The 72089-nt window shown below is 45.8% G+C and overlaps 1 protein-coding gene across 1 annotated transcript; it reads left to right on the forward strand.

Moving 5' to 3' along the window:
• Nucleotides 1-16309: 16309 nt before the first annotated feature.
• LOC147970639 (uncharacterized) lies at nucleotides 16310-57300 on the forward strand. The gene is made up of 4 exons (XM_087523540.1): nucleotides 16310-16662; nucleotides 55465-55550; nucleotides 55628-55807; nucleotides 55892-57300. Exons 1-4 carry the CDS (start codon nucleotides 16310-16312, stop codon nucleotides 57298-57300), a joined length of 2028 nt encoding a protein of 675 aa, XP_087379666.1.
• The last annotated feature ends 14789 nt before the right edge of the window (nucleotides 57301-72089 follow it).

Genomic DNA, 72089 nt, shown 5'->3' on the forward strand with positions numbered 1-72089 from the left:
CCACAGACCTACGGGTCCATAGTTAGTAGTTAGATGGCTTCTTCTCTCTCTCTTCGATCTTCAATACAATGTTCTCCTCAATGTTCTTGGAGATCTATTCAATATAATCTTCTTTTGCGGTGCATTTTTTGAGATCCGATGAATTTTGGATTTATGATCAGATTATCTATGAATATTATTTGAGTCTTCTTTGAACACTTTTATGCACGATTAAGATAGCTTTCTATTTCTCTCTGATCTATCGATTTGGTTTGGCCAACTAGATTGGTTTTTCTTGCAATGGGAGAGGTGCTTTGTGATGGGTTCAATCTTGTGGTGTCCTCACCCAGTGACAGTAGGGGTAGCGAGGCACGTATTTGTATTGTTGCCATTAAGGATTAAAAGATGTTTTTTTACCATATTGATTGGATCTATCCCTCTACATCATGTCATCTTGCTTAAGGCGTTACTCTGTTCTTGTTAACTTAACACTAGATGCATGCTGGATAACGGTCGATGTGTGGAGTAATAGTAGTATATGCAGGAAGGAGTCGGTCTACTTGTCACAGACGTGATGCCTATATTCATGATCATTGCCTTAGATATCGTCATAACTTTGCATTTTTCTATCAATTGCTCAACAGTAATTTGTTCACCCATGATATGTGTTCTTTCAAGAGAGAAGCCTCTAGTGAAAACTATGGCCCCAGGTCTATTTCTCATAATATATTTTCAGATCTATAAACCGAAAACCCAAAAATATCTTGCTGCAATTTATTTATATTTACTTTATTTTTCATTTTACTTATCTTTTATACCTATCTCTATCAGATCTCACTCTTGCTAGAGACCGTGAAGGGATTGACAACCCCTTTTTCGTGTTATGTGCAAGTGTTTGTTAGTTTGTGCATGTGCATCTATTGGGGACTTGCTTGTACCTCCTACTGGGTTGATACCTTGGTTCTTAACTGAGGGAAAATACTTATCTATACTTTGCTACATCACCGTTTCCTCTTCAAGGAAAAAAATCAACACAAGCTCAAGAAGTATCACACTCGGAGAGGCAAAACCTATTGAGAATAGGGATGGCAATTCTATCCATGGATCTGGATACCCATGAATACCCGACCCAGTTGGGCAAGGGTATGGAGCACATTTTTGCCCATGGGTCCGCGGATATAGATACCCAGGAACAGCTGGGTTGGGCACGGTTATAGTTTGCGCTCCATGGATATCCAATGGATACCCGTATGACATGTGGGGCCATATGCCAGTGACAGTAGAAAGAATGAATCAATGGGAAATGGCAGGCAATATGCAACTGGTGCCATAAGCTATATGCTGCAAAATTAACCTCTCGTATGTCACACTTAAGGACTCATCATATTACTTGTTACCTACTTATGCATGTAGCTTATGTTGACATTTGTGAGTGAATGATGTTGAGTTAATTTGATCTTTGGGAAGGCTTCACGCTGAAATTTCTATGCCCATGGAGCTCCATGGGTATGTGGGTATCCAGCGGGTTTGGGCATGGGCACAAGTTGTGCCATGGATAATTTGGTGCATGGGCAGAGGGTAGGAAGATGGGTCGTGGGTTGGATTTGGACCAGCTCCACCCGCCCCAAACCCGACCCATTGCCATCCCTAATTGAGAAGGGCAGTACCGAAGACAATCAATACACAACATATGCAACAAAATGATGCATGATCATGACAAGTAGATATGATATGGTTTGAGCTAATGCATCTAGCATTCAATTTGGATGAAGTCCATTTGCCACTTATGTGTTTTCACTTATACAATAGGTATAAGTTCCTTTATCATGCATGAAAATGGTACATATGGATAGATTGAATGTTTCTGATATTTTTCATATATAAATTCAATCTGAGCTATGTTTAATTTTCTATAATTTTTTGAACTTTTGCTAAATCTATGGAATTTCCAAATATTTCTAAAATAGAAATAGTCCAGAAATGATATTTTGACGTCAGCACTGCATCATGCTTGTGTCAGCAAGTCAACAGCACTGACCAGAGTCAAACCTGACGCGTGGGACCCATATGTCATAGACACTGTGTTAAACACCGTTTTACTTAATCCTAATAGAATATATTAGGGCGCCTGGGCCCACAGTCAGTGTGACTGAGGTTTAATTAGACGGTCATTAGCCCTAAGTTGATGACCTGACCGGCCGAACCCACATGACGATGGCACATGCCGGCGAGGTCGTCGCCGGCGACCACGAGGCACGACAGTGTCCTCGCTATAGGCTATGGGAGCGGCGGCTGAGGCCACCAGGAGGTAGCGCGAGCACGTGCGCTTCCACGGGAGCAGGTGGCTGGGTGCGGGGGCACCGAAGCTCGTCGGAAACGAGTTCATGGCAGCTGTCGGGCTATGGCCTCGAGTGGCGCAGGGCTACAGGGCACGGGGGAGCTCGCCGAAGGGCTCGCCAGACTCCTGGAGTCACCAGGAACATAATGAGATGCTCTAGGTCGGCTAGTTCGAGCTCTAGCATCATCGGCGACATGGTCGGTGACGTGAAGCTCACGGGCATGTCGTCTAGCATGGCTACGACGCGGGAACGACGGATGAGACAAAGGGGAGATGGGAAGTGGCTCACGGGGTTCCAGTAGAGGCGACGGCGAGGCCGGGGACATGCTATGGCCGGTGAATCGACGGAGATGGGCGCCGATGACGAAGCTTGAAGACGATGCCGATGGCGGTGCTGTGGGGTCTCCCGGCTTGCGTGGCTCGTCGTGGACGAGGAGGACGTTGTTGTGGAGATCTCAAACATGACAGTTGGGCAAGGGGATGGCGGGGAGCGCGGTGGTTCATGGCGACGCTACCATGGCTGCGTCGCCATCGATGGGAGAGAGCGAGGGAGGGAAAGAGGGAGAACAGAGGACGTGGGCGCGACAGAAGCAGGAGGTGGCGAGCTGTGGGCGTGCGTGCGGAGACCATGCGCCCCTGCCTTCTGGCAAGAGGTAGGGGACGTATGGCACTTGGGCCGGCAGTGCTGGGCTGCCAGGTAAGTCCTCTGTCTTTCCCATTATGTTTTCTATTTTTCTTTTTCTGCCATTTGTTTTGATTTAGTTTTTAGCACTAAATCAATTTTATAAAATTGAAACTTTTTATGGGCACTAACTGAATTATTCCAGAGCCCCTCAATTAATTTTAGATTTATCGGAGCTGTAAAAATATTTATATTATTTTAAAGCTCCAATTGAAATACCTATTGAATTAATTCAATGCCCAAATATGTCCTACAAAAATGTGAACCATTTTTGGTAGATGCTTCCACCTTAATCCAGAAATGATGAACATTTTTAAAGGGCATTTTGAGTTCACTGAAAAAGATTTTACTTGAACTTGTTTGATTTAATTGATGCTAGGGTTTGATCTTCCCCCAATTCAAATTTAAATGAAATTTAAACATGATGCTCACATGATTAGCTAGTCTAGGTCATTACCAGATTAGGGATGTGACAACTCGCCCCCACTCAAAAGAATCTCATCTTGAGATTCGGCAGTCAGCGGAAAGAGAGCGGGGTACTCAAGACGAAGACGTTCTTCTCGCTCCCAAGTAGCTTATCTCTTGGAATGATGAGACCACTAAACCTTGAGAAACTTGATGTTCTGACGTCGAGTGACACACTTTTCTTGATCAAGAATGTGAACTGGGTACTCTTGATATGTGAGGTTATCTTGGAGATCAAGCATTTCATGGTCTACTCAGCAGATGGGATCCGAGAAGCAACGCCTGAGTTGAGAGACGTGGAAGACATCATGTACTTGGGAAAGATGTGGGGGTAGTTCCAACTGGTAGGCAACCTCTCCTCATTTAGCGAGAATGCGAAAGGACCAATGTAACGAGGAGCCAACGTGCCCTTGATACCGAAACGACGGGTGCCCTTTAAAGGAGTAACCCAAAGGTAAGCCTTGTTGCCAACTTCATAAGCCACTTCCTTATGACGACGGTCATACTGGCTCTTTTGACGAGACTGGGCTATTTCGAAATTCTCATGAATGACGCGAACTTGCTCTTCTACCTCCTAGATCATATCCGGTCCATAGAATTGTCTTTCAATGGTTTCTGACTAGTTCAAAGGTGTTTGACACCTTCGTCCATAAAGAATCTCGAAGGGTGCTTTCTTGAGACTGGATTGGTAGCTATTGTTATAAGAAAACTCGGCGAAAGGAAGACACTTCTTCCAATCCATACCGAATGGGATAACACAAGCTCTAAGCATGTCTTCGAGAATCTGGTTGACCCTTTCCACCTGACCACTCGACTGAGGGTGGAAAGTGGAACTGAAGGAAAGATGGGTTCCCATGGTAGTCTGGAAACTCTCCCAAAAAAGAGAAGTGAAAAGACTACCACAGTCAGAATTGATCTCTAGTGGGACACCATGTAGTGACACTATTTGAGAAATATATAAGTTAGCGAGCTGACTAGCAGTGATACTCTCTCGAACAGGTAGGAAATGAGCCACTTTGGAGAGACGATCAATGACTATGAAGATAGCATCATTCCCCTCTTGGTCCTGGGAAAGCCGATGATGAAGTCCATACCAACTTTGTCCCATTTCCACTTAGGAATAGCTAAAGGCTGAAGGGTGCCAGCAGGCCTCTGATGCTCTGCCTTAACGCGATGACAAACGTCACAATTGACAATAAACTAAGGAATTTCTCTCTTCATCCTAGTCCACCAGAACCTCTAGCATAGGTCCTAATACATCTTAGTACTATCGGGATGAATCGTGAGAGGGGATTCATGAGCCTCCTTAAGGATCAATCGCCTCAAGTTCCATACTTTGGGAACCACCAAGCGGTTCTCAAAGTAAACAACACCTTGATCATCCATAGAGAAACATCCAACAACTCATTTCTTGATGTTTCCCTAATGCGGGAGATTCCCTCATAACGCCTTTGGGCGGTCTTGATTTGATCCTCGAGAGTAGGTTTCGCCACCAAGGTAGAAATGAATCCTCTAAGATTAATGTGAAGGTTAAGCTTACAAAATTCCTCATGGAGAAGTGGTTGACCTTGTAACAACATGAGATTGTTACAATAGGACTTACAACTTAATGCATCAGCCATGACATTGGCCTTGCCTGGGGTGTAAGAAATTTCTAAGTCAAAATCCGTAATCAACTCTAACCAACGTCTCTGCCCGAGATTCAGATCCGTTTGGGTGAAGATATACTTGAGACTCTGGTGACAAGTGTAAATCTCGTAATGGTTATCGATAAGGTAATGTCGCCATGTCTTAAGTGCATAGACTACGACTGCAAGCTCTAGATCATGTGTAGGATAATTATCCTCATGCGGATGCAACTGTCGAGATGCATAGACAATCACATGGTGATCCTACATAAGAATGCAACCTAGTCCCTGCCGCGAGGCATCGCAATAGATAATAAAGTCCTTGGAGAAGTCCGGTGGCACAAGTATGAGAGCAGAAGTCAGGCGTATTTTCAGTTCCTGAAAACTATACTCACACTGTGGGGACCACTCAAACTTTTTATCTTTCTTGAGGATTTCAGTAAGAGGCTTCACACCTTTGGAGAAATTCTCAATGAAGCGGCGACAATAGCTTGCTAGACCGAGAAAACTCCTAACTTGCTTAACTGATTCAGGTGGAGTCCAACCAAGGACGGCCTAAACTCTCTCGCGATTGACAACAATGCCCTTACCAGAGATCACGTGGCCTAGATAGGTCACTTCTGGCAACCAAAATTCACACTTGGAGAACTTGGCATAAAGGTGGTGCTCTCAGAGTTTTTCTAACACAAGTATGAGATGTTCGGCATGCTCTTCCTCGTTCTTCGAGTAAATAAGAATATCATCGAGGTAAACCACGATGAACTTATCTAAGTACTCCATGAAGATCGAGTTCATCAAGCGGGAGAATGTGGCAAGTGCATTGGTTAGACAGAAGGACATAACGGTGTACTTGTACTGGCCATAACGAGTGATAAAGCCGTCTTAGGAATGTCTTCGTTTCTGATCTTGATTTGGTGATAGTCTGATACGTCTCCATCGTATCTACCTTTCCAAACTCTTTTGCTCTTGTTTTGGACTCTAATTTGCATGATTTGAATGGAACTAACCCGAACTAACGCTGTTTTTAGTAGAATTGCCATGGTGTTGTTTTTGTGCAAAAATCAAAGTTCTCGGATTGACTTGAAAATTTATGGAGGATTTTGTGGAATACATAAAAAACACTGGCCGAAAAATATACCAGTGGGGCGCCACCCAGGAGCCACAAGCTCAGGGGGCTTACCCACCCCCAGGGCGCGCCTGGTGAGCTTGTGGCCCCCTTGGACCTCCGGCAACCCTAATTACAACTCCATATATATATACCTATTCACGGAGGAAAAAAATCAGAGAGAAGGATTCATTGCGTTTTATGATATGGAGCCACTGCCACCTCCTGTTCTTCATCGGGAGGGCATATCTGGAGTTTGTTTGGGGTTCCGGAGGGTGGAATACATCGCCATCCTCATCATCAACCTTCCTCCATCACCAATTTCATGATGCTCACCGCTGGGAGTGAGTAATTCCTTCGTAGGCTTGCCGGACGGTGATGGGTTGGATGAGATTTATCATGTAATCGAGTTAGTTTTGTTAGGGCTTGATCCCTAGTATCCACTATGTTCTGAGATTGACGTTGCTATGTGATACGTCTCCGTCGTATCTACTTTTCCAAACACTTTTGCCCTTGTTTTGGACTCTAACTTGCATGATTTGAATGGAACTAACCCGGACTGACGCTGTTTTCAGCAGAATTACCATGGTGTTATTTATGTCAAGAAACAAACGTTCTCGGAATGACCTGAAACTTCACGGAGCAACTTTTTGGAAAATATAAAAAATACCTGCAAAAGATGAAGGCAAGGGGGCCCACCACCTGTCCACGAGGGTGGGGGGCGCGCCCCCTACCTCGTGGGCCCCCTGGAGCTCCTCTGACTCCAACTCCAACTCTATATATTATGTTTCGGGGAGAAAAAAATCAGAGAGAAGAATTCATCATGTTTTACGATACGGAGCCGCCGCCAAGCCCTAAAACCTCTCGGGAGGGCTGATCTGGAGCCCGTTCAGGGCTTCGGAGAGGGGAATCTGTCGCCATCGTCATCATCAACCATCCTCCATCACCAATTTCATGATGCTCACCGCCGTGCGTGAGTAATTCCGTCGTAGGCTTGCTGGACGGTGATGAGTTGGATGGGATCTATCATGTAATCGAGTTAGTTTTGTTAGGGTTTGATCCCTAGTATCCACTATGTTCTGAGATTGATGTTGCTATGACTTTGCTATGCTTAATGCTTGTCACTAGGGCCCGAGTGCCATGATTTCAGATCTGAACCTATTATGTTTTCATCAATATATGAGTGTTCTTGATCCTATCTTGCAAGTCTATAGTCACCTATTATGTGTTATGATCCGTTAACCCCGAAGTGACAATAATCGGGATACTTACCGGTGATGACCGTAGTTTGAGGAGTTCATGTATTCACTATGTGTTAATGCTTTGTTCCTGTACTCTATTAAAAGGAGGCCTTAATATCCCTTAGTTTCCGTAAGGACCCCGCTGCCACGGGAGGGTAGGACAAAAGATGTCATGCAAGTTCTTTTCCATAAGCACGCATGACTATATTTGGAATACATGCCTACATTACATTGATGAACTAGAGCTAGTTCTGTGTCACCCTAGGTTATGACTGTTACATGATGAACCGCATCCGTCATAATTCTCCATCGCTGATCCATTGCCTACGAGCTTTCCATATATTGTTCTTCGCTTATTTACTTTTCCGTTGCTATTGCTATCTTCACTACAAAATACCAAAAACATCACTTTTACTACTGTTACCTTTTGCTACCGTTACCACTACTATCATATTACTTTGCTACTAAACACTTTGCTGTAGATACTAAGTTTCCAGGTGTGGTTGAATTGACAACTCAGCTGCTAATACTTGAGAATATTCTTTGGCTCCCCTTGTGTCGAATCAATAAATTTGGGTTGAATACTTCACCCTCGAAAATTGTTGCGACCCCCTATACTTATGAGTTATCAAGACTATTTTCTGGCACTGTTGCCGGGGAGCATAGCTCTATTCTTTGAGTCACTTGGGATATATAACTGCTTATCATTATGAAGAACTTGAAAGATCCAAGAACCAAGATTTATCCCTCAACTACGAGGGGAGGTAAGGAACTGTCATCTAGCTCTGCACTTGATTCACCTTCTGTTTTGAGTAAGCTTGCGACACCTAAACCTGCTTCTGCTATTCGTTCTGATATGTCACATGTTATTGATGATGCCACTTCTGCTATACATGATACTTATGATGAAACTACTTCTATGCTTAATACTACTGTGCCACTTGGTGAATTTCTTGATGAACAACTTGCTAGGGCTAGAGAAACTAAAAATATTGAATCTAATAATAATGATGAAATTGATGATGAAGACTTGCCTGTTATTCCTGAGGGTTATGTTTTTGATAGAGAAGCTTCTTTAGCTATTTTAGCTTGCAAAGATAGATACGAACTCAAGAGATTATTAGCTAAATGGAATAAGCAATCTCTAAATGCTAGAATGAAACCTGACCCTACTTTTTCTACTTCACCTATCTGTGTTACTGATAAGGATTATGAATTCTTTGTTGATCCTGATATAATTACTTTAGTTGAATTTGATCCTTTTCATGGCTATGAATCTGAAACTGTTGTGGCACATCTTACTAAATGAAATGATATAGCCACCCTGTTCACTATTGATGAGAGAACTCGTTACTTTTATATCCTTAAAATATTTCCGTTCTCATTAAAGGGTGATGCTAAGATATGGTTTAATTCTCTTGATCCTGGTTGTGTGCGTAGTCCCCAGGATATGATTTATTACTTCTCTGCTAAATATTTCCCTGCTCATAAGAAACAAGTTGCTTTAAGGCATATATATAATTTTGTGCAAATTGAAGGAGAGAGTCTCCCACAAGCTTGGGGGAGGCTTCTCCAATTACTTAATGCTTTGCCTGATCATCCTCTTAAGAAAAATGAAATACTTGATATCTTTTATAATGGACTAACCGATGCCTCTAGAGATTACCTGGATAGTTGTGCTACTTCTGTTTTCAGGGAAAGAACACCGGATGAAGCTGAGATTCTATTGAATAATATGCTGACAAATGAAAATAATTGGACACCTCCGGAGCCAATTCCTGAGCCTATTCCTAAACCAACTCTGAAGAAGAGGGGTATTCTATTTCTCAGTCCTGAAGATATGTAAGAGGCAAAGAAATCTATGAAAGAAAAAGGTATTGAAGCTGAAGATGTTAAGAATTTACCTCCTATTGAAGAAATACATGGTCTTAATCTACCGCCTTTGAAGAAACATATGATCTTAATCCTTTACCTATTGAAGAAACTCATGGTCTTGATAACCCGACACAGGTAGTAAAGGTAAATTATCTCTATAGATATGATAAAGCTGAAATCCCATTTACTAAGTTTGCTAGCCCATGCGTAGATGAGTTTGATAAATTTATGGCTAAGCAAGAAGATTTTAATGCTTATTTTGGTATACAACTGAAATACAATTCAAATATGCTTGAACACTTGGGTGATTATATGGCTAATGTTAAAGGTGAACTTAAACTTATTAGTAAACATGCTTCTATGGTTACCACTCAAGTAGAACAAGTACTTAAGTATCAAAATGATTTGCTCAATGAATTAAATAGCAAGAATAATGATAATGCTGTTAGAGTTATGACTAGAGGTGGCAAAGTGACTCAGGAACCTTTGTATCCTGAAGGCCACCCTAAGAGAATTGAGCAAGATTCTCAGAGAAATAATATAGATGCACCTAGTCCTTCTAAAAGGAAGAAAAAAAATGATAGGACTTTGCATGCTTCTCACGAACCTATTACTGAAACACCTGAGAATCCAAATGATATTTCTATTTCTGATGCTGAAACTCAATCTGGTAATGAACCTGAAACTAGTGATAATGTTAATGATAATGTTCATGATGATGCCCAACCTAGTAATGATAATGATATAGAAATTGAACCTGCTGTTGATCTTGATAACCCACAATCAAAGAATCAACGTTATGATAAGAAAGATTTTGTTGCTAGGAAACACGGTAAGGAAAGAGAGCCTTGGGTTCAGAAACCCATGCCTTTTCCTCCCAAACCATCCAAGAAAAAAGATGATGAGGATTTTGAGCGCTTTGCTGAAATGATTAGACCTATCTTTTTGCGTATGCGATTAACTGATATGCTCAAAATGAATCCTTATGCTAAGTATATGAAAGATATTGTTACAAATAAAAGAAAGATACCGGAAGCTGAAATTTCCACCATGCTTGCTAATTATACTTTTAAGGGTGGAATACCAAAGAAACTTGGAGATCCCGGTGTACCCACTATACCATGCTCCATTAAAAGAAACTATGTTAAAACTGCTTTATGTGATCTTGGAGCCGGTGTTAGTGTTATGCCTCTCTCTTTATATCGTAGACTTGATTTGAATAAGTTGACACCTACTGAAATATCTTTGCAAATGGCTGATAAATCAACTGTTATACCTGTCGGTATTTGTGAGGATGTGCCTGTTGTAGTTGCAAACGTTACTATTTTAACGAACTTCGTTATTCTTGATATTCCCGAGGATGATAGATGTGTATTATTCTTGGAAGACCCTTTTTGAATACTGCAGGGGCTGTTATTGATTGCACTAAAGGCAATGTCACTTTTCATGTTAATGGTGATGAGCATACGGTACACTTTCCGAGGAAACAACCTCAAATTCATAGTATCAACTCTATTGGAAAAATTCCATCGATTATATTTGGAGGTTTTGAATTTCCTCTTCCTACCGTCAAGAAGAAATATGATATTCTTATTATTGGGGATGTGCATATCCCCATTGAGGTAACATAGTGTTATTCGAAATTTCTCCGGTTCCATGTTATTCGGAATGAGTTCGTTAACAAGACTTGATCAACCTTGTTAGTAGATTCCTTTTGGTGATCATGAGATGGATGAAACTAGAAGGCACAACCTGCTGTACCCTCCTTTTACTTTCTGTTATTTATATTAAATAAAATAAAAATAGTATTTTTCTGTCTGTTATCTGATTATCCGTGCAATATAAAAATACCTCGGAAATAAAAGTTCTCCAAATGCCCTGAAATTTAAATATGATTTTTTCTGGAATATTTGAGAATATTTGGCACTGAGAACACATCAAGGGGGTCACCCACCCGCCCATGAGGGTGGAGGGCACGCCCTACCCCCTGGGTGCTCCACCTGCCTCGTGGGCCCATGGTGTCCCTCCTCCACTTATCCTTTCACCCACACACTCCTTCTTCCTCCCCCAAACACGAATATCCAGCTCAAACCCGAGTCCAAGCTCATTTTGCTGCCATTTTTGATCTCCTTGCTCAAAGCACCTCTCACAAAACTGCTTGGGGAGATTGTTCCTTGGTATGTGACTCCTCCATTGGTCTAATTAGTTTTTGTTCTATTGCTTTATTCATTGCAAATTTTTGCTGCTTAGGTGACCCTATTCTTGAGCTCGCATGTCAAATTTATATGGTCAAAAGTAGTTTTGAGGCATGATATAGGCCCTAGGCACTTGTAGGAGTAGTTGCTATCAATATTATTGAGTTTGGTTTACTTTTATTTTGAAGTTACTAATTTTTTTTAGAATTTTTCAGAGGAAGAAAAATGCTTAGGAAAATGTTCCAAGGTGGTTCCTCAAGGAAGCAAGGACCCAGGCTTGCAATGCGTGATGCTGATGAAGAGCTACCAAGAGACGCTCCAGTGCGTCCTTGTGAGTGGCCTTCTGAAAATTTTATGGATCGAGCAGGAATTAAGGAAGAATTCAACGCATATTTGCGTAACGCCGATCTTGTGAGCTTCGAGGAAGAGAAGTGCATCAAGTATCACAATCTCATTAGTACCTTTGTGAGGAGGTTTGAATTTTCATCTTCACGTAATTCTCCAACTGTCCTGTTTGATCTTTATGAAAATTCTTATACTATGGACTTAGAGGATTTTACCACCGCTTGCAAACTTCCACAATGGGGTAGTATAAGGGATCCTCGCAAATATGAATTTAGAGATTTTCTTGCTAGCATAACTGTGGGAGAATCTAGAGATATAACACAAGCTACCATAGGGAGCATTCACTTTCCTGCTATTCATTATTTTGCTCTCTTCATAGGTAGATGCATTAATGGTAAAGATGAGGCATATCACATGTGTGTCCCTGACCTCAGTATTCTTAGGAGTGCTGTGTTAGGAGACAAATCTTATAATTTGGGAGCCATTGTTGTACGTAGGTTGCATCTTAATAGATTTAATGGAGATTTCTTTGGAGGAATTTATGCAACCCGCATAGCTAATTTTCTTGGTGTAGCCATATGCGAAGATGATATTGAATTACCACCTGCTTACCTAGACTTTAATGCTATGGTTCACCACCAGTTTGTCGAGAGGAATGAATCACCTCTCCAGTATCGACTTATCTTTGACAAACGCCATGCTGTCCATATTACTCTCCCTGCTCCTGCCTTCTTTGATCATCAGGCAAAAGGAAGATATGTTATTACCAGAGAGGAGGCAGACGAGTACGAGAGGAGAGCGGAGGCCGCTCGTCGCCACGCTGCAGCTCAAGAGGCGATAGCCGCTGCATCGCAGTACGACCCCAGCTACTATTATGGACATCCGCCAGGCCAGCCGTGGCCATAGACCAACTTAGGCCAAAAGCCTAACCTTGGGGGAGTACGTATTTCCCACCGACATTACATTTATGTTCACCCACTCATTGCTAGATGTCGGTGCTCATACTTTTTCATTGTATCATCCATGCCAGTTTAATTTCCTTTTTATGCTTTCTTCTTGTGTGTTTGATAAACCTTAAGAAAAACCAAAAAAATTAGTTGTAGCTTTTAATTAGTTTACTTTCCATGCTTGTAGTAGTAATTAAAAAGAAAACCCCAAAAATTTGCCTGTTCTTCTTTTGCTTGTTGGGAGCTCTCCCGTGTAAATAGTTTTATTTCTTTTCTTTTCTTTGGGGGTCGATAGGAGAAGATCATGATTAAATTGTTGAAGTGGCTCTTATATGCATTATTGTTGATCTGACAAAAGAGCCCATATTGCCTTGTCTTCTCTTGTTTATTGAATGCTTGCAGATTCCAGCTTAGTCCAATGCATGTGCACAAGTATTATTACTCACATCGTTCGGTCGTGCAAGTGAAAGGCAATTATGACGATATATGATGGACTGACTGAGATGAGAAAAACTGGTATGAACTCGACCTCTTTTGTTTTTGTAAATATGATTAGTTCATCGTTCCTGATTCAGCCTATTATGAATAAACATGTTTGCAATGACAACTAGAGATCATAGTTTCTTGTGCCATGCTTTATTAGCTATGAGTTATAATGGTTTACCTTGCGTGCCAACATGCTATTAAAATGGTTGTGATGTGGTATGATAGGGTGGTATCCTCCTCTGAATGATTTAAGTGACTAGACTTGGCACATGTTCACGCATGTAGTTGAAACAAAATCAACATAGCCTTCATGATATTTATATTCATGGTGGATTATATCCTACTCATGCTTGCATTCGGTGTTGATTAATTTTAATGCATGTTCACGACTGTTGTCGCTCTCTAGCTGGTGCTTCCCAGTCTTTTGCTAGCCTTAACCTGTACTAAGCGGGAATACTGCTTGTGCATCCAACTCCATAAACCCCAAAGTTATTCCATATGACTCCACCATACCTACCTATATACGGTATCTACCTGCCGTTCCAAGTAAATTTGTATGTGCCAAACTCTAAACCTTCAAATAAATATCCTGTTTTGTATGCTCGAATAACTCATGTATCAACTAGGGCTGTCCGTATCTTCCATGTTAGGCGGGTTATTCTCAAGAGGACTGGACTCCGCTCCTCACTCACGAGATAAATGGCTGGTCATGGGGATGCCAGTCCCATGCTTTATGCAAACTAAATCAAAATAATTGCAAACAAAACTACCCCTGGGACTCTTGTTAGTTGGAGGCACTCGTTGTTTCGAGCAAGCCATGGATTGATGCTTGTTGGTGGAAGGGGGAGTATAAACTTTACCATTCTGTTTGGGAACCGCCTATAATGTGTGTAGCATGGAAGATATCGCCATCTCTTGGTTGTTATGTTGACAATGAAAGTATACCGCTCAAAATATTATTCACTTATGTTTCAAAACCGAGCTCTGGCACCTCTACAAATCCCCGCTTCCCTCTGCGAAGGGCCTATCTATTTACTTTTATGCCGAGTCATCATCCTCTTATTAAAAAGCACCAGTTGGAGAGCACCGCTGTCATTTGCATTCATTATTATTAGTTTACATTGAGTATGACTTGACTGGATCTCTTTTACCATGAATTACAATGTCTAGTCAGTCCTTGGTCTTTAAAGGTGCTCTGCATTTATGTTTTGCGGTCTCAGAAAGGGCTAGCGAGATACCATCTTGTTATATCATATTATGATTGTTTTGAGAAAGTGTTTTCATCTGAGATTTATTATTATTGCTTGCTAGTTGATTATGCTATTGATATGAGTAAACTTGAGACCTAAGCGTTATTGAGAATGTGGTTAGTTATAATCTTTGCTGAAAACTTGAATGCTGGCTTTACATATTTACAACAACAAGAGCAAACAGAGTTTTTAAAAGTTTTTCTTTATCACTTTCAGTTTATCAACTGAATTGCTTGAGGACAAGCAAAGGTTTAAGCTTGGGGGAGTTGATACGTCTCCGTCGTATCTACTTTTCCAAACACTTTTGCCCTTGTTTTGGACTCTAACTTGCATGATTTGAATGGAACTAACCCGGACTGACGCTGTTTTCAGCAGAATTACCATGGTGTTATTTATCTGCAGAAACAAACGTTCTCGGAATGACCTGAAACTTCACGGAGCAACTTTTTGGAAAATATAAAAAATACCTGCAAAAGATGAAGGTCAGGGGCCCCACCACCTGTCCACGAGGGTGGGGGCGCGCCCCCCTACCTCGTGGGCCCCCTGGAGCTCCTCCGACTCCAACTCCAACTCTATATATTGTGTTTCGGGGAGAAAAAAATCAAAGAGAAGAATTCATCGCGTTTTACGATACGGAGCCACCGCTAAGCCCTAAAACCTCTCGGGAGGGCTGATCTAGAGTCCGTTCGGGGCTCCGGAGAGGGGAATCCGTCGCCATCATCATCATCAACCATCCTCCATCACCAATTTCATGATGCTCACCGCCGTGCGTGAGTAATTCCATCGTAGGCTTGCTGGATGGTGATGGGTTGGATGGGATCTATCATGTAATCGAGTTAGTTTTGTTAGGATTTGATCCCTAGTATCCACTATGTTCTGAGATTGATGTTGCTATGACTTTGCTATGCTTAATGCTTGTCACTAGGGCCCGAGTGCCATGATTTCAGATCTGAACCTATTATGTTTTCATCAATATATGAGTGTTCTTGATCCAATCTTGCAAGTCTCTAGTCACCTATTATGTGTTATGATCCATTAACCCCGAAGTGACAATAATCGGGATACTTACCGGTGATGACCGTAGTTTGAGGAGTTCATGTATTCACTATGTGTTAATGCTTTGTTCTGGTACTCTATTAAAAGGATGTAACACCCCGGATGTAATTTACCTTATCTATACTCCAACTCTTGCCGTTTCCGGCCTAAGTAATTTTGTTTTTCTCCGTTGTCGGGTTTTTGTCTTCATGTGTTATTGCCTTTGTCATGCATCTCATATCATGCCATCATGTGCATTGCATTGCATACGTGTTCGTCTCATGCATCTGAGCATTTTCCCCGTTGTCCGTTTTGCATTCCGACGCTCCTATCTCCTCCGGTGCCCCTTTCTACCTCTTTTCGTGTGTGGGGGTTAAACATTTCCGGATTGGACCGAGACTTGCCATGCGGCATTGGTTTACTACCGGTAGACCGCCTGTCAAGTTTCGTGCCATTTGGACTTCGTTTGATACTCCAACGGTTAACCGAGGGACCGAGAAGGCCTCGTTTGTGTTGCAGCCCAACACCCTTCCAATTTGGCCCAAAACCCACCTAAACCCTCTCCATCACCTAGAGCGTTCGATCACGATCGCGTGGCCAAAAACCATGCTCAATTTGGAGCCTCCTAGCTCCCCCTACCTATAAAATGGTCTCTTCCCCGAAAATTCCGGATCCAAAACCACCCTAAACCTAATTTTTCGTCTCCTCCGCCGCCGGACGTGTCTGCTCCCGCCGGACATGCCCCGCGCCGCCGCGCCCGGCCAACTGGGGGATGCCACGTGTCCCGCCGGAGCTCCCCGCCGCGCCAGCCCGCCCAGCCCAGGGTGGGCCCCCGAGAGCCCGCGTGCTCCGCGCCTTTGCCCGCGACTCCGCCGTCGTCCTCCTCCCGTCCGGTCGCTGCCCGTCACCGCCGCTGTCGTCCGCCATCTCCGACCTCCACCGGAGCTCCACCATGCTCCTTCCACGCCACCTCGCCAGCGCCTCAACGCCGGCGCCTCATCGCCCGCGGCCGACGCCGCCATCGCCTCCATCGCCGGCGACGACCTCCTCCGGCGTTCCCCGAAGCTTCGGCCGCCGTCCCCTCCGTTCCCGTCAAGTCCGGCGAACAGTACTCCGGCGCCGACGAACCTCGACGTCCGCGCCGCCGATCTGGATCTCAGATCTAAAATCCACTCGGTTGACTTTCATCCCCAAACCCTAATTATTTTGCAAACTTTGGCATGTCATAACTCCGCATCCGTAGCTCCGATTTGTGCGTGTAGCATATCAAAATGTTCGTCTCGACGAGTACATCATTTCATATCATTGCATCATTTTCATTTGAGCTCATCTTGATGCCCGAAATGCTTTTGGAAGAGGGCTATGTGGTGAATTTGTCAGATCTGTTTGCATCAAATAGCTATTTGTCATTTTGCCATGATTAATGTGTGCATGCTATGATCCTGAGCTCTACATGTGTTTTGTTATATGCCATGCCATCTTTACAGAGGTGCTTTCCATGTATTTTTGTGACATTTGTGGTGACTAGCACAAGCTTGCAAAGTAGCGTAATCGGTAATGCTGATTTCAGGGACTTAGAATTTCTCTAAGTCCTTGGCCTGTTTTTGTCGTTATGCCATATGTTCATGTTGTTTCCTAGTGATCCGTGCCTCTTTTGAGGATTATCAGTAAGGATGTTTTGTTAACATTGTGGTGCTCTATCCATCCTTGTCTTTGTTTGCATTTATGGAGCACCCTATCTTGAGTCAATCAAGCTCTACTTTTGCTATATCGTGAATCCTGGAAGATTGTTGACATGTTTAGCGATTTTGCCGAGGATGTTGCTATTGATCCGTGCATGCTATGTTGTTTTTCTTGCAATGTCTAGCTTCTATGCCATGTCTTATTGATGGGTGTATGCTTAGTTTGTCATGCCATGCTCTGTAGTGAGTGCATCGAGCTCGTAAACATGCCTACTCGTTAACCGATTTGCATGCTCCAGTTTTTCTCTAAGTCTGAGATCTGTTTATGTTTTTGCCATGTTCACATGCTTGCAATTGTATTTTCTGGTCCCTTTTGGCTCAAGGTAACGAAGGGACGTTTGTTAAGTGCTTTGAGTAGCTTCATGCCATGCCTTGCTTTGCCATGTTAAGTTTCTGTAGCATGTAGTTTTCATGCTCTAAAGTATGCTTCCCGATGATAAATTCCAGACTTGTGTTAATTTCACTAAGTCTGAAACCTGTTATCAATTGCACTTTTGCCATGCTTGTTTGAACCTGTTAATGGATGAATTAGCCGTAGCTCAGTGCTCATCTTTTGTCAAGCATCATGAGTGGATCCCTGTCATGTATTTTGTTGTCATGTTTGAGTGCTGTAGCATATTTATCCTGATGCATTTAGTTGGTCACTTGCTTATTATCGTAGACCGGTGCCATATTTGTTTTGCTTGCCATTTCCAAACCGTGCATCCGATTCCGGTGATCTTTATACCGATTTCAACTAAAATAACCTCACCTTTCTAGTGTCACTCTTGGATTTCCATGTTGAGGCGAGGTTCAATTATTCCTTGTTAAATCTTGCATATGCATCACATATCGCATCCCGCATAGCATGCCATGGTTGCATCATGTTGTTTGAGCAATGCACGTAGTTGATTGTGTTCCATTTGCTTGTTGTTCTTGTTTGGGTAGAGCCGGAAGACGATTTCGTGAACGAGGAGCCCATTGAGTTCGCTTACGAGGATCAAGTCAACTCTGACAACTTTGCAGGCAAGATGATCATACCCTCGAAATCACTTCTATCTTTGCTTGCTAGATGCTCGCTCTTTTGCTATGCCTATGCTACGATACCTACCACTTGCTTATCGTTGTTGATGATCAAAGGAGCCATCGGGCCTAAAGGCGACGACACAGAGGAGCCCTCAATGTAAGCACCAATGTCGGTGTCAAAACCGGCGGATCTCGGGTAGGGGGTCCCGAACTGTGTGTCTAGGCCGGATGGTAACAGGAGACAAGGGACACGATGTTTTTTACCCAGGTTCGGGCCCTCTCGATGGAGGTAAAACCGTACTCCTGCTTGATTAATATTGATGATATGGGTAGTACAAGAGTAGATATACCACGAGATCAAGGAGGCTAAACCCTAGAAGCTAGCCTATGGTATGATTGTTGTATATGGAGTTGATTGCCTACGGACTACAACCCTCCGGTTTATATAGACACCGGATAGGGTTAGGGTTACATAGAGTCGGTTACAATGGTAGGAGATCTTGAATATCCGCATCACCAAGCTTGCCTTCCACGCCAAGGAAAGTCCCATCCGGACACGGGACGAAGTCTTTAATCTTGTATCTTCATAGTCCAGGAGTCCGGCTGAAGGTATAGTCCGGCTACCCGAACACCCCCTAATCCAGGACTCCCTCACCCACCATGTCCTAGCAAACCGTTGATTGGCTATGTTACCGCTTTGCTCAGCCCCTCTTATAGTGTTGCTAGTTGCAAGTGAAGTTTGGAGACCGTTCCTTGTTGGAACATTGTTTATTGTTGGGATATCACTATATTATCTTGCTTATCTTAATGCATCTATATACTTGGTAAAGGGTGGAAGGCTCGGCCTTATTCCTAGTGTTTTGTTCCACTCTTGCCGCCCTAGTTTCCGTCATATCGGTGTTATGTTCCCGGATTTTGCGTTCCTTACGCGGTTGGGTTATAATGGGAACCCCTTGACAGTTCGCCTTGAATAAAACTCTTCCAGCAATGCCCAACATTGGTTTTTCCATTCGCCACCTAACCTTTTTTCCCTTGGGTTTCGTGTACTCAAGGGTCATCTTTATTTTAACCCCCCCGGGCCAGTGCTTCTCTAAGTGTTGGTCCAACTGAGCGATGTCCGAGGCTACCAGGGGCAACTCTGGGCTGGCTTACCCGACGTCTTGCTCATCCGGTGTGCCCTGAGAACAAGATATGTGCAGCTCCTATCGGGATTTGTCGGCACATCTGGGTGGCTTTGCTGGTCTTGTTTTACCATTGTCGAAATGTCTTGTAACCGGGATTCCGAGCCTGATCGGGTCTTCCCGCTAGAAGGAATATCCTTCGTTGACCGTGAGAGCTTGTGATGGGCTAAGTTGGGACACCCTACAGGGATTGAACTTTCGAAAGCCGTGCCCGCGGTTATGGGCAGATGGGAATTTGTTAATGTCCGGTTGTAGATAACATGAAACTTAACTTAATTAAAATGAATCAACCGCGTGTGTAACCGTGATGGTCTCTTCTCGGCGGAGTCTGGGAAGTGAACACGGTGTTGGAGTAATGCTTGACGTAGGTTGTTCTAGGATCACTTCTTGATCATAGTTGTTCGACCGTGCGTTTGCCTTCTCTTCTCGCTCTCTTTTGCGAATAGGTTAGCCACCATATATGCTACTCGCTTGCTGCAGCTCCACATCATACCTTGCCTTACCTATAAGCTTAAATAGTCTTGATCGCGAGGGTGCGAGATTGCTGAGTCCCTGTAACTCACAGATTACTTCCAAACCAGATGTAGGGACCGATGATACCGCTCCAGACGATGCGCTTGAGCTCAAGTGGGAGTTCGATGAAGACTCTCGCCGTTACTATGTGTCTTTCCTAGATGATCAGTAGTGGTGCCCAGTTGGGGCGATCGGGGACTTAGTCCCATGTGGGGGTTGATCTTTATTTTGGTACCGTAGTCAGACCATGAGTGTATTGGATGATTGTAATGTTATTCATGTATTTGTGTGACGTGGCGAGTGTAAGCAAACTATGTATCCTTTTCCCTTTTTATCTATTTACATGGGTTGTTGTGAAGATTACCTTACTTGCGACATTGCTTTCAATGCGGTTATGCCTCTAAGTCGTGCTTCGACACGTAGGAGATATAGCCACATCGAGGGTGTTACAAGTTGGTAATCAGAGCCTTCCCCGACCTTAGGAGCCCCCTGCTTGATCGAATCATTGGTGTTGTTGAGTCTAGAAAAATGTTTTGAGTCATTTAGGAATTATATATCGGAGAGTTAGGAATTCTTTTTACTCCCCAGTCCCTTCATCGCTCTGGTAAGGCATCCTGACGTAGAGTTTTGACTCTTCTCTTCTCAAATTTCACTATTTTTTTAGGATCACGCGGGTATCTTGGAATCGTTCCGATCGATTTGTGACGAGAACATTGTTCTTGGTGCCTCCTGTCATTTAGGGGTTGTGGCAGTGTCCCGGGGAGTTGAGCTCCGAGGTGTTGTCGTCACAATTTTATCATTGAGATTATGGAATACCTGAGTTTCGCCGACATCGAAAATCTCTTTTATGCAGTTGTTGGTGAGATAACCTCGACGCCACCCAGTACTGGGGCGGGAGTTTAGGAGTATTGCCATAACTCGTATAACGGATGCTTTTCGAAGGTTGAGGTAAATGATTTCCGAAGGTTTCTCGGTTATGTGTTGAAGGATGGATACAGCTGGATGTAGGATTTGCTAGATTTGGGTTAGATATTATGCTTCCCCTGTATCCCCAACATCTGATTGCATAACCGGAAAGGTTCGGGAGTTTCATAGGTGGGAATTCTCGTAGCTCTAGTTCTTCTTCCGCGGATATTTGGTTTGGGATTGGGTAATCCTCACCAAGTATTTGTTCTTGTCTGTACCTTGTTTTTATTCTTCTACCTCAATTCTAAGTGGCTTCTCAATTTATGGATATGTGACCATTTCAATTGGAGTGCATTCGTTCTTTTTGTTCGGATGTGAAGACTATATGTTGCAATTTCAACCCATTTGATTCAGCTTCAATATTTTTCTGTCAATGTGCTAACGGATGTCAACCTCTTCAGGATGGCTCCTCCAACGCGCACGACTCCGAATCCTGATCCACCACCACCACCTCCACCTCCGGAGGCATGGCAAGCTGTGATGGCCGCTACCAATGCAAACACGCAGCTGATCATGCAACTTCTTCAAGAGTGCAACCAAGGGAACCAGGGTCATGGCAACAATCAGAATCAGTTTGCTACACTAAACCAGTTCCTTGCTAACCAGCCAAAGACCTTTAGCAATTGTGTTGAGGCAACAGACGCTGATGATTGGCTCGTGGACATATGCAAGCATTTCGAGTGTAGTAACATCAGGCATGAGGACTTTGTCAAGTTCGCTTCCTTCCAACTCAAAGACCAAGCTGTAGAATGGTTTCAGCAGTACAAAGATTCCAGAGGAGGCCGTGTGATTACCTGGGATGAATTCCGTCAAGACTTCAAAGCTCATCATATTCCTCATAGTGTGGTTGAAAGCAAGCGTGAGTAATTCCACAACCTGAAGCAAGGCACTATGTCTGTTTACGAGTACAACAAAATGTTTCAGAAGCTCGCCCGTTTTGCTAAGCAGGACGTCCCTGACGAGAAGAGCATGATATACCAGTTCAGGGGTGGTCTCAGAGAAGAAATCCAGCTAGCTCTCGTCCTCTTTGAGCCCAAGAGGTACGATGAGTTTTACAACATGGCAATGAAGCAAGAGACTGCTCAACTGAAGTGCGATGCTTCCAAGAAGCGAGTCAGAGATGCTAGTCCTTCTTCCTCAACTCAAGTGGCTAAGCAGCAGAAGTATTGGCTTCCTCCTCCGTTCCGTCAGCCTTATCAGCAGAAGAGCAAAGGTGGCAGTGGATTTTCCCACCCACCCAATCCTGGCTTTCAGAACAAGACTTCGTCTCAAGCTTCAAGATCAAGTGCTCCGTATCATCAAGCCGATAGCGGTTTCTTCTCCGGGTTTGTTCATGAACACCAAAATGATGGCTCCGGATGTTACTATCACGTTGGGTGACTACAGGTTTCTTTCTTCTTCAATGGTCCTTGGTAACTCGGATATTGATCTTATTCTTGGTATGGATTGGCTTTCTAAGCACAAGGCTCAGCTTGATTGTGCTGACAGGCAGATTCAATTGACTCATTCGTCTGAGGATGTAATTGTCTTTGCCGCTCGTGATGATACCATCCGTCTGTTTTCTCTCAATGAGAAGGGTGAACTGGATGCCATCTCTCAAATTCCAGTCGTTTGCGAATATCAAGACGTCTTTCCAGAAGAGCTTCCAGGAATGCCTCCGCACCAGCAAGTGGAATTCGTCATCGATCTTGATCCTGGTACGGAACCTGTTTGCAAACGTCCTTACAAGCTTGGACCTGAAGAGTTGAAAGAGCTGAAGAAGCAACTCGATATTCAAGAGCGAATGGGTCTCATCCGACCTAGTTCTTCTCTATGGGGTTGTGGAGTTCTTTTTGTGAAGAAGAAGGATGGAACGGACTGACTTTGTGTTGACTACCGTCCATTGAACAAGAAGACTATAAAGAACAAGTACCCACTTCCCAACATCAATGAGCTGTTTGAACAACTCAAAGGTGCTCAAGTATTCTCCAAGCTTGATCTCCGTATGGGCTATCACCAGATTCGAATTCGTGAGCAAGATATCCCCAAGAAGGCTTTCAGAACAAGCTATGGTTCATATGAATACACTGTCATGTCTTTTGGCCTCGTCAACGCTCCTCCGACTTTCTCTCGCATGATGAACTTCATCTTCAATGCCTACACAAATGACTTCGTCTTGGTCTACCTCGATGACATATTGGTCTTTTCCAAGAACAAGGAAGATCATGCCAAGCACTTGCGTTTGGTGCTCGATAAGCTCAGAGAACATCAGTTCTACGCCAAGTTTTCAAAATGCGAGTTTTGGCTCGATGAGGTTCTCTCTCTTGGACATATCATCTCTGGCAAGGGCATAGCGGTGAATCCTGAGAAGGTGTCTGCAAATGTGAATTGGGAACCACCTCAGAACGTGAAGCAACTCCGCAGCTTCCTTGGTCTCGCAAGCTATTGTCGAAGGTTCGTTGAGAACTTTTCAAAGATCGCAAAGCCTCTTTCAAACCTTCTCCAGAAGCACATGAAGTACGTTTGGTCTCCTGAATGTGACATCGCTTTCAACACCCTGAAAGAGAAATTAGTCACTGCTCCAGTTCTGACTCCTCTTGATGAATCCAAACCGTTTGAGGTCTTCTGCGATGCCTCTCTTCAAGGCCTTGGTGCAGTGTTGATGCAAGAGAAGAAAGTTGTGGCTTATACCTCTCGCCAGTTGAAGCCCAATGAAAAGAACTACCCCACTCATGACCTCGAGTTGGCGGCAGTTGTGCATGCTCTTTTGACTTGGAGACATCTCTTATTGGGAAGAAAAGTGGACATCTTCACTGACCACAAGAGTCTTAAGTACATCTTCACTCAGCCTAATCTCAACCTCAGGCAGACTCGTTGGGTCGAGATGATTCAAGAGTATAATCTGAGCATCGAATATACTCTAGGCAAGGCCAATGTAATTGCTGACGCATTGAGCAGGAAGGCTTACTGCAACAGTTTGATTCTCAAGCCTTACCAACCCGAGCTTTGTGAAGCTTTCCGCAAACTCAATCTGCAAGTTGTTCCTCAAGGTTTCCTCGCCAACCTTCAAGTCTCTCCTACTTTGGAAGATCAGATTCGTGAGGCTCAACTTCTTGATGCTATGGTGAAGAAGGTGAAGATTGGGATTGCCAAGAGTCAATCCAAGTACAAGTGCTATCGCCTTGATGATAAGGATACTCTCTTCTTCGAGGATCGCATTATTGTGCCTAAAGGTGACCTTCGTAAAGTCATTATGAATGAGGCTCACAATTCACTCCTCTCCATCCACCCTGGGACTACAAAGATGTACCAGGACCTCAAGCAGGCGTATTGGTGGACTCGAATGGAACGCGAGATTGCTTAGTTCGTGAATGAATGTGATGTCTGCAGAAGAGTGAAGGCAGAAAACCAACGACCAGCTGGTCTCCTCCAACCTCTTGCCATTCCAGAATGGAAGTTTGACCACATTGAGATGGACTCCGTGACGGGATTTCCAAAGTCCAAGCGTGGCAATGATGCTATATTCGTTGTCATCGACAAACTCACTAAAGTGGCTCACTTTCTGCCCATCAAAGAGTCTATCACTGCAGCTCAATTGGCGGAGCTTTATACCTCTCGGATTGTCTCTCTGCACGGTATTCCGCAGTTGATCTCTTCAGACTATGGCAGCATCTTTACCTCCAAGTTTTGGGATTCTTTTCAGAAGGTCATGGGCACCAACATCCATTTCAACACAGCTTTTGATCCTCAAATTAGCGGCCAAGTCAAGCGTGTCAATCAGATTCTCGAAGATATGCTCAGGGCTTGCGTTATCTCTTTCGGTATGAAGTGGGAAGATTGTCTTCCATATGCCGAGTTCTCCTACAACAACAGCTTCCAAGCGAGTTCGGGCAAGGCCCCATTTGAAATTCTCTATGGCAGGAAGTGCCATACTCCTCTCAACTGGTCAGAGACGGGTGAATGTCAACTTCTTGGAAATGACTTGATCACAGAGGCAGAGGAGATGTGCAAAGTCATTCGTGATAACCTCAAAGCAGCGCAATCGCGCCAGAAGAGCTACTATGATAGTAAGCATCGTGATTTGGCTTTCGAGATCGGAGACCATGTTTACCTCCGCGTCTCTCCAATGAAAGGTACTCGTCGATTCGGTATCAAAGGGAAGCTTGCTCCTAGATACATGGGTACTTTCAAGATCGTCAGCAAGAGATGCGATCTCGCCTATCAACTCGAGCTTCCCTCCAACTTTGCAAATGTGCACGATGTGTTCCATGTCTCTTAGCTCCGCAAGTGCTTCAAGACTCCTGACCGCACCGTCAACTTCGAAGACATTGATCTCCAAGAAGACCTTTCTTATCGTGAGCACCCAGTTGCTATTCTTGAAGAAACTGAGCGCAAGACTCGCAACAAGTCAATCAAATTCCTCAAAGTCAAAGTGGTCACACCATTCCGACCGTGAAGCCACCCAGGAACGCGAGGATCACCTCCGTTCTGAGTACCCGGCGTTTTTCCAGTCTTAGATCTCGGGGCGAGATCCTTTCGTAGTGGTGGAGTGTTGTAACACCTCAGATGTAATTTACCTTATCTGTACTCCAACTCTTGCCGTTTCTGGCCTAAGTTATTTTATTTTTCTTCGTTGTCTGGTTTTTGTCTTCGTGTGTTGTTGCCTTTGTCATGCATCTCATATCATGTCATCATGTGCATTGCATTGCGTATGTGTTTGTCTCATGCATCCGAGCATTTTCCTCGTTGTCCGTTTTGTATTCCGGCGCTCCTATCTCCTCCGGTGCCCCTTTCTACCTCTTTTCGTGTGTGGGGGTTAAACATTTCCGGATTGGACCGAGACTTGCCATGCGGCCTTGGTTTACTACCGGTAGACCGCCTGTCAAGTTTCGTGCCATTTGGACTTTGTTTGATACTCCAACGGTTAACCGAGGGACCGAGAAGGCCTCGTTTGTGTTGCAGCCCAACACCCTTCCAATTTGGCAGAAAACCCACCTAAACCCTCTCCATCACCTAGAGCGTTCGATCACGATTGCATGGCCGAAAACCATGCTCAATTTGGAGCCTCCTAGCTCCTCCTACCTATAAAATGGTCTCTTCCCCGAAAATTCCGGATCCAAAACCACCCTAAACCTAATTTTTCGTCTCCTCCGCCGCCGGACATGTCCGCTCCCGCCGGACACGCCCCACGCCGCCGCGCCCGGCCAACCGGGGGACGCCATGTGTTCCGCCGGGGCTCCCTGCCGCGCCGGCCCGCCCGGCCCAGGGAGGGCCCCCGAGAGCCCGCGCGCTCCGCGCCTTTGCTCGCGACTCCACCGCCGTCCTCCTCCCGTCCGGTCGCCGCCCGGCACCGCCGACGTCGTCCGCCATCTCCGACCTCCACCGGAGCTCCGCTGTGCTCCTTCCACGCCACCTCGCCGGCGCCTCAACGCCGGCGCCTCACCGCCCGCGGCCGACGCCGCCATCGCCTCCATCGTCGGCGACGACCCCTCCGGCGTTCCCCGAAGCTCCGGCCGCCGTCCCCTCCGTTCCCGTCAATTCCGGCGAACAGTACTCCGGTGCCGACGAACCTCGACGTCCGCGCCCCCAATCTGGATCTCAGATCTAAAATCCACTCGGTTGACTTTCATCCCCAAACCCTAATTATTTTGCAAACTTTGGCATGTCATAACTCCGCATCCGTAGCTCCGATTTGTGCGTGTAGCATATCAAAATGTTCGTCTCGACGAGTACACCATTTCATCTCAATGCATCATTTTAATTTGAGCTCATCTTGATGCCCGAAATGCTGTTGGAAGAGGGCTATGTGGTGAATTTGTCAGATCTGTTTCATCAAATAGCTATTTGTCATTTTTGCCATGATTAATGTGTGCATGCTATGATCCTGAGCTCTACATGTGTTTTGTTATATGCCATGCCATCTTTACAGAGGTGCTTGCCATGTATTTTTGTGACATTTGTGGTGACTATCACAAGCTTGCAAAGTAGCATAATCGGTAATGCTGATTTCAGGGACTTAGATTGTCCTGTTTTTGTCGTTATGCCATATGTTCATGTTGTTTCCTAGTGATCCGTGCCTATTTTGAGGATGATCAGTAAGTATGTTTTGTTAAAATTGTGGTGCTCTATCCATCCATGTCTTTGTTTGCATTTATGGAGCACCCTATCTTGAGTCAATCGAGCTCTACTTTTGCTATATCGTGAATCCTGGCAGATTGTTGACATGTTTAGCGATTTTGCCGAGGATGTTGCTATTGATCCGTGCATGCTATGTTGTTTTTCTTGCAATGTCTAGCTTCTATGCCATGTCTTCGTGATGGGTGTATGCTTAGTTTGTCATGCCATGCTCTGTAGTGAGTGCATCGAGCTCGTAAACATGCCTACTCGTTAACCGATTTGTGTGCTCCAGTTTTCTCTAAGTCTGAGATCTGTTTATGTTTTTGCCATGTTCACATGCTTGCAATTGTATTGTCTGATCCCTTTTGGCTCAAGGTCACTAAGGGACTTTTGTTAAGTGCTTTGAGTAGCTTCATGCCATGCCTTTATTTGCCATGTTAAGTTCCTGTAGCATGTAGTTTTCATGCTCTAAAGTATCCTTCTTGATGATAAATTCCAGACTTGTGTTAATTTCACTAAGTCTGAAACCTGTTATCAATTGCACTTTTGCCATGCTTGTATGAACCTATTAATGGATGAATTAGCCGTAGCTCAGTGTTCATCTTTTGTCAAGCATCATGAGTGGATCCCTGCCATGTATTTTGTTGTCATGTTTGAGTGATGTAGCATATTTATCTTGATGCATTTAGTTGGTGACTTGCTGATTATCATAGACCGGTGCCATATTTGTTTTGCTTGCCATTTCCAAACCGTGCATCCGATTCCGGTGATCTTTATACCGATTTCAACTGAAAGCACCTCACCTTTCCATTGGCACTCTTGGATTTCCATGTTGAGGCCAGGTTCAATCATTCCTTGTCAAATCTTGCATATGCATCACATATCGCATCCCGCATAGCATACCATGGTTGCATCATGTTGTTTGAGCAATGCACGTAGTTGATTGTGTTCCATTTGCTTGTTGTTCTTGTTTGGGTAGAGCCGGAAGACGATTTCATGAACGAGGAGCCCGTTGAGTTCTCTTACGAGGATCAAGTCAACTCTGACAACTTTGCAGGCAAGATGATCATACCCTCGAAATCACTTCTATCTTTGCTTGCTAGATGCTCGCTCTTTTGCTATGCCTATGCTACGATACCTACCACTTGCTTATCATGCCTCCCAAATTGCCATGTCAAACCTCTAACCCACTGTCGGTGTCAAAACCGGCGGATCTCGGGTAGGGGGTCCCGAACTGTGTGTCTAGGCCGGATGGTAACAGGAGACAAGGGACACGATGTTTTTTACCCAGGTTTGGGCCCTCTCGATGGAGGTAAAACCCTACTCCTGCTTGATTAATATTGATGATATGGGTAATACAAGAGTAGATCTACCACGAGATCAAGGAGGCTAAACCCTAGAAGCTAGCCTATGGTATGATTGTTGTATATGGAGTTGATTGCCTACGGACTACAACCCTCCGGTTTATATAGACACCGGATAGGGTTAGGGTTACATAGAGTCGGTTACAATGGTAGGAGATCTTGAATATCCGCATCGCCAAGCTTGCCTTCCACGCCAAGGAAAGTCCCATCCGGACACAGGACGAAGTCTTCAATCTTGTATCTTCATAGTCCAGGAGTCCGGCTGAAGGTATAGTCCGGCTACCCGAACACCCCCTAATCCAGGACTCCCTCAGTAGCCCCTGAACCAGGCTTCAATGACGACGAGTCTGGCGCGCAAATTGTCTTCAGCATTGCAAGGCGGGTTCCTCCTCCAACTCCTTCATAGAAGATTGTAAACACCAAGCGTAGTGTCCGGTTCTGCAAAATAAGCTTCCACATATCGCCATAGAGAGAATAATATTAACACAAATCAAATCTGCTGACGTATTCCGCAGTGCGTCATTACACTACAGCCAAGTCCTTCACTCGAATCGTTTTCACTTTTCCACCTCAGCGTGTTTTGCGAGGCGGTTTCCTTGGCACGTCTTGTCAAAGCAGAGATCGTGTGCCCCCCTTTTACGGGATTCTCATCAATACGGACGTGGGTAACCCAATCGTGCCCGTTAGCATGTTTTCTCGATTAAAGGCGAGTCCCAAACGGTTACGGGGAGGGCTCCTGGTATTCAACCTCTTATAAAGAGACCATGGCCTTACTCCTTTTCTCCAATCCCAAAACAAGTTCGCCCGTCGCCTCGAGTTCCAACACCCTAGGCTCTAGATTCCGGGCGCCTCAGACCTTCGACAATGTCCGGTTCCGACCTTCAAGGCCGATGGATGCCCTCCTCCGTCATGGAGGAGGACGTGCTAAAGTTGAGAGAGGCTAAGTTCTTGACCGCCGAAATTTCGCACAGGTTGCCTGCTCAAAGGCAGGCTATCCCCAGTCCCCAGCCCGGTGAGAGCGTAGTGTTCGTGTCTCACTTCCTTCGGGGGTTAGGCTTCCCGATGGACCCCTTTGTGAGGGGACTGCTATTTTATTACGGGCTGGAATTCCACGACTTAGCTCCGGAGTCCATCCTCCATATCTCCTCGTTTATCGTTGTATGCGAAGCGTTCCTCCGTGTTACCCCTCACTTCGGATTATGGCTCAAGACTTTTAAAGTGGAGCCAAAGATGATCAAGGGACGGCATGCAGAGTGCGGAGGCGCTGTTATAAGCAAAAATGTTGATGCTCCATGGCCCGAGGGCTCTTTTCAAGAGGAGCTAGGCTTGTGGCAACGAGAGTGGTTTTATATCACCGCTTCCCGGAGCACCAAGTGGGTGGCGCTTCCTGCCTTTCGCTCGGGTCCCCCACCACGGCTAGCGTCATGGGTTAACAGAGGGTTAGATTGGGGTTTTCCCAAAGACGTGCCCCTGTTACAGGGCCGAATTAAGGATCTCTTGGAAGGAGACCTCAGCTTGATCAAGGTGACGCAGGTCATGCTGATTCGCCGAATATTGCCTGACAAACGTCGCCCCCTTCGCATGTGGGAGTTTAATCCAGAGGGACCGCGAGCTCTCCAGAACTTTATGGGCGCAACGCCCGCGGAGATGTATAGACTGTTCTTCGGATCACAAGAGATGTGTCCGGATTTAACCGAGGACGCAGGCCTAAGCTGCAATCGCTCGGATACTCAAGTAAGCAACCTTGTGCCCGGACCTTCTATCTGTATAATTGTCATAAACTTGCCCCTAAAAGAGCCGTCCTTTTAAACAGGAGTGGATAGCGAAGGCAAAGCTGATCAGGTGTCCGGCTCCCCTTCCTGTAACCAGGCCGGATCCCGTGCTGGTCAGGATGCTGGAGATAATGCCTTTGGAGGGGGAGGACAAGGAAGCTATGGCCTCCTCGAAGGAGGCTGCTCCGAAGGGAGGAACCGACAATTCCTCTCCCAAGGGGAAGAAGAGAGCCGCCTCTGATGACCCAGAAACCATGGCCTCGAAACGGGGGAGAAAATCCTCGTCAGAGGGTCCGACGCCGGGGAGTTCCTCGGCCGGACTACGCCCTCAAGGGGATCAGCCCTCCAGCGAGCCGTAAGTGGAGAAAAGATTTTCGTTTTGAGGGATGAGGGAAGTCCTTCATTTATATCTGAGAAGATTAACCAAACCTTTATCTTGTAGCTCGGACCTCAGCCCTTCTCAGCAGAGCTCGTCTTCGGGGGATCTCCTTCCGGAGATGATGGAGAGAGGGACGCCTCCCCCTGCCGTGCCGCCTAGCGAGGCGGGCGACCCTGAGGTGTCGTCGCGGAGGGTTTCTCCAAATCCGGCAGGGGCGGAAAGTGGCTATGCGGCCCCCCGAGGTTTCCCGCGTCCGGCCTTTGAAAGAGGTCATGGGACGAGCCCGGCACCGTCTGGTGCTCGGCCGGAGGAGCTAAAGATTCTGCTGGGGCGAGCTTCTATCTCAGAGGAGCACCGCGCATTGATGGGCACGGTGATTGAAAGGATTTCATCCATAGAGAGCGGATTGTATGAGGCCGTCAAAAGTTTACTGACGGGTTTCGAGGTACATTAGATAATGTATACTTTTGTCAGTTGCACATGAGTAAGATGCGCCCTGTGTAGATAGTAGCCCCTGAGATTCTGCGCATCGTCAAGAAATGACGGCACGCGGAGGATCATAATCCCAGGTCTAAGATGCCGCCTTTGCATGTAGGCGGCAGGGTGTCCGAAATCGAGCCGAACTGACGATTTTGCCGAACTAAAGCGGCAACTGGGCGTGGCAGATGTCGACATCACGCTTGTCAATAAGCGGCTTGATGAGGCTCAAGGTATGTAATTCCTCGGGCGGCATCAGGTAAGAACAGTTTTATGCCTGTGTCTTACGATGTGTGTGCTTGACTCAGATGGTGCGGCCGCCGTGGAGAGTCTTAGGGCAGAACTTGCCCGAGCTAAAGAACAAGCCAACGAAAGTGACGCGGCCACCAGGAAAGCCCTTGAAGAGCTGAGAGCCGAACAGGCTGCTCATTGCCGAAGCAAGGAAGAGATGGCCGAAAAGTTAAAAAGCGCTACATACCGTTGCAGACTTCTTGAAAAAGAAGACCAGGCAAAACAGACGGACTTAGAGAAGGCCATTGCCAATGCCAAGGACGCGCGCTCTGTGATGAGAGCTGCGAAGGAGGAGCTGCGTCAGGCCGAACAGATTGCGGCTGGAAAGCCCTTTATGCTGTGAAGGAAATTTTGTGATCCGAAGTTTGCTCCGTTGGACCGGATGTGGAGTGTGGAGGATACCTATCTGGACTTGGCAGCGAGTGCTGCTGATGCGACCGAACACTTTCGAGATCAGAAAGATCGCGAAGTGGAAAAGCTTTTCTGGTCGCAGTTTCACAATCCAGAGCGTCCACTGGCAGTGGATGATCGTTTGGCTCAATGGGCAGAACTGAATAGGTTGTCTGGACTTGCCATGAAGTACGTCATGGGTCACCTGTGGCCGAGGAGATCGGAGCCGAAGAGTTATTTCAGCTTGGTGCACCAATTCCTTGACGCGGTGCCGCGTATAAATGCAATGAAGAGGTCAGCATGCATAGAGGGCGCTAGGATGGCTCTTGCCTGTGTTAAGACATACTGGGCAGAGATGGAGACCACCGTTGTTGCGTCCCGAGATTCGGACAAAAGCCGAGTACCCTCCGAGCACTATTTCCAGGAAGTTCTTGAAGGCGCTCGTGTAATAGAGACGCAGTGCCCGAAAGATGCTATGTTATGATAGCATATGTAATTATAAAGTAATATTTTGATAAATTGTAGTGGCCTTTTTTATACTTGTGCCTCCAAGTATTGGGAACACCTCCTATGCGGCCGTTTTAAGATATATATATATATATATAGAATATGAAAGATGACAGTCGTTAGCTTCAGCCCCCACGCACATAGTGCGGGGGTGCTCACAGAAGACGCATTTTCACACTTAACCCAACGTCTTGGTCCTACAAAGGAGGTGATAGCGCAGCGGGCCAGGCAACCGGACTATAATGCTTTAACACTTTCACTTAGCCATAGGAGTTTGACAATGAGACTATTTAGGTAGCTCCTTGGTGGCAACTGCGCTCGTCCGAGTTCGGGGCGCGTATGTGCCTGACCGGGAAGCGGCCCTTCGTTAAAGCGGAGGAATCTGATAGATTCCGATAGGTCATCGAGTGGTTGACCAGTCTCACGCTACATCATGACAGTCAGTTTTCGACTTTCTCTACTGAGGTGCTCGCCCGGCCAAACCGGGGCACAATCGCAGTAGTTCTCCTGGTGCTACCTTAGCCGATAGAGCGGAACGTAAGGTAGCCAAACTCAGGAGCCGGGCAACCCAACATTTGACCAAATACATGATTCGGAGCTGATGCATATAATGCCAAAACTCGCGACGCTGAACACTCCCTAAGGTGTTCGGTCTTTAGGAGTGCGGGCGAAACAACACTCTTTATTAAAAAAGCCCCTAGTGTCCAGGTACGTGCAAAAAATTCTGACGTGGCCACATGCCAAGACGCCAACCTCCTCCTTGGTTATATCAGAAAGAAAAAACCAGGGGATGTGTAGCAACAAGAGACAGTAAAAAAGGTTTACGCAGGGTCTTAATCTAAAAAGAATCCTTTAGGACGGGTCCCTACTGCACGTCTGCGCCTGTGTCTCCGTTGTGCCGTCTCCTGGACGGGCGCCGCACGACGTTCATCTATAAAAGAGAGGAACTGAGTTGAAAACGGGTCGTGCCAAAAAAGTTTAAAATAAGCAAAGTATAAAGTAAGATATATAAGATTGAGCTTTATTGTTTCTTATTGTATATGCGTGGAGCCCCTAGTGCGGGGGCATATGGCTTCTAGGCCTGCATCAATGATGATTTTGCATCGAACTCATCTATCCGCGTTCGTGGTCTTGAATGACCTATTTCGAAGTTTTTTGGCTGGTGAGGCCATTTTGCTGTGGGGCTGTTAAAGCGGCCGCACAGTCCTCCGCTTGGGGAGGCGCACTTTAGTGCTTCCCCTTCAAAGAGATGATGCCTCGTGGACCGAGCATCTTAAGCATAAGAGATGCATAATGCGGTATTGCGCTAAAGCGAGCGAAAGCTTCGCGTCCCAGTAGTGCTTGATAGCGACTTGAGAACGGGACGATATGGAAGGTCAGCTTTTCACGGCGGAGGTTATCGGCAGAGCCGAATATGACTTCGAGCCGGAGAAAACCCATACAATGGGTGTCCGGCCCAGGTATTACCCCTTGAAAGGAGGTTTTGCTGCGGCGGATTCTTGCTGGGTTTATCCCCATGTGCTAGATTGTATCCTGATATATCAGGTTTAGTCCACCGCCGCCGTCCATAAGGACATTTGAAAACTGGAGTCCGCCAATTATTGGATCGAGTATCAAGGCAGTCCATCCTACATTCTTGATATTCCTAGAATAATCTAGCTGATCGAAGATGATCGGTTTTGACAACCAGTGGCAGGGCCCTTTGGGGATGGGCCGTGTGGTGCGTACCTTTACGGGCGCCACACGTTTTGTTATGTGAAGTGAGTTCACGGTTTTTACTTCTTGTGGGAAGTTCTTTTGTTTCCTGGTGCTCTGCTTTTGGGGTTCGTCCTCGTCTTCGCTTGGTGTGTCGAGCCCCTTGTGTTCGGCATTGAGTCTGCCGGATTGTTTGAAAACCCAACAGTCTCTATGGGTATGGTTAGCAGGCTTCCCGGGAGTACTGTGTATCTGACATATCCTGTCCAGGATTTTATTTAGGTTGGATGGATCATCCCTGTTATCCTGGGGGGGGGCGATTTTTCCTAATTTTGTCGTGAGCCTTTGAATCCGGCATTGACTGCCGTGCTCTTCGGACTTTTGTCCTTAGTCCAGCGACGGTCCTTGTTGCGTCGCGGTTTTCCGTTTCCATCCCTAGTTTTGGATGTACTTGGGTCGCTGGGGCTGCACCTTGCCAACCAGCTGTCCTCCCCTACACAAAAGCGAGTCATGAGGCTTGTTAGTGCGGCCATTGTTCTTGGCTTTTCTTGGCCGAGGTGTCTGGCGAGCCATTCGTCTCAGACGTTATGCCTGAAGGCTGCTAAGGCTTCGGCGTCCGGACAGTCGACTATCTGATTCTTTTTAGTGAGGAATCTATTCTAGAACTGCCGAGCTGATTCTCCGGGTTGTTGAGTTATGTGACTAAGATCGTCTGCATCCGGAGGGCGGACATAGGTCCCTTGAAAGTTTGCTCGGAAAGCATCCTCGAGCTCTTCCCAGCTTCCAATTGTGTTTTCGGGAAGGCTTTTAAGCCAATGCCGGGCTGGCCCTTTAAGCTTAAGGGGTAGATATTTTATGGCGTGGAGATCATCTCCTCTAGCCATGTGTATGTGGAGGATATAATCCTCGATCCAAACTCCAGGGTCTGTTGTTCCATCATATGCCTCTATGTTTACGGGTTTGAATCCCTCTGGGAATTCATAGTCCAGGACCTCATCGGTGAAACATAGGGGGTGTGCGGCGCCCCTGTATTTGGGTGTGCCGGATTCTGATGATGGCTTCATAGCGTTGCTTACGAGAGCTTGCTTTCTTGGCCCATAAATGGACCTGACTGGGCCATGATGCGAATCCTTAAGTGGGTTGCATGCCGATTTAGGTGCGGCGCCGCTTGCCGCTTTATGGGGTCGTCTATCCGACAGTGTGGCTTTTTCATTTTTTGAATGCGAGGGCTCTAGGGCCTCTTCATCGAATTCAGGTAGTAGCTTTCTTTTCGGATAGCTTTTAGTGCGGCGACTGTCGCCGTACTTATCTGTGGTATTGATTACTTTGCTCCATCTAATCCGGAGTGCATCTTCCGCTGTTTTTAGCTTCCGCTTCTGCTTTTTTAGGCTGCGTGCAGTTGCAACGAGCCTGTCGTGGAGATTCTTCTGCTCCATAGGTTTATTTGGCGTGAGGTCGTCCGGAATGCCGTTTTCGCCGAAGGAGGGATGTTCGGCTTCTCTATCCGTGTTGCCCTGTTTGGGCGGTTGCTCTAAGGCCTGCTCGTCGTCTACCGGCTCGTCCTGCTCTATGACTGGGTTTTTGTCGAGGCGGGGCTTGGGTCGGCGTTTACGCCGACGCTTTAATTGCTTTTCGGGGGGTCGATCTCCCGTCCCATCCCCTTTTTCCTCGTTGTCGCTTCCTTTAGGGGTATCCACCATGTACACATCGTGAGGTGAGGTGGCTGTCCAATGCCCTATGGGCGTTGGTTTGTCGATATCTCCTGCATCGTCATCCATGCTGTCGATGTCTCCGGAGTCGAAGTTGAGCACGTTGTTTAAATTGTCGACAGTGGCTACCAAGTGGGTGGTGGGTGGGATTTGAATTTCTTCATCGTCCGTATCCCATCCTCGCTGACCGTAGTTCGGCCAGGGCTCTCCTGATAAGGAGAGAGACTTGAGAGAGTTCAGGATATCGCCACAAGGCGAGTGCTGAAAGATGTCTGCGGTGGTGAACTCTATTATCGGCGCCCAATCGGATTCGATCGGCAGGGGCGCGGGGGGTTTGGAGTTCAGAAAGGAGTCCGGATCCTCGGAGTCACGGATCATGCAGAGTGCGGGGCTAGCATTCGGCTCGATCGCCTTTGAGATCGAAGCCCCCGAGGTGACGTCCAACCGCTCATCCTCGATTGGCGCAATAGGCTCCGAGTTAGGGGTCGGAACCGATGCATGTGCGGCCTCCAGGACACTGTCCGGAGGCAGAGCTAGATCATGCCCCTCGAGATAGTGCGGCACGCTTGGCCGTGGCTCGAACCCGTCGAAGATCAAGTCTCCGCGGGTGTCAGCCGTGTAGTTTAAGCTTCCAAACCTGACTTGATGGCCAGGGGCGTAGATTCGATCTGCTCCAGGTGGCCGAGCGAATTGGCCCGCAGAGCGAAGCCGCCGAAGACGAAGATCTGTCCGGGGAGAAAAGTCTCACCCTGCACCGTATCGTTGTTGATGATCAAAGGAGCCATCGGGCCTAAAGGCGACGACACAGAGGAGCCCTCAATGTAAGCACCAATGTCGGTGTCAAAACCGGCGGATCTCGGGTAGGGGGTCCCGAACTGTGTGTCTAGGCCGGATGGTAACAGGAGACAAGGGACACGATGTTTTTTACCCAGGTTCGGGCCCTCTCGATGGAGGTAAAACCCTACTCCTGCTTGATTAATATTGATGATATGGGTAGTACAAGAGTAGATATACCACGAGATCAAGGAGGCTAAACCCTAGAAGCTAGCCTATGGTATGATTGTTGTATATGGAGTTGATTGCCTACGGACTACAACCCTCCGGTTTATATAGACACCGGATAGGGTTAGGGTTACATAGAGTCGGTTACAATGGTAGGAGATCTTGAATATCCGCATCACCAAGCTTGCCTTCCACGCCAAGGAAAGTCCCATCCGGACACGGGACGAAGTCTTTAATCTTGTATCTTCATAGTCCAGGAGTCCGGCTGAAGGTATAGTCCGGCTACCCGAACACCCCCTAATCCAGGACTCCCTCACCCACCATGTCCTAGCAAACCGTTGATTGGCTATGTTACCGCTTTGCTCAGCCCCTCTTATAGTGTTGCTAGTTGCAAGTGAAGTTTGGAGACCGTTCCTTGTTGGAACATTGTTTATTGTTGGGATATCACTATATTATCTTGCTTATCTTAATGCATCTATATACTTGGTAAAGGGTGGAAGGCTCGGCCTTATTCCTAGTGTTTTGTTCCACTCTTGCCGCCCTAGTTTCCGTCATATCGGTGTTATGTTCCCGGATTTTGCGTTCCTTACGCGGTTGGGTTATAATGGGAACCCCTTGACAGTTCGCCTTGAATAAAACTCTTCCAGCAATGCCCAACATTGGTTTTTCCATTCGCCACCTAGCCTTTTTTCCCTTGGGTTTCGTGTACTCAAGGGTCATCTTTATTTTAACCCCCCCGGGCCAGTGCTTCTCTAAGTGTTGGTCCAACTGAGCGATGTCCGAGGCTACCAGGGGCAACTCTGGGCTGGCTTACCCGACGTCTTGCTCATCCGGTGTGCCCTGAGAACAAGATATGTGCAGCTCCTATCGGGATTTGTCGGCACATCTGGGTGGCTTTGCTGGTCTTGTTTTACCATTGTCGAAATGTCTTGTAACCGGGATTCCGAGCCTGATCGGGTCTTCCCGCTAGAAGGAATATCCTTCGTTGACCGTGAGAGCTTGTGATGGGCTAAGTTGGGACACCCTACAGGGATTGAACTTTCGAAAGCCGTGCCCGCGGTTATGGGCAGATGGGAATTTGTTAATGTCCGGTTGTAGATAACATGAAACTTAACTTAATTAAAATGAATCAACCGCGTGTGTAACCGTGATGGTCTCTTCTCGGCGGAGTCTGGGAAGTGAACACGGTGTTGGAGTAATGCTTGACGTAGGTTGTTCTAGGATCACTTCTTGATCATAGTTGTTCGACCGTGCGTTTGCCTTCTCTTCTCGCTCTCTTTTGCGAATAGGTTAGCCACCATATATGCTACTCGCTTGCTGCAGCTCCACATCATACCTTGCCTTACCTATAAGCTTAAATAGTCTTGATCGCGAGGGTGCGAGATTGCTGAGTCCCTGTAACTCACAGATTACTTCCAAACCAGATGTAGGGACCGATGATACCGCTCCAGACGATGCGCTTGAGCTCAAGTGGGAGTTCGATGAAGACTCTCGCCGTTACTATGTGTCTTTCCTAGATGATCAGTAGTGGTGCCCAGTTGGGGCGATCGGGGACTTAGTCCCATGTGGGGGTTGATCTTTATTTTGGTACCGTAGTCAGACCATGAGTGTATTGGATGATTGTAATGTTATTCATGTATTTGTGTGACGTGGCGAGTGTAAGCCAACTATGTATCCTTTTCCCTTTTTATCTATTTACATGGGTTGTTGTGAAGATTACCTTACTTGCGACATTGCTTTCAATGCGGTTATGCCTCTAAGTCGTGCTTCGACACGTAGGAGATATAGCCGCATCGAGGGCGTTACAAAGGAGGCCTTAATATCCCTTAGTTTCTGTAAGGACCCCACTGCTACGGGAGGGTAGGACAAAATATGTCATGCAAGTTCTTTTCCATAAGCACGCATGACTATATTCGGAATAAATGCCTACATTACATTGATGAACTGGAGCTAGTTCTGTGTCACCCTAGGTTATGACTGTTACATGATGAACCGCATCCGGCATAATTCTCCATCACTGATCCATTACCTTCGAGCTTTCCATATATTGTTCTTCGCTTATTTACTTTTTCGTTGCTATTGCTATCATCACTACAAAATACCAAAAACATCACTTTTACAAAATACCAAAACACTCAACTCTCTCTCACAGGATATGGATTTGGTGGAAAGATGATTTGAGTGGAAAGCAACTTGGGGAAGGCTAGAGATCAAGATTCATATGGTAGGAATGGAATATCTTGGTCTCAACACAAGTGTAGGTGGTTCTCTCTCAGAAAATATTGGTTGGAAGTGTAGGTATGTTCTGATTGCTCTCTTCACGAATGAAGAGTGGGTGGAGGGTTATATATAGCCTCCACACAAAAACTAACCGTTACACATAATTTACCAATCTCGGTGAGACCGAATGGATAGACTCGGTCAGACCAATTCAGCAAACCTAGTGACCGTTAGGATTTTCGGTGGGACTGAGATGCAACTCGGTAGGACCGATATGGTTAGGGTTAGGGCATAACGTAATCTCGGTGTGACCAATTACACAAACTCGGTGGGACCGATTTTGGTAATAAGCTAACCAGAGAGTTGGTCAGGTAAACTCGGTGGGACCGATCGCTCATTTTGGTGGGACCAAAATGTTACGAAAGAGAAACAGAGAGTTTACATTGCAATCTCGGTGGGACCGATCGCTCATTTCGGTAGGACCGAAACGTTACGAAAGAGAAACAGAGAGATCACAATCCCATCTCGGTGTGACCGAAATCCCAATCGGTGAGACCGATTTGATTAGGGTTTCTGGCAGTGGCTATGACATTTGAAACTCGGTGGCGCCGGATAGAAAGAATCGGTAGGGCCGAGTTTGACTTTTGGTTTGGGTCATATGTGGATGTGAGAAGGTAGTTGAGGGTTTTGGAGCATATCACTAAGCACTATGAAGCAAGAACCTCATTAAACAACACCTCATCCCTCCTTGATAGTATTGGCTTTTCCTATAGACTCAATGTGATCTTGGATCACTAAAATAGAAAATGTGGAGTCTTGATCTTGAAGCTTGAGCCAATCTTTTGTCCTTTGCATTTTGAAAGGGGTTCCACATCCTTTAGTCCATGCCACCTAATTTGTTGAACTTGTCTGAAACATACTAGGTAAAAGTGTTAGTCCAACAAGAGATATGTTGTCATTAATTACCAAAACCACCTAGGGAGCACTTGTGCTTTTAGAGTGCCATGATTTCAGATCTGAACCTATTATGTTTTCATGAATATATTTGTGTTCTTGATCCTATCTTGCAAGTTATACGCACCTATTACGTGTTATGATCCGCATACCCAAGGTGACAATAATTAGGATTCTTTCCGGTGATTATCATAGTTTGAGGAGTTCATGTATTCACTAAGTGCTAATGCTTTGTTCTGGTTCTCTATTAAAAGCATGCATTAATATCCCTTAGTTTCCTTATGGACCCTGCTACCACGGGAGGGTAGGACAAAAGATGTCATGCAAGTTCTTTTCCATAAGCACACATGACTATATACGGAATACATGCCTACATTACATTGATGAATTGGAGCTAGTTCTGTGTCACCCTAGGTTTTGACTGCTACATGATGAATATTATCCAACACAATTATCCATCACTGATCCAATGCCTATGAGCTTTTCACATATTGATCTTTGCTAAGTTACTTTCATCGTTGCTACTGTTACAATTGCTACAAAATTGCTACTGTTACCATTACCACTGTTACTGTTACTATCATAGTACTTTGCTACGGATCACCTTGTTGCGGATATTAAGTCTGCCAGGTGTGGTTGAATTGACAACTCAACTGCTAATACTTGCGAATATTCTTTGGTCCCCTTGTGTTGAATCAATAAATTTGGGTTGAATACTCTACCCTCGAAAACTGTTGCGATCCCGTATACTTGTGGGTTATCAAGACCTTTTTTCTGGCGCCGTTGCCGGGGAGCATAGCTCTATTTGCCGAGTCACTTAGGATTTATATCTATGGATCACTATGAAGAATCTAAAATATACTAGAACCAAGATCGTTCCCTCTAGGACGAGGGGAGGTAAGGAACTGCCATCACACTCTACACTTGATTCACCTTCTGCTTTGAGTAAGCTCACAACACGTACACCTGCTATTAATCCTGATATGTCACAAGTAATTTATGATGCTACTTCTGCTATAAATTATGCTTATGATGATGCTAGTACTTTGCTTGATAAAACTGTGCCACTAGGTGAATTTCTTGATGAACAACTTGCTAGAGCTAAAGATATTGAGAATGCCGAAACTGATGAAATTATTTAAACTGAAAACTTTGAAACACCTATTAGACCTAGCTATCCTAGATATGAATTACTAGTCAAGTTGAAAGAAAAATATTTGAATGCTAGAATGGAATATGATCCTAAGTTTGCTACTTCACCTATCTTTGTTACTGATAAGGATTATGAATTCTCTGTCAATCCTGAGCTAATTACTTTGGTTGAATCTGATCCTTTCCATGGTTATGATTTTGAAACTATTGTGGCACATCTTACGAAATTGAATGATATGGCTACCCTATTTGCTCATGAGAAAAAATTGCTACTACTATATTTTTCAGTTGTTTCCTTTCTTGTTAAAGGGTGATTCTAAGATATGGTTTAATTCTATTGCTCCTGGTTGTGTGCGTAGTCCCTGATGTCGCTTGAAGCTACATCGGTATTTCCCTAAAGAGGAAGGGATGATGCAGCATAGCGGCGGTAGGTATCTCCCTCAGATATGAAACCAAGGTTATCGAACCAGTAGGAGAACCAAACAACACAACATAAACAACACCTGCACACAAATAACAACTTCTCGCAACCCGACGTGTTAAAGGGGTTGTCAATCCCTTCCGGGGTACGGCGCCTCAAGATAGGCAAACAGGCGTGAGGTAAATTTGTAGTTGATTGATATATCGAACGCCAAATAAATAAATAAGAATAAATTATAGCAAAGTATTTTTGGGTTTTTGGTTTAGTAGATCTGAAAATAAAAGCAAGAGAAAAGTATATCACAAAGGAAAATATATGAGAAAGAAGACCCGGGGGCCGTAGGTTTCACTAGTGGCTTCTCTCGAGAAAAATAGCAAGCGATGGGTAAACAAATTACTATTGGGAAATTGATAGAACTTCAAATACTCATGACGATATCCAAGCAATTATTATTATATAGGCATCACGTCCAAGATTAGTAGACCGACTCCTGCCTGCATCTACTACTATTACTCCACACATCGACCGCTATCCAGCATGCATCTAGTGTATTAATTTCATGAAAAAAGGGAGTAATGCAATAAGAATGATGACATGATGTAGACAAGATCTATCTATGTAGAGATAGACCCCATCGTTTTATCCTTAGTAGCAACGAGACATACGTGTTGTTTCCCTTTTTGTCACTGGGATCAAGCACCGTAAGATCGAACCCACTACAAAGCACCTCTTCCCATTGCAAGATAAATAGATCAAGTTGGCCAAACAAAACCCAAATATCAAAGAAGAAATATGAGGCTATAAGCAATCATGCATATAAGAGATCAAAGAAACTCAAATAACTTTCATGGATATAAAAAGATATGACTAATCATAAACTCAAAGTTCATCAGATCCTAACAAACACACCGCAAAGTTTCGGGGCATTTGGACGCCGTGTGATATTGATTTTCTACGATGTAAAAAACATGGAAAAAACAGCAACTGGCACTTGGCACTATGTCAATAGGTTAGTACCAAAAATGATATAAAATGACTATAAAATGATTATAAAACATCCAAGATTGATAATATAATAGCATGGGACAATCAAAAATTATAGATACGTTGGAGACGTATCATCATCCCCAAGCTTAATTCCTACTCGTCCTCGAGTAGGTAAGTGATAAAAACAGATTTTTTGATGTGGAATGCTGCCTAACATGTCATATCATATTTCTTTTCTTTATAACATGGACATTTGGACTTTTAGTTGTTCAAAACAATAGTCTAGTTTTGACATGATAATTTAGATACTCAAGCATATCAACAAGAAACCATGTCTTTCAAAATATCAACGCTAAAATAAGTTATCCCTAGCCCATCATGCTCAACCATTGATCCATTCATGAAACACATTCGAGTATTAGCTACACCCAATACTTAAGTACGATCACATTGCCTCCTAGTTGGTACTTTTATAAGAGAAGATGGAGACTCAAAATAAAAATTGCATAAAGTAAAAGAAAGACCCTTCGCAGAGGGAAGTAGGGATTTGTAGAGGTGCGAGAGCTCAAAGCGAAAAACTTAGAGATAAAACGTTTTGGGAGGTGTATCCATCCCACCAACGAAAACGACTTAGAGTTCCCAATACTTTCCATGCATAGATATATCATAGGCGGTTCCCAAACAGAAAATAAAGTTTATTCCTTTTTCCACCATACTTTCACTTTCCATGGCTAACCATATCCACGGGTGCCCTCCATACCAACACTTTCCAAGGAATTTATTATTTGATAACATAAAGTAAATTCATTTTTGCATTTCGGGACTGGGCATCCCTAATACCTTTGCCTTACTCTCGTGCAATGACAAGTGAATAAACACTCATCATGAGAATAACACATCTAGCATGGAAAATATTAGCCACCCTCACCGCTCCGCGAGCGAAACGAACACACAAAAGAGAAGTTAATTTTGAAAATTAGAGATGGCACATACAAATTTGCTTAGAACGGCAAAAGAATACCGCATATAGGTAGATATGGTGGACTCATGTGGCAAAATTGGTTTAAAGGTTTTTGGATGCACAAGTAGAGATCATACTTAGTGCAAAATGAAGGCTAGCAAAAGATTGAGAAGCGAACCAAGAAACAGATAATCTCATAAGCAAGCATTACGCATAAATAACACCGAATAATGTGCCACAAGTAGGATGTAATTTCATTGCATGACTATTGACTTTCGTACTTGCATAGGGAATCACAAACCTTAACGCCAATATTCTTACTAAAGCATAATTACTCATCAAGATGACTCACATATCACATCATCATATCTCAAAACTATTACTAAGAATCAAGTTTATTTTGTACAATGATCTTCATGAAAGTTTTTATTATATCCTTCTTGGATATCTATCACTCTGGGACTAATTTTCTTGTGCTGCTTTTCATAAGCTTAAACAAATATAAGTGAAGATCATGAGCATAATATTTCTTTCTCTCAAATTAATTTAAGTGAAGCAAGAGAGAATTTCTTTAAAATTTACTAACTCTCAAATAAATCTAAGTGAAGCAAGAGAGCATTTCTTCAAAAATACTAAAGCACATTGTGCTAAAAAAGATATAAGTGAAGCACTAGAGCAAGTCCATAGCTCATAAAAATTTAAGTGAAGCATGGAGAACAATTCTAACAAGTCATGACATAATTTTGGCTCTCTCAAATAGGTGTGTCCAGCAAGGATTGATAATTTAAGACACAAAAATAAAACAAACAAAGACTCATATCATACAAGACGCTCCAAGCAAAACACATATCCTGTGATGAATAAAAATATAGTTTCGAGTAAAATACCGATGGTCGTTAGAAGAAAGAGGGGATGCCACTCGGGGGCATCCCCAAGCTTAGTTGGTTGCTCATTTTTGAATAATATCTTGGGATGCCGGGGCATCCCTAATCTTAGGCTCTTCTATCCCTTATTCCTTCATCCATCGTAAGATAACCCAAAACTTGAAAACTTCAATCACACAAAACTCAACAAAACATTCGTGGGATCTGTTAGTATAAGAATTATAAATCACTACTATAAGTGCTGTATCAAACCAATTCATATTTTGTTTTTGTATTATATCTACTATATTCCAACTTTTCTATGGCAAAAACTCATCAAATAAAACCATAGAGCCATCAAAATAAGCACACAACACAAATAAAATAGAATCTGTCAAAACAGAACAGTCTGTAGCAATCTGACTATTTCGAATACTTCTGTAACTCCAATTTTTTTTGAAAAATTAGGAAGACCTGAGAAATTTGTATATTGATCTACTTCAAGTGGAATGGGTATTTTATCACTCTCTGGTAAAAAATATAAAATATTTTCGTGAGCATAAATGTTTCTGTTTTTTCAGCAAGATCAAACAACTATCACCCAAGAAGATCCTAAAGGCTTTACTTGGAACAAACACTAATTAAAACATAAAAACACAATCTTAACAATAGAATAATTGTGCTAACACTCAAAAACAGGAAACAAAAAGCAAAAATAAATTTTATTCATTGGGTTGCCTCCCAACAAGCGCTATAGTTTTACGCCGTTAGCTAGGCAGAAAGCAAGGATCTAAGTTTTGTCATCTTTGGTTCGAGATCCATAAGATGCCCTCATGATTGATTCATATGGTGGCTTAATTCTTGTTCTAGGAAAGTGTTCCATACCCTTCCTCAAAGGAAATTGTAACTTAATATTTCCTTCCTTCATATCAATCACGACACCAATAGTGCGTAAAAACGGTCTACCAAGAATAATTGGACAAGATGGATTGCAATCAATATCAAGAAAAATAAAATCTATGGGCACATAATTCCTATTTGCAAGAATAAGAACATAATTAATTCTTACCATAGGCTTTTTAATAGTAGAATCTGCTAAGTGCAAATTCAAAGAACATGATTCAAGATCGGTAAGACCAAGCACATCACATAAAGATTTCAGAATTGTAGAAACACTAGCACCCAAGTCACACAAAGCAAAACACTCATAATTTTTAATCTTGACTTTGATAGTAGGTTCCCATTAATCATGCAATTTTCTAGGAATTGATACTTCTAATTCCAATTTTTCTTCAAAAGCTTTCATCATAGCATCAACAATATGTTTAGTAAAAGCCTTATTTTGTTCATAAGCATGGGGTGAATTTATCATGGATTGCGACAAAGAAATACAATCAATCAAGGAGCAACTATCATAATTAAAGTCTTTTTAATCCAAAAGAGTGGGCACATCACTAGTTAAAGTTTTGACCTCTCCAAACCCACTTTCATCAATTTTCTCAACAAGATTTTCACCCTCCGAATATTGGGACACCTTCTACCTAAAGTTGACTCTTCTCCAATCCCTTTTTCATCAATATTAATTTTACTAAACAAGGAATCAATAGAAGAAACACCAATCATTTTAAGATCTTCATCACTTTTGCGAAAAAAATCACTAGAAAACGCTTTTTCTAAAAAAAATCTCTTTTAGCTCTAAGCATAGCGGTTCTTTTCTTACTTTCATCCATAGAAACATAAATAGCTTTAATTGATTCATCTACTTTAGGCACAAACATTTTCATCTTGAGATTTTCCACATCATGAGCAATTCTATCAACACTTCTAGACAAATCATCTATCTTACTCAACTTTTCTTCTACGAAAGTGTTGAAAATTTTCTGTGTATTGAGAAATTATTTAATATTATTATCAAGATCAGAGGTGTTCCTATTATTATTATATGATTTATTTCCATCGGAATTACCATAATTATTAGAGGAATTACTAGGAAAAGGCATAGGATTAAAATCACCTCTATAAGCATTGTTGTTGAAATTATTTTGAGAGATAAAATTCACATCTATGGCATCACTATTTTGCTCAATCAAAGTAGACAAAGACGTATCATTAAAATCAATATGAGCACTTCTACTAGCAACCAATTTCACAAGAGCATCAACTTTTTCACTCAAAGAAGAAATTTCTTCAACTGAATTAACTTCTTTACTAGTAGGAGCTCTTTTACTATGCCATTGCGAATAATTTACCATAATATTATCAAGCAATTTTGTGGCTTCACCCAAAGTAATTTCCATAAAAGTACCACCCGCAGCGGAATCTAAAAGATTACGAGAAACAAAATTCAATCCCGCATAAATTTTTTATATGATCATCCAAAGATTTAACCCATGAGTTGGGCAATTCCTTAGCATCATTTTCATACTTTCCCAAGATTGTGCAACAATGTCATGTTCAAGTTGCTTGAAATTCATGATCTGGGTTCTAAGGGAAATAATTTTTGCAGGAAGAAAATACTTAGTGATAAAAGCATCTTTGCACTTATTCCAAGAATCGATACTATTGTGAGGAAAAGAAGAGAACCAAAATTTTGAAGAATCACGCAAGGAAAACGGAAATAATTTCATCTTGACCACATCATTGTCCACATCTTTTTTTTATTTTGCATATCGCATAATTCCATGAAGGTATTGAGATGGGACGCGACATCCTTATTAGGAGTACCCGAAAATTGGTCTTTCATAACAAGATTCAGCAAAGCAGTATTAATATCACAAGTCTCCGCACTAGTGGCGGGAGGAGCAAGCGGAGTGCCGATAAAATCATTGTTGTTGGTATTTGAGAAATCACATAACTTGGTGTTCTCTTGAGTCATGATGACCGCACAACAAGATTGCACGCCAAAACAGATCCGACAAGAAAACGATGAACGGAAAAGAAAGGCGAATAAAACTGTAAATTTTTGTGAAGTGGGTGAGAGGAAAACAAGAGGCAAATGGAAAATAATGTAAATTGTGAGGAGATTATATTTGTGATTAGGAACCTGGTATCCGTTGAAGATCCTCCCCGGCAATGGCGCCAGAAATTCCTTTTGATATCGCTTGAAGCTACGTCGGTATTTCCCCAAAGAGGAAGGGATGATGTAGCACAACGGCGGCAGGTATCCCCCTCAGATATGAAACCAAGGTTATCGAACCAGTAGGAGAACTAAACAACACAACGTAAACAACACCTGCACACAAATAACAACTTCTCACAACCCAATGTGTTAAAGGGGTTGTCAATCCCTTCCGGGGTATGGTGCCTCAAGATAGGCAAACAGACGTGAGGTAAATTTGTAGTAGATTGGTAGATCAAACGCCAAATAAATAAATAATAATAAATTGCAGCAAAGTATTTTTGGGTTTTTGGTTTAGTAGATCTGAAAATAAAAGCAAGAGAAAAGTAGATCGCAAAGGCAAATATATGAGAAAGAAGACCCGGGGGCCATAGGTTTCACTAGTGGCTTCTCTCGAGAAAAATAGCAAACGGTGGGTAAACAAATTACTGTTGGGCAATTGATAGAACTTCAAATACTCATGATGATATCCAGGCAATGATCATTATATATGCATCACATCCAAGATTAGTAGACCGACTCCTGCCTGCATCTACTACTATTACTCCACACATCGACTGCTATCCAGCATGCATCTAGTGTATTAAGTTCATGGAAAAACGGAGTAATGCATAAGACCGATGACATGATGTAGACAAGATCTATGTATGTAGAGGTAGACCCTATTGTTTTATTCTTAGTAGCAATGATACATACGTGTTGTTTCCCTTTCTGTCACTGGGATCAAGCACCGTAAGATCAAACCCACTACAAAGCACCTCTTCCCATTGCAAGATAAATAGATCAAGTTGGCCAAACAAAACTCAAGTATCAGAGAAGAAATACGAGGCTATAAGGAATCATGCATATGAGAGATCAAAGAAACTCAAATAACTTCCATGGATATAAAACGATATGATTGATCATAAACTCAAAGTTCACCAGATACCAACAAACACACCGCAAAAGAGTTACATCATATGGATCTCCAAGAGACCATTGTATCGAGAATCAAGGGAGAGAGAGACAGATGAAGCCATCTAGCTACTAACTACGGACCCGAAGGTCTACAAAGAACAACTCACGCATCATCGGAGAGGCACCAATGGAGGTGGTGAACCCCATCCGAGATGGTGTCTACATTGGATCTGGTGGTTCTGGACTCTGCGGCGGCTGGATGAATATTTCATCAACTCCCCTAGGGTTTCTAGAATATTGGGGTATTTATAGAGCAAAGAGGCGGTCCGGGGGGCACCCGAGGTGGGCACAACCCACCAGGGCGCGCCTGGGCCTCCTGGCGTGCCCTGGTGGATTGTGCCCCCCTCGGGGCACCCCTCAGGCGCAACCAGGGCCCGTTGTGTTCCTTCTGGCCCATAAAAATTCTCCGTAAAGTTTCGGGGCATTTGGACTCCGTCTGATATTGATTTTCTGTGATGTAAAAAAATGGAAAAACAGCAACTGGCAGTTGGCACTATGTCAATAGGTTAGTACCAAAAAATGATATAAAATGATTATAAAACATCCAAGATTGATAATATAACAACATGGGACAATAAAAAATTATAGATACGTTGGAGACGTATCAGTCCCCAGGATATGATATATTACTTCTCTGGAAAAATATTTTGCCGCTCATAAGAAAGAAGCTGCTTTATAGGAAATATTTAACTTTGTGCAAATTGAAGAAGAGAGTCTACCACAAGCTTGGGGGAGGCTTCTCCAATTACTTAATGCTTTTTCCTGACCATCCTCTCAAGAAAAATGAAATACTTGATATCTTTTATAATGGATTAACCGATGCTTCCAGGGACCACCTAGTTAGTTGTGCTGGTTGTGTTTTTAGGGAACGAACTGTTGAACAAGCTTAAGAACTATTTAATATACTGAGGAATGATAATGATTGGACTCTTCCTGAGCCACCGCCTAAACCTACTCTGAAGAAGAGGGGTATTCTATTTCTCAGTCCTGAAGATATTCAAGAGGCAAAGAAATCTATGAAAGAAAAATGTATTAAAGCTGAAGATGTTAAGAATTTACCACCGATTGAAGAAATACATGGTCTTAATACCCAGACACAGGTAGTAGTGGTAAATTCTCTCTATAGATTTGATGAAGGTGATATTCCTTATACTAAATCTGCTAGTCAATGCTCGGATGAATTTGATAACTTTATTGTTAAACAAGAAAACTTCAATGCATATGCTAGTAGACAATTGAAACTAAATGCTTATATGATTGAACACTTGAGTGACTATATGTTTAGATCTATTAATGATCTCAAGGGTGTGAGTAAACATGCTTCCATGATAAAAACTCAAGTAGAACAAGTCCTCAAGGCACAAATTGATTTGCTTAATGAGATGAACAATGAGATGAATGATCATGATGTTAGAGTTATGACTAGGAGTGCTACAAATGACTTAGGAACCTTTGTATCCTGAAGGCCACCCTAGAAGAATTGAACAAGACTCTCAAAGAACTAATACTGATGCACCTAGTCCATGAAAAGGAAAAAGAAAGATGATAGGACTTTGCATGCCTCTAGTGAACCCACTGTAGACACACGTGAGAATCCAAATGATATTTCTATTTCTGATGCTAAAACACAATCAGGTGATGAACATGAACCTAGTAGTAACAATGATAATGATGATGTTCATGTTGATGCTCAACCTAGTAATGATAATGATGTGAAAATAAAACCTGCTGTTGATCTTGATAACCCACAACCTAAGAATAAAAGATATGATAAGAGAGACTTCATTGCTAGGAAACATGGTAAAGAAAGAGAACCATGGGTTCAAAAACCCATGCCCTTTCCTCCTAAGCTTCAAGGAATAAATATGATGAAGAATTTGAGCACTTTGTTGAAATTCTTAGACCTGTCTTTTTGCGTCTTTGTTTGACTGATATTCTGAAAATGTCTCCTTATGCTGAGTATATGAAAGATATTGTTACAAATAAAAGAAAGATACCGAAAGATAAAATTTCCACCATGCCGGCTAATTACACATTTAAGGGTGGAATACCGAAGAAATTAGGAGACCCAGGAATACCAACTATACATTGCTCCATTAGAACAAACTATGTTAAAACCGCTTTTTGTGATCTAGGAGCCGGTGTTAGTGTTATGCCTTTCTCTTTATATCGGAGACTTGATCTGAATATGGTGACACCAACTAGAATCTTTTTGAAAATGGCTGATAAATCAACTACTATACCCATCGGTATTTGTGAGGATGTGCCTGTCGTAGTTGCAAATGTTACTATCTTAACAGACTTTGTTATTCTTGATATACCCGAGGATGACAGTATGTCGATCATCCTTGGTAGACCCTTTTTGAACACTACAGGGGTTGTATTGATTGCAACAAAGGCAATGTCACTTTTCATGTCAATGGTAATGAGCATACGGTGCACTTTCCTAAGAAACAACCTCAAGTGAATAGTATCAATTCAATTGCAAAAATTTCAACAATTACTATTGGAGATTTTGAATTCCCTCTTCCTACTGTCAAAAGGAAATATGAAATTCTTATTGTTGGGGACATGCGTATCCCCGTTGAGGTAACCTAGTGTCACACGAAGATTTTCCGGTTTCATGTCATTCGGAAGAAGTTTGTTAATAAGACTTGATCAACCTTATTAATGGATTCCTTTTGACGGGCATGTGGTCGATGAATTTAGTAAACACAACCTTCTGTACCCACTTTTTTTACTTTCTATTATTCAGAATTAATAAAGTAGAAATGCTATGATTATGCTGTTTTGTGAATTACCCGTGCAATAAAAAAATGACCAGAAAATAGAAGTTCTTCAAATGCCCTGAAAATTTAATATGTTTTTTCTGTAATATTTGAAAATTATTGGCACTGAACACACCCCAAGGGGGTGCACCTGTGAGCCACAAGCTCACAGGGCGTGCCTAGCAGGTTTGTGGGGCCCACGTATGCCCCCTCACTTATTCCAGCCACCCATGCTCTTCTTATTCCTCTATAAAAAATCACCAACCTATTCAAACCCGTGTTCTTGCTCATCTTGCTGTCATTTTCGATCTCCTTGCTCAGAACTCCGTTTTCAAAACTGGTTTGGGGGGTTGCTCATCTGTATGTGACTCCTCCGTTGGTCCAATTAGTTTTTGTTCTAGTGGTTTATTATTTGCACATTTAACAACTGTAGGTGACCATGTTCTTCAGCTTGCATGTCAAATTTATATGCTCCAAACTAGTTTTGGTCCAAGATATGGCCTCTAGGCACTTGTAGGAGTAGTTGCTATCAATTTTGTTGAGTTTTGTTCACTTTTATTTTGAAGTCACTAAAAATGTCAGAAATTTTCAGTGGGAGACAATGTTTAGGAAGATGTTCCAAGGTGGTTCCTCAAAGAAAACAATCCTCAAGGCTCCCTATACGTGAGCCGTACCTCGAACCACCAAGCGAAGCTCTAGTGCAACCTTGCGAGTTCCTGTCGGATTACTTAATGACTCACGCAGGTTTCAAGGAAGAATTTGATATGTACATGCAAAACACCAGCCTGACGGACTTCTTGTCAGATAAGTGCTTGCAATATTACAATCTCACTGATTCTTTTGTGCGGAGATTTGAGTATTCAGTCCATCGCAATACACATTTTGTTCTATTTAATCTTTATGATAAATCATTTCGCATGGACCTTGAACAATTTAATGAAGCATGCAAAATTCAGCAATGGGGCATTTATACTGAACCTCGTAAATTTGATTACATTGAGTTCCTTGCTAGCATCACTCTAGGTGAAACTAGAAGCGTAACACAAGCTACTATAGGGAGCATTCACTTTCCTGCTTTACATTATTTTGCTCTCTTTATAGGTAGACACATCAATGGTAAACATGACCATAGCCACCTTTGCGCTTTTGATTTGAGTGTTCTCAAGAGCGCAGTAATGAATGATAAACAACATAATTTGGGGGCTATCATTGCACGTTGGTTACATAATAATGCCTTAGATGGAGATTTCTTTGGTGGAATTTATGCCACTTGTTTTGATGATTATCTTGGTGCCGGGGATCTGATCCACGAGCACCTATGGGACCAGCGGACCAAGTCCCTTTCAGTTCGGCGGGGGCGAGGGTCGCACGAAGAGCGGATCGAGGCGAAGCACACGAGCAGTTTACCCAGGTTCGGGCCGCACGGATGCGTAAAACCCTACTCCTGCTTTGTGGTTTGTATTGAGTTCTTGCTCGGGAGCACGGAGTGCTACAGTACACCCCAGCAGCTAACGAGACCGAGCGTGAGTGTTCCCTTTTTCTTCCCCCCCTTCTACGTTGCGCGTGGGCCTCCTTTTATATGCTCAAGGGGTCACCGACAGGTGGCAACGTAGGCAAGGGTAAAAATGGAAAGGTGCTGCGGTTCGTATAGCTACCTGCTATAGTGTATCATACCTAACCCTGACGGTAGGGGACCAGGGCATTAAATGCCCGTCTGTGTCGCCTAAATAGTGCAAAAGGGACCGTCAGGGACGCCACCGCTCGCCACGATGGCAATCTTGTCAGCGCCGCTTGCCACTGCGCGCCGCTGGCTGCACAGCCTCCCGCCACGTACGCCTGGAAGGGTCCCAGAGCGGCACGTTGGTGGATGTGCTGGAGCGCGGGCACAGAGTGGTGGCTTGCCGCGGCAAGCGCCTTGCCGTGGTCGTTGTCTTGTCGCGTCCGGGAGCTTGTCGCTCACCGGGCCTTGCCGGGATGCGTGGCGCGTCTCGGCAAGCTCCTTGAGATGCCTTGGTTGGCCTTCCCGGCAAGCTCCTCTTGCCGGGGTCTTGAGGTGCCTTGGTTTGGATACTTTGTCCTTGAATGGCTCCAAAGGAACCACGGAGGACCTTGGCGGTCACCCGGCAAGCCTTGCCGCGGGATGCTGCGACTGCCCGTGCACAAGTTCGGGATACTAGGGTACCCCTACTCTAGTACACCGACAGGAGCCCCCGGGCCTGGGCCATACACGGTGCCGAGCGCTGTTGGGCCAGGCCCAAAACAGGGCACGGGCACGCGCGGCCTAGGTTACGCCGTATCTCTCCCCGTATCCACCGCGCCCTCCCCGAACGGCACGTGTTGAATGCGGCGTCGTGGGAGAGATCGTGGGTGGTTTCTTTATTCGGAAAGGCGGAACGCCCGCCCCCTTTCTCTTTATAAGCAGGGGAAATAGGGGTAGTTCGTCCATTCGCCGGTTGCTACTCCAATCTCGGAAACCTCTGCCGCTCCCTCGTCTTCCCAAAATTGAAAGAGAGCAGCGCCCCGCCCCATCGCCACTAGCACCACCAACACCGTCGACCTCCTCCACCACTTCCACCATGGCTCCGAGAGCCGACAAAGGGAAGGTTGTGAAGTCGACCGAGGCGCAGCGGCTTGCGGCGCTGCGAAAGGAGCGGGCAATCTTCCCCCCCAAGCTCGCCGCGAGAGAGCTGAGGGAGAACTACTACCTCTTCTGGTCGATGGAGACGCGAGCGCATCCGCGCACGAAGGTACTTCCAGCTGCCGCTTGGAAAATGGCTCCAAATGGATATCCCTTCTTTGCCTTGTTCTTCTACTGCGGGCTCTACCCACCTTTCTCTGAGTTTTTCTGCGATATTATGAACACCTACGGGTTCCACCTCCTTGACTTCACCCCAATGCTGTTCTGACCATGGCAGTTTTCGCACATCTCTGCGAAAACTTTGTCGGAGTCCATCCCAATGTAGCCCTTTTTCGCCACTTCTTTATGCCCCGAGTAGAGAGAGGAGAGCCTTTATCCGGCGGAATCGCCTGGATCTCAAGGGCCAGCAAGAAGGACACTTATCTGGAGGGAGAGTTCCGCGGCAAGTGGGAGGAGTGGAGAGCAGACTGGTGCTGGATTGTCGAGGAGAACCCGCAGCCGTTTACCGCCCGGCGCCAAGCCCCAGTAGCACGCGGCAGCGATTGGAGTGACGTGGCCCCGGAAGACGATAGGCTGAAGATTGCCGTCACCCGGATCCTATGCCTCAGGCTTGCCGGGCTCACTGTAGGCGCTGTTGGCACAGATTTTCTTCGTCGCCGCATCGCCCCCCTGCAGGAACGGGGGAGACCCGCCTGGGAATTCAAGAATGCGGCGGATATCATGAGGCTGCGTCCGGGCCTCAACTTCAACTTCACTGTTCTGGAGCTCAACGCGATGCTCCAGGAGCTGTTCAAGTACGACCCTCAACATCCCGAAGTGTTCAGGTTGCCGCAGGGTGTCGTTCCGCTGTGCAACAACTCCGCACTCGACCGCATCCGTGCAATGATGCCGCTGTGCGATTCGCATGGAATTGTCCCAACTTGGCAAGAGCCTGCAGACAACGTCGTGCAGGAGTTCTTTGACGGCTTGGTAGAAGTGCCGGTCCGCTCCGACGAAAAGGATAGCCTCACCCGCGACACCACCGATGCGGAGATGACACGCATTGCCACTAGGCTGGAAGAGGCGGCGGCAGCCGCAGCCGCGGGCGAATTTGGATTCACCGTGGAGGAGGCAGATGCAGCAGAGGCGACAAGCCGTGCCGAGCGAGAGGAGCCCGTTGGCGAGAAAGAGCTTGCTGGGCATGGCGTCGAGTCGAGCGAGCCCGCCAAGGATACGAGCGGCTCGCTGGAGATCAACTCGTCTTCCTCCTCATCTTCAGGCAGCTTGCCGCAAGCAGAGCCTCCATCCCCACCAAGAAGGCGTCTCCGCAAGGCCGGGGACGTAGCGGAGCGGCAGACGAGTCAACAGCTGCCGCGCCGCGCAACACGCTCCACCGCGGCAAGTACTGTTGCCGCGGGAGCACCTCACGCTGCTGCAGCAACTGGAGCGGGGTCCACCCGGACCACCGCTTCTGCTCCTGCCGCTTCTCACGCCGCGGCGGCAGCCGGAGCGGGGTCGTCTCAGACCACCGCCGCTGTTCCCGCCAAGCGGCCAAGGGAAACTACTCCTCCGCCTCCTCGCGCCGGACGTGAGACGGACTTCGACTTCTCCGCATTCAGCTCCGACGAGGAAGAAGAAGAGTAAGATTCTCTTGTTGTACTTGTAGTTCTTCAATTCTTGCTGTTTTGTCTTGTATTTCATTTGCTTTGCTCTGGACTTATTCCTCTTTAGGACTCTGGCCCAGAGAGCAGCGAAGAGAGCCAAGGTCCCGGTGATTATCATCAAGGACGAACCCACTGCGACAGCAGGGGGTGCGTCCGAGACAACCTTGCCGGACCCGGCAACTTTTCTCCAGAGCAGCCCCCAGCGTAAGTATATGGTTCGCTTTCCGCTGTGAGGCGCGCATGGATACTCTGTATTTGCTGATATCTGACTGTTGGTTTGTGTAGGAGCAGAGCAGCCTCACCAGGAGCGCCCGGAGGCCGCCCCCGAAATGCCAAGGGAGAGTCCTCCGACAAGGGAGAGTTCTCCGGCAAGGGAGAAGTCTCCGGCAAGGGGGAGTTCTCCGGCAAGGGACAGCACCAGCGGCCCCCCGGCGGCGGAGACCACGACTGCAGAACCCGGTACAGGTAATCCTCTCGCTTCAAAACTTCCCTTGGGTTCTTCTTCTTTTTGGATATTTGCTTGACTCTTCTCCCTTTTCCGGCCGTCAGACCCATCTGCTGCGGAGCCGATGGAGACCGAGGTTGCCGCTGACGACGCCGCTGCCACCGAAGAAGCAGCCAGCGCTGATGATCCCGCCGGGGACGAGGCCGCCAAAGCTGCCGCCGCAGCAGCTGGCGAGGGGTCTGGCGATCGCACTGACGGCCCTGAGGCCACAGGAGCGCCAGGCGCTACGCCGACCGCCGACCCGTCCGCCGCTGCCGCAGCGCCAGGCTCCGAAGAGCCCCAGCCAGGCGTCTGCTTGAAGGCCGGCGATGGCGTCTTCATCAACCTCCCCTGGGCGTCGAGCTCCAGGGCACCGGTCGAAGGAGAGATCTTTGACGGAGAGGTGCTCGCCTCCGCTGGGCTGACGCTAGTTGATGCGCCGAGCAGCAGCAGCGGCGAGCCTAAGGAGGAGCGGCTGCTGCGGAAGCTGTTGTCGCTCTACCGCGCGCGGCAAGCCAAGCTGGACTCCCGCGAGGCGCTTGTCGCGAAGGCGGGAGCGGACATCGAGAAGCGCGCGGAGGAGCTTCGGAGTCTCAACCAGGAAGCTCTCCGGTCTCTGGCAGAGGAGCGAGAGCAACTCGCCGAAGCGCAGAAGGTCTTCTTCCTCGAGAAGGCCAAAGTCGAAGAGCAACAGCGGCTTGCCGCTGAGAAGCTGTCTGCGCAGGAGGGCGAGCTGGCGCAGCGGAAAGTCAACCTTGACGCCCACGAGGAGGAGCTTGCCGTGCGCGAGGAAAAACTCGGCGGAGCCCTTAAGCAAGCAGAGGATGCTGCCGCAGTTGTCGAGGCCACCAAGAAGGAGCTGGAGACGAAGGTGGCGCAGCTGGAGGCCGATCTCACCGAGAAGCGCAAAGAGCTTAGCGCCGCCAAGGACTCCAACGTAGATCTTGAGTTGAGGCTGACCACTTTGACCAAGACGCTGGACGGCGCCAAGGAGCAGGAGGCGGCCTTGAAGGAGGAGATCAAGGCCGACAAGGCGCTGCTGGAGAGTGCTGCCGCCGCCCAAAATGCTTTTAGGGAGAATGTGGAGCACTGGACGGAGGGTCTTGTGAATGTTGCCGCAGACATTGACAGGGAGCTGGCGCAGCTGGGGATGGAGGATCTCGGGTATCCCTCCGACGAGAACCTCCAACCCAGTGCCAAGCTCGTCTTGTTCTTCAAAGGCGTGGCGACGGCCCTCCAGCGACTCCGGGAGAGGATCCCAAAGCAGCTGGCCGACGAGTCGCGCAAGATCTGCACGGGAGTTCTTCAAAAGGTGTTGGTGAAGGTGGCCTTCCGCAACCCGGGCCTCAACCTCACCAACGTCCTCAAGACCCTGCCGCCGGATGCTGATCTGGAGGCGCTCAAGACCCTTGTCACACCCATTGTGGACAAGGTGAGCAGGATCAAGAGGATTGAGGGCGATCGCGTAGACTAGGCCGCCTGTTTTCTTCTTTTCTTGTCGCTGCTGGTCATGTTATGAGAACAATCTGTTAGAGCCGCGACAAGCTACCTTGTAATATAACTCTATTCCGGGTAATGATTGCAATGTTATTCCCTTTACTTGATTCCTCCCTTTGTATGTTTTTGACCTACGCTTTTAGGGAACTTGCCGGTGCAGGCACCTTAGCCGCGAGCGCTGAGTGCGGGACGTCAGCAGCCTGCTGGCGGTGCCGCTACCGACAAGAAACCTTGTCGCAACTAGTCGCAACTCACTTAAGTTGTTGAGCGGACTCGAAACAAAGTAAGGGCGCAACTAGCTACGAGTTGGTTCCTCCGCGCACAGGTTTTCCATACAAAGTGCGGTCGTTCAAGGGAGATAACTTAAAAATTTAAAAAATCTGATTGCTCAAACTTTGGCAACTTATCTTTTCTGTTGTTTGCTTCCCGGTAAGGCGAAACTTTCTTGAACGACGCCTGGTCCATACCATCATCTTCTCCTTCCCCCCCAGCAAACTTGTGGGCGAGGGAACCTTCCTTTCCTTGAGAAAAAAGAAAGAGGAGAAAATAAAGATATGGAGCCTTATGGCTCGTTATTACTTACCGGGGAGTTGGTGCTGCACAAAGTGTCAGATCACATATGCAAAAAATAGAATGCATGAAATTGACAAGATGTGCGGAGCACATGAGCTTTACTTATGCACGGGGTCTGCGCCCGGCTTTGTACAAAGGATTACATGCTTCAGCGGCAAGACTTGTACAAAAGGTGGTTGCCGGAACAGGTTCCGGCAACCGCGCCTTACGGGTAAAACTTACGAAGATGCTCAATGTTCCAGGAATTGCTCACCGGAATGCTATCTTCGGTCTCAAGGCGGACAGCGCCAGGCCTAGTGACTCGTTTCACCCGGTAAGGGCCTTCCCACTTCGGCGTCAACTTGTTGGAATTCTTGGCGGACTGAACACGCCGAAGAACAAGGTCGCCTTCCTCGAAACTTCTGGCGTTAACTTTGCGGCTATGGTAGCGGCGCAAAGCTTGCTGGTAGCGAGCAGCTCGTACAGCAGCCTGAAGACGGTCTTCCTCAAGGAGCAGCACGTCATCTTGTCGCAGCTGCTCTTGCTCAAGCTCATCATAAGCGAGCACTCGAGGTGACCCGTATACGAGTTCCGTGGGGAGAACTGCCTCTGCTCCATAGACTAGAGCGAAAGGTGTCTGGCCAGTGGCTCGATTTGGCATCGTCTTGATCGACCAAAGAACCACCGGCAGCTCCTCGATCCAGTTTCTTCCGCACTTGTGCAGCCTATCGAAAGTCCTGGTCTTGAGCCCACGCAGCACTTCAGCATTTGCCCTCTCCGCTTGACCGTTGCTTCTCGGGTGAGCAACAGAAGCGAAGCAGACCTTGGCGCCAAGACTTTGGACGTACTGCATGAAGGTGCGGCTCATGAATTGCGTACCGTTGTCGGTGATTATCCTGTTAGGGATCCCGAAACGGCAAACAATCGACCTGAAGAACTTGACTGCTGACTGTGCTGTCACCTTCCTCACTTCTTCCACTTCCGGCCACTTTGTGAACTTGTCGATTGCAACGTACAAGTACTCAAAGCCCCCGATTGCTCGGGGAAAGGGGCCGAGGATGTCGAGCCCCCAGACCGAAAATGGCCAGGATAAAGGGATCGTCTGGAGAGCTTGAGCTGGTTGGTGTATTTGCTTGGAATGGAACTGGCATGCTTCACACTTGGTTACTTGTGCAGTTGCATCCTGGAGGGCTGTCGGCCAATAGAATCCTTGCCGGAATGCTTTGCCGGCAAGTGCTCTTGTGCCAATGTGGTGACCACATATGCCTCCATGTATTTCTGCCAACAGCTTTTGTCCGTCTTCCCGGTGAATACACTTCAATTTCACACCATTGAGTCTTCTTCTGTACAGTGTGTTGTCGACAAACTAGTACATACTTGACTGCCGGGCTACTCTTTCCGCTTCTTCTTGCTCTTCGGGAAGTTCTCCTGTCTGAAGGAAACGGACAATTTGCTGTGCCCATGCTAGAGCTTGTGGCTCGACAACAAGGACTAAAGGCAAATCTGTTGCTGCTGGAACATCCGCTTCTACGGCGAGAACCTGCGGCTCTGCCGGAGCTTGACGTTCCCTGGCAAGCTTGCCGGAGCAAAACTTGTCGGGAGCTTGCGCTTCAACGGAACAAACCCTAGGGCTTGCCGGAGCAGACTGCTCCTTAGCGCTCTTGGCGTTGATTTTGGGGACCTTCTTGGCGGCGGCTTCGGGAAGCTCTGCCGGAAAATAGTCACCAGAAATCAACTTCCTCTTCTTGCTCTGTCCAGTTGATGGAGTTACAGACGGTTGAGTCAGCTTGAGCACAAAGATCCCTGGTTCCACAGGTAACTTAAGTGCGGCGCACTTTGATAGGCCATCGGCAATGGCGTTCTGAGCTCTTGGAACATGCTCCATCTGTAGGCCGTCAAAGTGCTCTTCTAGCTTTCTCACTTCGTCGACGTAGGCTTCCATCAACGGACTTTGATAGCTCTTGTTCACTTGGCGGACGACAAGCTGCGAGTCACCCCTGACAATGAGCTTCTTGATCCCAAGGTCTGCCGCGATCCTGAGACCGGCAAGCAAGCCTTCATACTCTGCAGTATTGTTTGTTGCTTGCTCCTTGGGAAAGTGCATCTGGACTACGTACTTGAGGTGCTCTCCGGTGGGTGCGACAAGCAGCACGCCAGCGCCGTCGCCTTGCAGCGAAAAGGCACCATCAAAGTACATCAGCCACTCTTTGCTTGCTTCCTCGACGGGGATGCTCGTCTCTGGAATTTCTTCATCTGGTGTTGGCGTCCATTCTGCTATAAATTCTGCCAATGCTCTGCTTTGGATAGTTGAAGTACTCTCAAACTTGAGGCCAAAGCTTGACAGTTCCAGTGCCCACTCAACAATCCTGCCTGTCGCTTCTGGATTCTGTAGTATCCTCTTCAGCGGAAAGCGAGTGATAACTGTGATCTCATGTGCTTGGAAGTAATGGCGCAGCTTTCTCGAGGCCATGAGTAGGCCGAAAAGCAATTTCTGCACGCCAGAGTACCTTGACCTAGCCCCCTGCAGAAGGGAACTGACAAAGTAAACTGGGCGCTGCACCATTTTCTTCTGTATCTCCTCGCGCGTCTGCGCAGATCCATCCTTGTCGGGACCAGAGCTTGTCGGGGAAGCCCCTTGCTTGTCGCTGGATGTGCCTGCCGTGGTTGCTGGCTCGTCATCTGCCTCCCTCTCTGCTACTAACGCAGCACTAACCACTTGATTGGTTGCCGCTATATACAGTAGCAACTTCTCTTCAAGTCTTGCAGCGCAGCCTCCGCTTCCGGAGTCCATTTCATTGGACCTGCCTTTTTCAATAATTTGAAAAACGGCAGGGTGCGCTCAGCAGACCTAGAGATAAACCTGCTGAGAGCAGCTACGCAACCGGCAAGTCTTTGTACATCCTTGACACGCTTTGGTGCTTCAATCTGCTCAATGGCCTTGATCTTGTCGGGATTGGCTTCGATTCCCCGCTGAGACACGAAGAACCCGAGAAGCTTGCCGGAGGGGACTCCAAACACACACTTCTCGGGGTTGAGCTTGAGGCTGATCTTGCGCAGATTTGCAAAGGTCTCGTCTAAATCTTGAATCAGAGTTGCCTTGTCCTTGCTCTTGACCACTATGTCATCCATGTAGGCTTCCACATTTCTGTGTATTTGTGGCTCAAGAGCGATATGGACTACCCTTGCAAATGTTGAACCAGCATTTTTTAATCCGAAAGGCATCCGTATGAAACAGTACGCGCCATATGGAGTAATGAATGCAGTCTTCTCCTCATCCTCTTCTGCCATGAAGATCTGATGGTATCCTGAGTATGCGTCAAGAAATGAAAGCAAATCACATCCGGCTGTGGAGTCAATAATCTGGTCAATGCGCGGCAAAGGAAATGGGTCTTTGGGACAAGCTTTGTTAACATCGGTAAAGTCGATACAAAGTCTCCATTTCCCGTTTGCCTTGCGCACGACTACAGGATTGGCCAACCACGTAGGATGGAGCACTCCTCTGACAAGGCCTGCTGCTTCCAACTTCTTGATCTCTTCTGCAATGAATTCTTGGCGCTCCACTGCTTGTTTCCTGACCTTCTGCTTGACGGGCCGCGCATGAGGACAAACGGCAAGATGGTGCTCAATTACTTTCCTGGGAACACCGGGGATGTCAGACGGTTGCCACGCAAACACGTCGACGTTCGCCCGCAGGAAAGCAATGAGCGCGCTTTCCTATTTAGGGTCGAGAGTGGCACTGATGGTGAAGGTACCACCAGTGCCGTCCTCCTTGGCGGACACCTTCTTTGTCTCTGGCGGAGCTGCCATTGTCTTCTTACACTTGCCGGTGGAGCTCGATGGTGCGTCCTCGACGGCAGCGTAGCACTCCGAAGAGGTGCGCTTGCCGGAGTGGGCATCAGAACTCTTGCCGGACTTGGTCTTCTTCTTCCCCCCGGGAGCTTCAACGGCAGGTGACTTGTGATCTGTTGCGGCTGCCGCTTCCTGGTAGATCTTGTCGGCGCAGATAAGAGCATCCTTCTTGTTGCCAGGGGCAGAGATGACGCTTATCGGGCCTGGCATCTTCAGCATGTTGTATGCGTAGTGAGAGGCTGCCATGAACTTGGCGAGTGCTGGGCGGCCGAGTATCCCCTTGTAAGGCAATGGAAAATCGGCAATGTCAAAAGTGACCCTCTCAGTCCTGAAGTTCACCTCGCTGCCAAATGTTACTGGCAACGTGACCTTCCCCTTCGGCTTGCTCCTTCCCGGGCTGATTCCTTGGAATGTGCCAGTCTCTTCAAGCTCGCTGTCAGGGATCTAGAGTTTCTGGAGTACAGCGGAGGAGATCAGGTTCAAGCCGGCCCCGCCGTCAACTAGCATCTTAGTGACCTTGAGGTTGCGGATAGTTTGTGAAACCAACATCGGCAAGCACCCGACCGCAGTTGTGCGACCAGGGTGGTCCTCAATATCAAAGATGATAGGCGTGCTGGACCATTTCAGAAGCTTGCGTGACTCGACAGGTGGTTCCGCCGCATTGACTTCCCACACCCACTGCTTGAGTTGGCAGTGCGAAGTATGCAGAGAAGCACCGCCGTCAACGCACAAGACCTCTGTGGCTTTCTGGAACTCCTGCTCACTGGTCTCGACATCATCCATGTCTTCGTCGTCGTCGTCATCTTCATCCTTGTCGCGGCCGCAGGGAGGTCTGTCTCCTTGCTGCTGCTTGGCCTTGCCGCGGCGTCCTCCCCGGCCGGTGCGCTTCTTGCCGGATTCTCCAGCGCCTCCTTGGGCCCTCTCCTTGTCGCGTCGCTCGTATTTAGCCTTTTGCTGCTGGACAAGCTGCTCGACCTTCTTGCAGCTCTGGAGGTCATGGCCCTTGGTGTGGTGGATCTTGCAGTACTGCTTGTCGGTGCCATCCTGCTTGTCGGCGACCGCCACAGCCTGGCAGTTGGTGCATGCGGCAATCTCCTTGCCGGAGCTACCAGCCTTGGCTTTCTTGGCGCCACCTTCATTGCCGGACTGCTCAACGACTAGCACATCTTTGCCTTTCTTCTTCCTGTTGTTCCGCCGCCGGTTTTTCTTTGCCGGGGCAGCATCCTCGCTGTCAGATCCTCCTGCTCCTGTATTCTCTCCAGGGAGTTTCCTCCCTTCCTCAGCACGTGCACACTTGTCGGCCAGGGCATACAGCTCACTGACGTCTCTGATCTTGCACATCGCCATCTCCTCCCGCATCCTGCGGTTACGCACGTTCTGATGGAACGCGCTGATGACCGTGGCAGGGTGGACATCTGGGATGTTGTGCTGTACACGGCTGAATCTCTGAATGTACTTGCGCAGGGGCTCTCCTTCCTTCTGGGCGAGCAGATGAAGGTCACTCTCTTGGCCATGAGGTTTGTGGCCGCCTGTAAAGGCGCCGACAAACTAATGGCATAGGTCTGCCCAGGAGGATATGGAGTTGTCCGGCAAGTGCATGAGCCAGGACCTGACGTCGGGCTGAGCACCAGCGGGAAGTAGTTGGCAAGGATCTTGTCGTCCCGCCCCCCGGCAGCCTGCACCGCGATGGTGTAGATGCTGAGGAACTCCGATGGATGCGACTTGCCGTCGTACTTCTCTGGTACGTCTGGCTTGAAATTCTTCATGCTGGGCCACTGGACTTGCCGCAGCTCACGAGTAAACGCAGGGCAACCTACCGCGTACGGCAAGCCACCTGGTTCCCCTGGCGCATGCATGTCGACAGAGGGCCCAGCGCGCTGGTCCGATTGACGTCGCGCTTCTCTTTGGCGCTCGATGCGAGTACGAGCATCTTCTTGCTGTCGTTCATGAAGAACTTGGCGCTGATCGCGACGAGCTCGTGGATCTGATGACGCGGTGGAGTCGCTGTCGAGGTGGATCCGCGAGTCGGTGATCTTGGCCTTCGGGGCGGAGAGTGCATAGTGGTTGCACCCCCACCGGTCTTGTCGCCACCGGCTCGTGCCTGGCTGACTTGCCGCGGCTGCGACGTACTCGGCTGCCGTTGAGTGTCACCGTTGGCGAAGCCGATGAGACTCTGAATGGTAGCCCTCCAGTCGTCAATCTTGTCTGTCGTTGGAGGGTAGTCCAGGAGCAGTTGAGCTCGTGCCAAAGCTTCTGCTGCAGTGGCGGGTGGCGGTGGCGAACGGTGCGAGGAGCGGGATATGCTCGGACTTCTAACTATGTTAGAAGGAGCAGTATCCCGTCCAGGCGACCGTGCCTCGCTCGCGCCAGCATGTTGGCGTGCATGCTGGTCCTGAGCACTCCGAGATCCACCAGCTCGATCTTGGTCCAGCAAACGCATGGTACCGTGAGTACCATGACGTTGCCGGTCCCGCGCCTCCTGAGATGGGCGCGGTGCATGTACGGATGCCGAGGTCTTGGAGTGCACCCGGTCGTTGTGGGAGCCGGCTACGCCGCCGATGGGCAGCGCAGCCTTGTCCTTGGACCTGGCGGCACCGTGAGCTCCCTTGTCGACGCTCGTTCTTCCGCCGGCGTCCGCCCCATCAGCCGTTTGCTCCGGCGGTGGTGGGTTCGGCGCGGACGGAGCAGCCGCCTCCGAAGCCTTCTTCTTCGGCGGCATGTCGATGAAGATGATGAAGATCTAGCTCGTGTGAACGCCGGATCTGGTTCACACAACCCCGACGCCCCCTACCTGGCGCGCCAAAGATGTTGGGGATCTGATCCACGAGCACCTATGGGACCGGCGGACCGAGTCCCTTTCGGTTCGGCGGGGGCGAGGGTCGCACGAAGAGCGGATCGAGGCGAAACACACGAGCAGTTTACCCAGGTTCGGGCCGCACGGATGCGTAAAACCCTACTCCTGCTTTGTGGTTTGTATTGAGTTCTTGCTCGGGAGCGCGGAGTGCTACAGTACACCCCAGCAGCTAACGAGACCGAGCGTGAGTGTTCCCTTTTTCTTCCCCCCCTTCTACGTTGCGCGTGGGCCTCCTTTTATATGCTCAAGGGGTCACCGACAGGTGGCAACGTAGGCAAGGGTAAAAATGGAAAGGTGCTGCGGTTGGTACAGCTACCTGCTACAGTGTATCATACCTAACCCTGACGGCAGGGGACCAGGGCATTAAATGCCCGTCTGCATCGCCTAAATAGTGTAAAAGGGACCGTCAGGGACGCCACCGCTCGCCACGATGGCAATCTTGTCAGCGCCACTTGCCACCGCGCGCCGCTGGCTGCACAGCCTCCCGCCACGTACGCCTAGAAGGGTCCCAGAGCGACACGTTGGTGGATGTGCTGGAGCGCGGGCATGGAGTGGTGGCTTGCCGCGGCAAGCGCCTTGCCGCGGTCGTTGTCTTGTCACGTCCGGGAGCTTGTCGCTCACCGGGCCTTGCCGGGACGCGTGGCACGTCGCGGCAAGCTCCTTGAGATGCCTTGGTTGGCCTTCCCGGCAAGCTCCTCTTGCCGGGGTCTTGAGGTGCCTTGGTTTGGATACTTTGTCCTTGAATGGCTCCAAAGGAACCACGGAGGACCTTGGCGGTCACCCGGCAAGCCTTGCCGCGGGATGCTGCGACTGCCCGTGCACAAGTTCGGGATACTAGGGTACCCCTACTCTAGTACACCGACACTTGGGGTAGATATAAGAGATGATGATACTCAGTTACCACCTACTTTTATTGATTATACCGCTATGGAGTGTTTCCAATTTCTTGAGAGGAGCAACTTGCCTTTTCAGTACAAACTAATCTTTGACAGGCCCCGCGTCCTTCATATTACGCTTCCCGCTCCTACTTTCTTTGACTTTCAGGTAGAACGAAGATATTTCATACTCAAAGAGGAGGCAGAGGAGTATGAGAGGGCGAGGGAGACCGCTCTCCTTAACGAGGCAGCCCTCCAAGCGATGGCAGCTGCAATCCAGTTCAACCCCAACTACGACTTTGGGTATCATCCAGGCCAGCCGTGGCCATATACCAACTTAGGCCAAAAGCCTAAGCTTGGGGGAGTACATATTTCTCACCGACATTATATTCATGTTTACACATTCATTCCAGTTATCGGTGTTCATCCTTTTTCATTGTATAATCCATGTTAGTTTATTTTTCTCATTTTCTTCTTTCATGCTTGAAAAAATTTGATAAAATCCAAAAATATTTCTTGCTTCTTTTTTAGTTTTTCTTTCTAGTTTAATTAGTTGTAGTATTAAAAGAAAACCCAAAAAGATTTCTCGTTCTTCTTTTGCTTGTTGGGAGCTTTCCCGTGTAAATAGTTTTTATCGTTTTCGTTTTTCTTTCATTGTGCTTTCTCCAGAAAAATAAAAACTCCAAAAATATTTCAATGTGTTTCTTTGAAATTCTTTTCTTTTGTTTGGGACGTAAGGAGAAAGACCACAATGAAATTGTTGAGTGGCTCTCATATGCATTACTGTTGATCTAACAAAGAGCCCATATTGCCTTGTCTTCTCCTTTGAATAAAAGTTTGCAGATTCCAGCTTATTCCACGACACATGCACTCTTATTATTATTTACATTGTTCAGCCATGCAAGTGAAGGGCAATAATGACGAAATTTGGTAAATTGATTGAGGTGAAGAAAAGATGGTATGAACTCAGCCTATTTTTTTTGTAAATATGATTAGCTCATCGAATCCTATTCAGCCTATTATGAATAAACATGTTTGCAATAACAATTAGAGATCATACTTACTCATGCCATGCTTAATTAGCTAGGAGTGGATAATGGTTTGTCTTGTGTGTCAACATGCATTTAAAATGGTTATGATGTAGTATTATAGGATGGTATCCTCCTATGAATAATTCGAGTGGCTTGACTTAGCACATGTTCACGCATGTAATTGAATCAAAACCAACATAGCCTCCATGATATTTATGTTCATGGTGATTTATATCCTACTCACAAGCCTCTATCTTTCTATGCGTCTGACTAAGACTTATTGCTCTATAAATATGCCTTGAGTGTGAGCAATCATAGAAGACTATATTATGGTTGAGTATGTGAACTTGCTAAACAAAGCTCTAACATAGACTCTTTCTGAAAATATGATGGATTGTGATTGTTTCAATGACTAAGACCATAGTTTGTTACTTCCCAATAAAGTTTATGCTCCATACTTTAGACTGTGAATGAATTGTTACTCTAGCATGAGAAGTTTTATGATGATATATTGTTGTTATGTTAATGACCATGATGCTTCCATGTCTGTATTTTATTTTTATCGACACTTCTCTCTCTCTCTAAACATGTGGTCTTGATTATCAATTTGGCTTTCGCTTGAGGACAAGTGAGGTATAAGCTTGGGGGAGTTGATACGACCATTTTGCGTCATGTTTTTATGTTGATATTGATTGCATTATGGGCTATTATTTCACTCTATAGTACAATACTTATGCCTTTTATCTCTTATTTTGCAAGTTTCACATAAAGAGGGAGATTGCCGTTAACTGGAATTCTGGACCGGAAAGGGCTACATCAAAGGCACTTTTTTCTAAACATATCCAAATTATCTAAAAATTGATGGAGAATTATTTTGGAATATATTAAAATTATTAGCGAAATAAATACCAGAGGGGGACCCATCAGGCAGCCACAAGCTTGGGGGAGAGCTTGTGGCGCCCCTGGCAGGCCTCCGGGGCCCATCTTCTCCTATAATATGACATTTGCCCTAGAAAAAAATAGAAGTAAGGTTTCGGGATGAAGCGCCACTGTCTCGAGGCGGAACCTGAGCAAGAGCACTTTTGCTCTCTTGCGGAGAGATTCCATCGGCGAAACTTCCCTCCGAGAGGGGGAAATCGAAGCCATCATCATCACCAATGATCCTCTCACTATGGGAGGACCAATCGTCATCAACATCTTCACCATCACCAACTCATCTCAAACCCTAGTTCATCTTTTGTATTGAATCTTTGTCTCAAAACCTCAGATTGGTACCTGTGGGTTGCTAGTAGTGTTGATTACATCTCGTAGTTGATGCTTGTTGGTTTATTTGGTGGAAGATCATATGTTCAGATCCGTGATACTATTCAATACCCCTATGATCTTGAGCATGAATATGTTTTGTGAGTAGTTATGTTTGTTCTTGAGGACATGAGAGAAGTCTTGTCATAAGTAACATGTGAATTTGGTATTTGTTTGATATTTTGATGATATGTATGTTGTTGTTTCCCTTAGTGGTGTTATGTGAACGTCGAATGAATGACACTTCACCATATTTGTGCCTAAGGGAAAGCATTGTGGAGTAGTTATTAGATGAGGGGTTCCTAGAGTGACAGAAGCTTAAACCCTAGTTTATGCGCTATTCTGTAAGGGGCTGATTTGGATCCATATGTTTCATGCTATGGTTAGATTTATCTTAATTCTTATTTCGTAGTTGCGGATGCTTGCGAGTGGGGGCAATCATAAGTGGGGTGTTTGTTCAAGTAAGAACAACAACGAAGCACCGGTCCACCCACATATCAAATTATCAAAGTAATGAACGCAAATCAAACAAACATGATGAAATTGACTAGATGAAATTCCCGTGTGTCCTCAAAAACGCTTTGCTTACTATAAGAGACCGTTCCGGCCTGTCCTTTACTACAGAAGAATGGTCTATCTTGCTACACCTTTTTTAGCTATACTAGTTCATTACAAATTACATTGCTATCAAACTGTCTGTTACCGACAATTTCAGTGCTTGCAGATAATACCTTGCTGAAAACCGCTTGTCATTTCCTTATGCTCCTCATTGGTTTCGACACTCTTACCTATCAAAAGGACTACGATTGATCCCCTATACTTGTGGGTCATCAGGTATAGCTCTGTTGTGATGGATGGTTCTGTCGTTGGAGCAGCTCCGGTGAGTTGTACGATGTCGAGGTTGAAGCAGTACAAGACAGACATCGTTAATCTCAAGTGGGATTATAATAGCATCTCCAATAGATGATGTAAAATACATTACCAAAAAGTGGTAGATGTAAAATTTACATCACCAAAAAACACCTAACTCCAACAGATGAGGTAAAAACTGTTGATTCTGAACTTAACTGTCGAAACTGAAATTTATTGTTGAATCTGAATGGTACTGTCAAGACTGAATGCACTAGTAGTAGAGAAGCACTTCACATGTAGTTTAGGCTGCTCGAGCACTAGTAGTGGAGAAATAGTGATCTAAAGCAGGAGGCAATCGATAGGGAACACACTAGAAGATAGCAGCCAGAGCAGCAACGCCTGGAGCAGCAACACGAACTAGAGCCAGAGCAACAACTGGTGTAGCTACAACAACCCATGTACCAACATCAGTAGCATGAGCGAGAGCAAGAGCAAAGAAGCATCACGAGTGAGAGCAAGAGCAGAGAAGCAACGCGAGCGAGTGATAGGAAGAGCAGAGCAGCAGCAGTAGCAATGCGAACTAGAGCCAGAGAAACAACTCATGTAGCTACAGCAGCCCGTGTACCAGCGTCAGCAGAGCGAGCAAGAGCAAGAGCAGAGCAACAACACGAGTGATAGGAAGAGCAGAGCAGCAACTTGAGCGAGCAAGAGGAAGCGCACAGCAACAACTCAAGCGAGGGAAAGGAAGAGCATAGCCGCATCGTGAGTGAACGAGAGCTGGAGCAGCAACATCAACTCTGGCTATTATGGCCGCCACCTGCTACTTCTTGAGCTTGCGTTGGTTTTCCCCTTGAAGAGGAAAGGGTGATGCACCAAAGTAGAGATAAGTATTTTCCTCAGTTTGAGAACCAAGGTATCAATCTAGTAGGAGGAACACACAAGTCACCAATGGTTGGACCTACACAAACAAACAAATACTTGCACCTAGCGCGATAAAGGGGTTGTCAATCCCTTCACGGTTACTTGCAAGGATGAGATCTGATAGAAATAGGTATAAAAGATAAATAAAAGTGCAAAATAATGTAAAGGTAAATAAATTGCAACAATTTATTTTTGGGGTTTTAGTTTTATAGATGTGAAAATAATATGATAAAAATAGACCCGGGGACCATAGTTTTCGCTAGAGGCTTCTCTCTTGAAAGAATGAGTATGATGGGTAAACAAATTACTATTGAGCAATTGATAAAAAAGCGCAAAGTTATGATGATATCTAAGGCAATGATCATGAATATGGGCATCACGTTAGTGAGAAGTAGACCGACTCCTGCCTGCATCTACTACTATTACTCCACACATCGGCCGCTATCCAACATGCATCTAGTGTATTAAGTTAACTAGAATGGAGTAACGCCTTAAGCAAGATGACATGATGTAGAGGGATAGATCCAATCAATCTGAATAAACCCCACCTTTTTATCCTTAGTGGCAACAATACAAATACGTGTCATGTCCCCTTCTATCACTGGGATTGAGCACCACAAGATTGAATCCACTACAAAGCACCTCTCCCATTGCAAGAAAATTTAATATAGTTGGCCAAACCAAATCAACATAATACAAAGCTATCTTAATCATGCATAAAAGAGTTAAGAGAAGGATCAAATAATATTCATATATAATATGGTCATAAATCCACAATTCATCGGATCTCAACAAATGCACCGCAAAATAAGATTGCATCAAATAGATCTCCAAGATCATCGAGGAGAACATTGTATTGAAGATCAAAGAGAGAGAGAGAAGAAGCCATCTAGCTACTAGATATGGACCCATAGGTCTGTGGTAAACTACTCACACATCATCGGAAGGGCAGCAAGGTTGACGTAGAGGCCCTCCGTGATCGAATCCCCCTTCGGCAGAGTACCAAAACAGGTCTCCAAATAGGATCTCACAAGGACAGAAACTTGTGGCGGTAGGAAAGTATTTCTGGTGTGCCCTCTGGTATACGGGGAATATTTGGGTATTTATGGAGCAAAGAAAAGGGTTAGAAGTGCCACGGTGGGCCCACGCCCCCCTAGGGCGCGCCTCCCGAGCTTGTGGATCATCCATGGCCCTTCTGGCCTCCTCCCGAAGCTTCCTAGGTGTCTTCTGGTGCAAGAAAAAATTGTCAAAACATTTCGTTCCATTTGGTATTGATTTTCTGTAAAAGATAAAAACATAGAAAAACAACAACTGGCACTGGGCACTAGGTTAATAGGTTTGTCCCAAAAATGATATGAAATAGCATAATAATGCATATAAAACATCCAAGACGAATAATATAATAGCATGGAACAATAAAAAATATAGATATGTTGGAGACGTATCAAGCATCCCCAAGCTTAATTCCTGCTCGTCCTAGAGTAGGTAAATGATAAAAACAAAATTTTTGCTGTGCAATACTACCTAACATGTTTATCATGTAATCTTTCTTTATGTGGCATGTATATTCAGATCCATAAGATTCAAAACAAAAGTTTAATATTGACATAAAAACAGTAATACTTCAAGCATACTAATAAAGCAATCATGTCTTCTCAAAATATCACGGCTAAAGAAAGTTATCCCTACAAAATCATATAATCTTATTATGCTCTATCTTCTTAACACAAAATATTTATCATGCACAACCCCGATGACAAGGCAAGAAATTGGTTCGTACTTTTTAATGGGCTTCAGCTTTTTCAACTCTCACGCAATACATGAGTGTGCTCCATGGTTATAACACTATGGGTATGCCGGGGTTCTGGGACCGTGTAGCGCCCGAGATGCAATTCTATCCCAATCACGTGATGAATTCATGATTGAGGCACAATCACATTTTGAGCGCATAGCAAGGTGGATATCATTACAACATACCATGTACTGAATAGATGAGAATAAAAGATAAAGGCTTACACTCGCCACAAGATACAACATGAATACAATAGTACATCAATACATAGCAGTCATCATACAAAAGAGCAAGATCTGACTACGGATTAAAACAAACGAAAAAGAAGAACGACATCCACCCTGCTAATCCCAGGCTCCCGACCCAGAACCTATCCCTTGATCGAAGAAGAAGCATAAGAAGAACTCCAAATCAAGTAAGCAACGCTCTCACGTCAAGGCATCACTTAACATGTACCTGCAATTGTTGTTGTAGTAATATGTGAGCCACGAGGACTCAGCAATCCCATTACCATGGGTATCAAGACTAGCAAAGCTTAATGGGTATGGAATGGATAAGTGGTGAGGTTGCAGCAGCACTAAGCATCCTATGGTGGCTAACTTACGAATACAAGAGTAAGGTGAGAAGCTACGCAAACGGTCGCAAACTAGTAATGATGAAGAAGTGATCCTTAACTACTTACGTTCAAACATAACCCCACCGTGTTCTCTTCTCAAACTCACTCGAAAAAAGACGGTC

This window comes from Triticum urartu, chromosome 5A (genome assembly GCF_056163025.1).
Source record: "Triticum urartu cultivar PI428250 chromosome 5A, HENAU_Tu73, whole genome shotgun sequence".
NCBI classification, from domain to species: domain Eukaryota; kingdom Viridiplantae; phylum Streptophyta; class Magnoliopsida; order Poales; family Poaceae; genus Triticum; species Triticum urartu.

Bases quoted from the DNA above. Each gene is read 5' to 3' on its own strand.
- LOC147970639 (XM_087523540.1), top strand. From the start codon at position 16,310: ATGCCCCGCGCCGCCGCGCCCGGCCAACTGGGGGATGCCACGTGTCCC. The intron at 55,551-55,627 runs GTATATGGTTCG...TGGTTTGTGTAG, and splicing joins CAGAGCAGCCCCCAGCGTAA to GAGCAGAGCAGCCTCACCAG. The intron at 55,808-55,891 runs GTAATCCTCTCG...TCCGGCCGTCAG, and splicing joins GACTGCAGAACCCGGTACAG to ACCCATCTGCTGCGGAGCCG.